General features: G+C 38.7%; 2 protein-coding genes across 3 annotated transcripts in view; one reads left to right on the top strand and one right to left on the bottom strand.

The window, feature by feature from the left end:
• Positions 1-16,618: 16,618 nt before the first annotated feature.
• Positions 16,619-65,317, bottom strand: LOC118229268 (leucine-rich repeat and fibronectin type-III domain-containing protein 5-like). The gene is made up of 3 exons (XM_035421104.1): positions 64,401-65,317; positions 23,281-24,688; positions 16,619-18,187 (listed from the first exon to the last, which is right to left on the bottom strand). Exons 2-3 carry the CDS (start codon positions 24,672-24,674, stop codon positions 17,215-17,217), a joined length of 2,367 nt encoding a protein of 788 aa, XP_035276995.1. The 5' UTR covers positions 24,675-24,688; positions 64,401-65,317; the 3' UTR covers positions 16,619-17,214.
• A 6,506-nt stretch (positions 65,318-71,823) lies between these two features.
• LOC118230293 (protein NYNRIN-like) overlaps positions 71,824-72,089 on the top strand; it is an 8,017-nt gene continuing 7,751 nt past the window's right edge. For both annotated transcript variants that reach the window (XR_004765820.1, XR_004765819.1), the window contains exon 1: positions 71,824-72,089. This exon is cut by the window's right edge and continues 182 nt beyond it. The gene's annotated coding sequence lies outside the window, so the exon portion shown is untranslated.

Raw genomic sequence — 72,089 nt, 5'->3', positions numbered from 1 at the left:
ATTCTTGATTATGCCAGTAATTTGCACTGTCAGTGCCCTGCCTTAATTATACGCTTTGCAACAGATGTAAATATTCATGCTGCAGATTATTACCATTATGTGTTTAAAGCTGATCCATGCAGTTTATTTGCTTGCAAGGCAATACATTCCATTAGCCCTCCCAACAATGCACGGAAATACACCATCCCTTTCCATAGATGTAATAGCATTTTGAAATATGTGTTACAAGTAATGTTGCTATCTACAACAGTGCAAATCTACAGTGTACTGTATAGTACAGATAAACATAATGTACGATTAACATAGGAAAATTAAGTTCATCTCATATTTGCATAGTAGGAGAAAATAGAAAACAGCAAAGACTGAGGAGCGGGGAGGTGGCTGAAGTCTGTGATTGAAGGAATGAGTGTTCTTCATTTTTCATTATAGTATTCTTTCAGGCTTTTGTTCATGTCACACACATGTTGGTTAATGTCATGGGGAGACAGTGTGAGATTATGCCAGGGAGACTTGCAAAAGTGTTCACCACTATGTGTTCCATCAGTCTTAAGATTATTATTATTTTTAAATTTTGCCACATCCGTTGGAACAGAGCCAATAGCTGCCCAAGTCCAAAATGAACTATGAGGTCCCAAATCAATCTACCTGAAAAAATGTTTTGATTTGAACTTTTATTTAAGCTTTGAATGAAACAGTACACTACATTAATGTCTGTTCTTACTCCATTTAGAGGGTTTGGCCATACAATTCACAATATGTGACCCAACACAGGCTTGGGATACATATCTTGCCCTTAACCATTTCGAAAGAGACACTAGAAACGTTGCCAAATCACCATGCAGTCAAAATGGAGCTAATACCAGACTCTCATTTCTGAAGATCAAATCCGTTCACCTAAATTTCAAAATTCTACTCTGTGTAAATGTGAAATGTGAAATTTTATTAAATAGTGGCTCCAGTTGGCCAAAATTATTATGGTAGTAGAAGAATAAGCATGTGGCTTTATAGAGAATAAATCAAAGGTTAAACTTTTTAAAAAGGTTAAAAAGGGCCTTTTTCTGTTTTATCAATTAATTCATAATCTAACCTATTCAAAATCATATCAAGCAATGAATAAGGAACTACACAAATAAATAATTTCATCCAGTAGTTCATGTTTTGAGGTCGTACTTTATGAGAAAAGGCAAAGATCCCAATAAATAAAATCTTTCAAGCCAGTTAATACAATATTCATACAGTCAGATCTCCAGAAATATTTACTTAATGATATATTGCATGTTGTAGCTCTGTTTCTATATTTTAAGAAATGAAAAAAGATTTTGAAAAATGTATCCTAAATATATGTATTTTGTCATTTTGTCACGTTTTGTACTGTAGGGTCACTGTAGGGTCATCTTGTGTTGGAATCATTGGCAGATTGAATGGCACTTGACATTTATTTATTTATTTAGTTTCAGTTAATTTGATTATTTATTTATTTATTTTTAAACTGGAAAGGTTGGAGGCTGCAGTATTCTCTCACCTGAAACAATTTATGCTTCTGCACAGGTATTGGGCAGCAAACTGTAAGCAGCAGGGTCCAGAGCCACTGACATTGATAGGATCCTGAACGTACACCATGTATTGTAATTTATTTTTGATAAAACCACTTCAAACCTTAATTGAAATGGTATTAAGCTGTTAGCTTTGCACAGGTCAAGTTATCTCACTCAAAACATACCTTAAGATTTTGCAAGCGAAAATGATTCTTTGATTCAGTTAAATTGAGATTCTGCTTTAAGCTAAAATGGGTCAGCCTAGCAATCATAAATATAAATACAGTAAAGGCCAGGATTCAATTATTGGCCTTAAATTGGAATGGAAAAAAAAAAAAAAACTGAAACCATTATTTTTCTCTAAAGTCCTACATGTTAATGCTGGCAATGAGATTACTTGAAAAACAATGTTTATAAAATTGAGTCACTGGCAAAAACAAAGTTTGATTGAATCCTGTCCAAAGTCCTTTAAGTGCATACTGTCAGATACTGTGGATTTTGTATAAATGTATTACCAAATAACAAGCCAGCTTGCCTTTGTTCAAAGGGCATTGTTAGAAAAGCACTTGACAGTGAAAAGTTTTCTGGACTATCGGACGGTGACAGAATAGAATGCAATCGTGTTTCAACAGATGAACTTAAATTTTCCCCGTCATGGTCCAGCAAACAGAGTAAAAGGTGCTCCATTGTGTCAGCTTATGCCTGGGTAACCTTGGATGGCCTCCGCACAGGGGAGTAAAATTGAGCAGACATGGGCATGCGGGCAGACCTGAAAAATAGGTGTTGAATAGAAAAATCAATGGAGATCATTGGATTGGACTTAATCAGGCAGACTATTAAAGAGGTTACCACAGAACCGTGGCACTGGAGGAGACCCTTGGGTATTTAACTTGAACGTGAACATAATAAGCATCTCTGCATGTGTCGCTCACCCTTTTTAGCAGCTGACAACATTGAGGCCCATGCCATTTCTTGACCACAGTGTCCTGTTTTTTCATGATGCCCACCTCTCCTCCCTCTCTCTGTTGAAGACTGAAAATTGGAACAGATTGTTAAGTTTTGTTCATTAATGTAATGTCAGTCTTTCCCCCAGCCAGGCACTACTCTCTTATCCTGGCAGACACTCCATTCTCCTCCTGTCAGGCACTCCTCTCCCACAAGTTTTCATCATGAACACCTGAGGATTTCATGAGAAAGGCAAATTTGTCTCGTCACCATGGTGAGGGCTGATTCAATTTTAGATACCAAGTCTAGGCAGTCAGCAGAGTGTACGCACACCAACTCAAATTGAGCCATGATGTCTGCAGCTTTCAGTTTTCCAGGGTTTGGATGCCATTGTCTCAGTGACTCATTCATGTCTTTGGTTTAGCTGTTTATACACAAGACTCATCCCTCAAAAAAGTCTGTTTTTAGCCAATCCAGGCCTGAGTGTGTAAATCCTGGAAATCGACGCCCAACGTTTAGCCATGAAGCCACTTGTGATACCAGCAGGGTTTTGAATCCAAGGTGGGCCATTGCGGTCATACCCGTTTCAAGAGGCTTACATAAAAATTTGGCTATAGAAATAGCTAAAATGTAAATTTAATCCAAGAAATTATTGCTTGATCATGTGATTTTCATGTGAAATGGTAACCTGAAATTTCTTGAGCTTGACATCTCATAACAGCAAATAATTCTCAAATAAATTCAGAAATCATTATGTTACGGTTGCTCTCCACACCCGCAAACATAAGCGATGCCGACACCAAGGTTTCCCAATAATAACCAATACTATTTATTATTAGAACACCATACGTAATGACAAAATAACTATACAACGTAAGGTGAAATCCAGACACGGCCGTGGTCCAACGGCGAGGAGAAAATCAAGCCCCCTCCTGAGAAGCCGACTCCAGGCTTCCTTTTATGGGCACCACCACAGGTGCTTCCAATTATTTGAAACAAGAAAACAGGCCTCCAAACGGCCAGAGCCCCCACCTGACTCGGAGGGGCGTAACACACCCCATCACTGGTGTGTGGGTGTGTGTGTCTCTGTGTACATGTGTGTGCATGCTTGCATGAGTGTAAGTATGCATGCATGTGTGTGTATCTTGAGAAGTGTTCAGACAGCAAATGGTGTTTGTAAGAATGTCTCAAAGGGCATGACCTTGTGTGAATGGAATGGGAAAGGACAGCCCCCTGAGGCCAAGGGTGACTCTGCTTCCATGGCAACTGTCTAAATTGGATCACTCAACTGAGGCAAAATGTGAAATCTGAGGAACAAGAGGCTGTGGTGCCAGAATCTAAGGGATTTATTCTCTCAAGAAGCAAATCTATTCTACATTTGTTCCTCTTTGTCCCCATTTCACACCTGGTAGTTGCCATGTTTCGCCCTGGGCTCCTGTGGGTTTTATTTATTGGTATGCTGGTGAACTTCCAATGATTCACTCTGTTCAGACCAAAGTATCCATCTCATCTATTTTAGCATGCATTCAATGGCCTTTCCTAATTTATTTAGTTATACATTAGATTCAGACCTCAAAGTGTTCTAGTTCACAAAATAGTAGCTAGTGTAAAATTAAAGCACTGTGGCATGTATTTGCTGAGATTGTTGGGTGCTTTTTAAGCAATCATCAACTTGAATGCCTCAAAAAAAGGAAAACATTTCCAAGGAAATGTGTCAAATTGTTGTAAGACTACTTTCCAGAAAAATTGACAGATGATGTTTATGGCTAATATCAGCTAATTACGACTGAGGTTATAAAATAATTTCAGAAACTTGTATAACTTGCATGTCAACATGCTGTAACACATCTACTTTTGGATGTTTCAGTATCTTAGGCAGCATTGATTTTAATATTAAACCCTTTAAATTTAATCATTAGTGTGTGCATCTCAATTGTATTCCTGTGTGACCCATAAAAAAATGTGTTGGATCTAAACACCAAACCTACCAAATTATTTCTCCTTTGTGAATGTCTTGGAAATAATTTTGCCAGGGAGTCCATTTTATCAAAGGATCTCCTAAGCCAATCAGAAGCAAGATCCTTTATGTACAAAAAAATAAAAAAATGAAGTAAACACAAGTGGCTTAGCATAGTAAAACTTTTTGTGTGCTTGAACAGCCTTTCTGAACTTTATTATCCCTCTCACTTGAAAACTTTGATCTCCCTCTGCATTTTGATGAACAGCATTTCAGTGCAAAGAGGGTGAAAAAAAGATTACCTCAAGGAAAACAGTAAACACGAGTGGGTTACCAGCCAGGACAGGTCATGGATAATGGATGACCAGACTCCACTTTCAAGATGTTTTTCTTGATTCACTTCAGGCCTTGCAAGATGCAAACTTTTTGCTGAACGTGCTGAGTTAAGCACCTGACATCAATTGCTTGTCAGTGCAGATAATGTTTTTTTTTTCCACCAAACTGGTCTCAGAACCCCCTCCACACAACAGAAGAACCGTGTTCTTAAGTTTGTGTTTTGACATTATTTTATTTGGTAAAAAAAAAAAAAAATTGTCATTGCATTTAGGCCAAGAGTTCATATATCGATAAAATAAAGCTTGCTAGCTTGTAGGATAGTAATTTTCCTAACTCCATGCATGAGTGCAACTGAGATGCCGGTGATTTTAGTATTTGGTCCAGCTTTGGGTTATTATTAATTTGATATGCTCTGTTGTTATGGCTTCAAGCAGCTGGTCAAGAGCCCTATCTAAAACCATCAGAGCACTAGATCTTCAGGACCAGGAGTGCACAGTTCAGTATGAACGGCTATCAGAGGAGACCCCCATGCACCATGCTGAACAAAAAATATTTATTCACAACAATATTGCAAATTGAAGCATGTACTCCCAAAAAGGACATTATAAGCACTGAACAATCCGAAGGTCATGGGTAAAGGACTCGGAGAGACTGACAGAAGGGTCACAGATTGATATCCAGTAGTTCTTTCTAATCTGTTCATCCAGTGGGGATTTATTGGGGATCCACACCAGTGCTTCCTACTTGCAAAGTGAGTGAACCATATCCAAAAAAGAAATACAATTGGAAATAAATTAGGAACATTTCAATGTTCCTAATTTAGGCTATAATAATATAGCCGTATTCTTATTCTGGAAACCAACAGCCCAGTGTCTTTCAGCTACATTTGTTTTTTCCTATTATTCTTTTGTGGCAAAAGTGTCTGCACTCCTGTGTCCTGAATCCCCACTGTCAGTCCTCTGGTGCCACAAGTTTCCAAAACTGAACTTTAAAAATCATTTCCATATTTTAACAATACTTTACAATACTTGCAGAAGCATTCTTTGCCTTCTTTTTTGTAACACCTCAAACAATTACTGAGTTAAGCGAGAACAAAGTTTGAGCCTTAAACCTCAGCCTGCCAGCTGTCTGTACTCACTCTGTGCTGGACAGAGCCATTAATCTTGTTAAATAAAATGAAACCCTATCTGTTGCAGTAGTTTAACAGCAGCATAAAAGCCATCTGAAAACAAGTATGACATCTTACTATCCCACTGTGTTCCCTTGAACCCGTCTTCCATGTCAGTAACTCGCACTGAAAATCAGTACAGTGACTCAAAATGTTGATTAACCCCTTCTGTATCACCCCCTTTTTTTAAAAGACAAGCCGGAAAATGACATAGCCAAAATAAAATGGCCACTATTCTTGAGCCCTTTTTACTACAGGCATAATCCTGGTCTCGTCTAAAAGGTAACCCTTGGGAATTTGTTTTTAAAGAGTCAGAATTACTAAAAGGTTATCAAAGGTAATTATTAAAAGGTTTCTGAAGGAAAGTGGAAGTTGTTTCTCACCTAAAAGATTATTGTTTTCGTGCATGCAGATGCCTGTGGGTGCGCCCAGTGGGTCTAGATAATGGAGCCACAGCCACAATGCTGTACAACGTTTCCAAAAAGGCCATTTGGAGACTCCAAAAGAACACTTGGTAAACAAATGATATTAAGGGTGTTCAGAGGTGTACAATACTATACATTGTATGCTATATGCTAGTAGAATGTTGCTGAAATTAGCTTGCTTTCCCCCTGCCTGTCACTGTCCCCTTCCTCTCCACCTCCCTCTCGTTGTTCTCACGTTGCCCCCTCTGGCAGCAGCAGGCCTGGAACATTATAGAAACTACATTGGCTAACTAGTTTACTAATCAACTGATTGAGGTACATTGACTTAATTTTCCAACAAATACCCTACCCCCAACAACATGACAAACACAATTTCACATGCCACATTTATTATTCAAAATCAGGCCTACCACTACCATTTATAAGCATACTGAATAATGACAATAATGGATACATATTGAGAATGTATTTACATGCTCACCAATATAAAATGGGATCAAATCCTTCATTGCACATTGTCAAAACTATTTTCGCTGACATTCTCAGAAATATTGGCATCCAATTTATTGATTTATTTTGTTTAAGGTCTTCTGTTTAGATTAGGCATTGCAAAATAAATTTTGTTTTAAAACAACTTTTTTTTAGCCATAAAGCCTCAAGAACATTTTTGCCAGTGCATAACATTTTCAGCATGAGTACTGATAAACATGAATTATCCTTTCATTCAAACCTAACAAACTATACGCCATTAGAAACGCAATTTCATCTGCTAAAATGCTTTTCACTTGTCACTATAATATCTCACCACTGGTTGGCTGTGTACTGGGCAGAATTTATATTGTCCAGCTTGAGTCATTGCTGGTGCACCGTGGGTCCCATCAGCTATACTGAGGGACTGCTTCGCCAGTGCTCAGCAGAGAAGCTTGTAGGGGGACTCATCTTATTTCAGAGAGTCTGTCCGAACTGGAGATAATAACATTCATATGTACACAATACTTTTGATGTGTTTATAGCAAAACAAACAACAATGATAATTCCTCAGGAAAATAACTAAGTAAATAAAGAACATTCTATAAATGCTTTTCCAAGTTACCACATTTTCTGGACTAAAAAGTACTGTGTCTTTAATTCACCGGATCCTTGCTGTGATAAAAACACCAACTTTACATTGGCACAATAAAATAGTATATTTAGATAGAACTGTGAGTTTTAACACTTTCAAACTGTATATTGTGTGACCAGACAGACTGAAAATGTTGCCATAAAAACTGAATGAATGAAAATAAACCCACACTGGTGCAACTTAAGGGGTTAATTTCTTAAAGCCCCAATTAGACGCATGTGTCTAAAAAGAGCATTCTCTTAAATTACTGGTTTCATTGGGCACTGATTCAAGGTGCACTGTGGTAACATCTACACCATTGTAAAATGTAGACTTTTCACACTTTGATGTAAAAATCCCTGTCTCGATCAGTTAAAACCACTCGGCTAGAGATAACTAAAGAAATAACAAGTCAGTCCCCTTCCCCAGGCTGATAAGAAAATTGGAGGTCTAAGCCAGAAGTCGGTCGACTTCTTGGACACCCCTACTCATGCTGCTTTTCTTGCTCTGCATGTCCCATTGCTAAATGAACTTCTTGTGCTCTGGGGTGGGGACTGTTCTTCAGGATCCAAAAAGAGCTGGTTGCAGAAGGAGATGGTTGGCATTACTCCATGACATCAAGTATGCGTCCCTGGCCCTCGAGCTTACTGAGTCTGTCTGATTTTGAATCTAACCTTGATGAGTACTGTGACTGCAGAATTGGCTATCAGGGGATTGGCTTTAAAAGAGCGAGAATGAGAATTACATGACTTGGCAAAAAAACGAAACCTGTGAGAGAAATATAATTGTAAATAAAAGCAGCTTGTGAGAAAAAATAATTGGACATTAAAGAGTGAGAATAAAGAACTGACTTTAAGAGAAACTGATCTCAACCTTAAATTACATGAGATTAACTTAAAAAAACACTGATACAATTAAGGGGGCTTCAGTTAAAAGAACGTGAAGATGAACTCCATGCCAGTAAACTGATTTGGGGCACTCTACCCCTGGGTTAGATTTATCCACTGCTAATACTTTTTTTTTTTTTTTGAAGACAGCTAATTTTCACATACCTGTGAATTAGACATTTAACATTTGGCTGTCGCTTCCAAAATTTTGTTAGAAAGACTAGAAAGAACTAGAAAGACCCTGACACCTTCTTTGTACTGTTTGAAAGGGTTGCTACTGTCAGAAATCTCTCAGATACACCAAACGGTGCGTCAAGGTCACCAACTGTAAAAAACCAAAACTTGTCACGTTCGAGTTCACCAACTGTAACAACCCTCTGCAAACCAATAAGCAGAAGTATCTGAATGGCGAAGAAACGTATATAGGCTTACCTGGTGCTACTGGAAAGGGATTCATTCAATGTTATCTAAATGATCTGACTCCAAAATTGTTTTTTAACCTTTCCTATGTTAGTTATGCATAGACGGAGGAAGCATATCACATTGGGTTAACCTTTATTGCTGAGGCACAAACCTGTTCCCAATGACATCGGCTTTCTAACGATTCAAAACACGATTACACTGCATTATGGAGAACCTATGTTTTACATAATGCTGATCCAATCAGATGATTTGCAACTGAGCAACTGAGTCTCTTTATCACACTTGCTGACCCCATGTCAGCATAGTAAGCAGTCTATTTTATTTTGGAGGTTTGATAAGGAGCACATTTCCATAAACCGCCTTACAGTTTCCACCCTCAAGCCCCAAGGAACACTGAGTAGTCCAGGGGTCCAAGCGCCAACAGAAGTGTTCACGGATGATCGCAGGGAGGCAATGATGTACCTGAAGCAGCAGCACTGGACGAGAGTGATGATGAAGACAAGCAGACTGGCGATGACACACCATTGGTAGACCCAATCCAATTCAATCCAGGTGTAGGCGTACTGGGCTGAACATGTAGAGGCACTGGTCAGGATCCTTGTGGTTTGTTTGGCCAGGATGATCTCCACCTGTGCTAGTTTCGGGCCAGTTCCAAAGTGGCAGTGACTTTGTCTTTGTGCTTGCTGCACAGATGATGGAGCACAGATTGTGTGACACCTGGGTAGCATTAGCAATTTGGTGTTATTGACAGATACAGGTTGCAGTGTGTTACCCATGCAGATGACATATCCAGCAGTTTCATGACAACAGGAACATGTGGTAAACAGAGAGTTGTTACCACTATCTGTTAAATAATCAGCGATGTGGTCCCACCTGATGACTTGGTCCTTTACTGTATAAAGGGATGAGTTGAGTTGACATTTACACTCATTGTAACTGTTGTTAGTGATTTAGAATAGCAGATATCTAATCAGGATGTATAAAGAAAAAATAGTACAGAAAACAACACAATCATGACATTACAATCATGAAGTTGTTAGCAATTCAGAATAACACGCCTTGTATTTTGCCAGAATTAAACAAAGACCAACTGTAAGAATGTAGAACACAGGTAGGAATTCCCCATGACATCGGCATTCTGGCGATATAAAGCATGATTACACTGTATTATGAAGAACCTAAGTTTTACATAACCCCAATCCAGTAGGATATTTTGCAACTGAGCACTGTCTCTTTATCAGACCCTACTGGCTGGTCAGCACAGTAAACAGAGTCTGTTTTCCTTTGGGCCCACTTCTGTAAATCACCTTAGCTAACCAAGGTATTTATCACATGAGGATAGATGTATCTACTATTAGGACTTAGTGTGTCCTAATATGTCAAACCATATAATTGAAAAAGTGTGTACTCTTTTCACATCACTGTATACCATACACAAGCCTTTTTCCAATTTTTCTCTAAAGCTAATTTAAATCTAACTTTTTCAGATTTCAGCAAGGGCATGCACCAGCACACAGTAAGTAGATTCCTGTGACAGATCAACTAACACCCGATTTCCCACCAGGTTGTGAAAACTAAACACTGTAAACATACATGCTGGGGGCTTCTCTGTTTTTCTTTCTTTCTGAAGTTTGCATTCTTATTTAGCACCATATTCTTTTCCCTGAAGTTCTCTAGATTTCCAGTGAGAAATTATGGAATTATAGATCAAATAGAATAAAATGGTAAATATGTAATATCTAAATTATTTTACAAATGGATTGCTGCAATGTTGGAGAGGAAATGTTAGTCATACTACATAAAAATTGCCATATAATTCATTTTTTCCAGTCTGACAGAGGAACTTATACTTCCACAGTCTATCCATGTCATTTTGGTACCTGGCTGAAAATGCATTCAATTTATTCAATAATAAGGACGCAGAAAGGTTTTCATCAGTGCATACTTATGAAAAGAGATAGCCGGATGGCGGTGGAGGGAAACTTTCCTTTTCCCATACACATGTTTGAGCATAAGAGTGCCTCTGACACAGTTTACCAAAATGGAATACATTTCAAATTGCCCATGTCGAGAAATAGTAATATTTTATACATGAATGTTGGATGAATCCAGCCCAGCATTTTTTTTTGAAAATAAAATTAGTTCTAAAGGATCCAATGATGGTGTTGGAGCAGTTAGAATGCACAAACAAATCAATCATGTTTCTATTCAAAGGCAACTTGCAGTCGAATGTAGACAACTTACGCATTCATCTATTTTCATCTTTTCATCGTATGTCATAGTCTTTTCTTTTGAGAAATCATGCTTTGAGTCTCATGTCATGATTTGTTTTTACATTTGAAAGTAAACAAAATGTAAAGCATCATGCATTTCACTATCATACATAGAACATGAATATGTTTAAACCTGACAAAGACAACGTATGTCATATGTTGTGAAACAATATGTTCTTTTATCTTCACTACTTTTGGTTTCTGCCTTTGTCTTTTTCTCCACAAATAGGAATTGCCAATTTTGCCACTCAAGTCATCAGTATGCCACCTGCATGAAACCTGAAGAAACCTGGCCAACTCAAATTCACCCTACCCCTGGTAATAAAAGGAAAATTGTTTCCTGTGCCATAGACTCATTATGAAGGTTGACTAAAGACACAGGTGTGACTGGTGTGATTAGCTGGTGAATCAGGTGTGACAACCTTTATGAACTCAGCCACTCTGGAGCTTTGGATTTTGTTTTGACAAACTGAATCAGTAAAGCTGTCCAGTGTGGTCTCATTTTATGTCATATGTCCGGTAGCACCAATTTATACTACAAAGTTTTTGTACACTCCCCCAGGACCCTACCCAACAAAAATTAAGAGGGATCTGTTTACCAATTAAAGTAAAATTTTTCATGTCTAACACAGCACCATACTTCAGAAAATCAGATCCAATCAGTGAACCATGATCAGGGTTGCTGGCTACCACAAGTCCCAATTAAGTTGAACACCATCAATGTTCACCATAACAGACTAAAGTCTGTGAATGTTAAGACATTGTATGTTAGTGACCCTTAGCATGCCATTGGTAAGGCACCGAAGTGTTCTGCTTACCTTGGGTAATGTCCCTCCAAATGCTCTCATTCACCAAGGAAACCTGCACCAGAGTCAAAGAAAACCTTGCACTCATAGCTGTCAGTACTGCAGGCTACTCCTGCTCCATTTCCAACCAGGCCTACTGAATGTCTGACCTTCGTCTCCAGTATTGTGTTTGCCAATCTGCAAGTTGGCTTTACAGGTGCTGTGTTATCTTGTGCAGAGTATGAGCAATCCCATTTAAGATGCTTCAAGTAGCATCTTGCTATTTTCTGGACATATTGGGCCTCATTCCCAAAACGCGTACAATCACATTTGATTGTAAACTGTGTGTAGGAACATTTCCAAGAACGTTTCATTATTCATCTTTTTTTTTTTCTTATCAGCATTTGTTCAAGGCTTTTTCCTTATGCTTATCGCATGAACAGGATTGTGTATACAATTTAGTCAGCATTCAATATCTTATACACTTGGCATAGTACAAAAACAAAGGTCTGCACATGTGTCATGAATCCAATATTGGTTTTTAGTAGGAACATTTTTAAGAACAAAAGTACGAATAATATAAGAAAAGTTGTGTGAATGAGGACCATTGTCCATATCCAGCTCAATATCCACCGAGGCAATTGGGATCCCTCCTTACGCAAAGATTCAGTGGCAGTAGCCCACCTGTTATGCTGACCTGCACCCTCTCCGTTTTGAACCTAAGCACTACATCACACTGCCACACACTTAATTCATGATGATTCAAGCTATGTCACGCTCTTTTTTTATTATACTTCCGCAGGTGCGTGGGATGTGACACTTCCATGCTGAGAACATTTGGTTTGTATTACTGTAAAATCAGGCAAACTTGGTTTTACTTATTTATGTTTAGCACACATCCCAATCTATGATATTCTATATAACTTTCCATTATGCACATCAGGGCTAACCAATCCTGTTCCTGGAGATCTGCCATCCTGTAGGTTTTCGTTTTAACCCTAATTTGGCACATCTGGTTCTACTAATTAGCAACTCAAAGAGATCTCAAGGCATAGAAAAGTGCCACCCAGTGATGCCAATAAAGACACCATCTGAATTTGTCCATCACTGATGCATGTGGCTCACTGTAGCGCTGTCACAGCACTAGTAGCTGTAGTCCAGTTTTAAATCAACTCTTACAGAGTACACACGGTCCTACTCTGGTGCAGACTTGAATTCACACTGGACATTTTACAGTGTAGCTAGTTTTGTTTGTGTTCAACTAAAAACTCGGTGGTCGGAAGAGCATCAAAACACTTTGAAATCCCTCAAAATATAGCACCCATTGCAAGGAAAACACTATGAGACAAAATGCATGTCAGAGCTGGGACCTGACCAACCAAGTCTGGAATATCTGCAGACCAGTGTACAGTGCATTTACAGTATGTTTCTGTTGTTGATAATTGGTTGATAATAAGTTACAGACATTATCCTTTCAAAAGCATCCTTCAAAGAAGTAGGTGTATCAAAAGTGTTCCGATGTTTCTCACTGAGGAAGTGTTTTAATACCCATTGTAGAAGTCAAAAATATTCTAAAAAACAAGGCTAAGAACTAACAACTAATATTAGCTGATTAATAAGAGCTAGCTAACTAATAAACATCGATACATCAGCATGATTAAAGTGGAGCATGCCACTTAATTTCACTTAAATTATTAAAGGTTTTTTTGTTAATTAAACATTACTCTCTTGCTTAATAGTAACACTTAAAATTCAATTTCAAGGCCAGTTACTTGCGTAGACATGGATTAAACATAGTCCTAGACTGAAAGAAAAATTTTAAAAGGTTTTAGTCTCGGACTAGGCTCAGTCCACATCTAGGAAACCTTCCCCCGGAGTCACACACATGCTTTTTACTAAACGATGGTAGAAATTTCCGAGTTGCTATTGTTACAGAATTCATACTCTCCCAGTCTGTGAAGAGGTTTAAAACATTTGGGGCTTGTATTATGAAGCAGGATTGCGTTAGCTGGATAACTGCATTGAGTGAAACCTAGCACCCTCCCAAATCTGGGACATGGACCGAGTAAAAAGTGTTGTTTTCCGGGTTTCACTCAGTGCAATTATCCAGTAATGCAATTAACTCAGTAATCCTGCTTTGATACAGCCCCCTGCAGCCATAATGCTGCAAAGCAGTAAAAATATTATTTTACTTGTAGGGCTAATATCCATTTACTCTTAACTCTCCCTGATCCTACTGTTCAAGGTGGCGACCACAGCACTTGGTTTTGTAATTCTGGGAAAGGATATACGGCGGTGGACAGTCAGAAGGGGTCAAATATGGTCTTTGTATCATGATGCCAAAAGAATAAGGACTGTAAAGTGCACCACTATCCATGAGACATCCTTGGACCCTGGAACAAAGTATCCTGATGAAGAGCAAAAGTGTGGAATTGCATTTTGATGCTGATAAGTGTCTTACCTGGTTGGATGTGACACTTCCTCTTCCATGACTAAAAAGTTGTATCATGCCATCTTAAAGATTCCATTGAATGATGGTGTTACAGGACCAGCCAAATGAACAACTCCACTGAAGCATAATGCTTATTTCTAATGTATTTCACTTACATTATGATAATGTTAGCAACGACAACAACACCAACAATACTTCTACTGCTACTACTACTACTACTATTATTATTATTATAATAATAATAATAATAATAATAATAATAATAATATATTGTACTCAAACTCAAACATGCTGACTGCTAGCTGCAACACTACTGATTCTCAGTGTTCTATCGATTGAGCTTTGCTTTCTGATTATTATAACAATGGATAACGACATTATTAGAATGGGAAATCTTCCATCATGCATTCTCAATTTTCTGGACTCCTAGGGCATGTGTTACTTGTTTTTGTAAAGCAATTAAAGGTACTTCTGTGCAAGTCACAACTTGGCCTTGTTTAAGAGCTTGTATTTTAAGCTGCAAAGTTGTTTGGCCTCTTTTGTTGTCATGGTAATCCCACTTAAGAGGGGTCTGAATCTGCACGTTGCCAAGGTGAGTGCTATTTGATGTTAAGAAAAAATCCCCCTTGTCCACAAAAAGCCTTGTGCATAGACTACTCTTGACGTTGCTTATCAGCATAGTTTAAAAGCCATGAATATTGTCTGGTAGGCTATTTGTAAAGAGATAATTGTCAGGCACTTGAAGAAAAACATTGGTCTCAGGTCAATGAGATGTGATAAGGAAACACTGAAGGGAATTAATAATCCAGAAATTTTTTTTCTTTTGCTTATTTCTTAATATGGCATTGAAGAGCACTGCTATGTAAGTGCTTACAATTGAATGATGCACCAATAAAGCTTTAGCTATAATCTGACTTAGTCAAATTATGTACATTATGCTTTTTTACTGTGTTAGGCTTTCCATGTTTGTACCCACAATTTTTCTTAAATAATAATAGACAGTTACTATCCCGTTGTCATCAATTATCTTACTTTGGTGGAAGCTCATTTCCGACAGAAGATATCATATCTTTGCTGCCTGTGACAGGACGGCAAGAGCCAAACACATTATCCACCTCACGAAGAGACATATGGCCTAATGAGAGTGATCCGTTCAAAGCTCCTTACAATCAAGTGAGTTTAGGTCTTAAGAATGCCAAAGGAAGGTCATCCAAGCTGTTCACATGCGTTGAAATTATGACACTTGGCCGATCAGTTTTTTTCCTTCCAAAGATGATTGCATTTTTGAATTCCTTTTTCTTTATTTTTATAAAAATTATGAGAAACCGGATGGATGCCAGTCTTGAAGCATTCCATGACCCAAGACAGTTTAATTTCCTCTTGTCTTTTTCCCTTACATGAAAGCATTGCCCACAGATTAACCATCTATATGACATGCAAATCTTTGCACAATGTGGGCATTTTTGTTCAAATAAGCTGGCTTTTTAAAGGCCCACAGAGGTGTATCACTGTGCTATGCCCTGGACCACACAAAGAATTAAGCCCATTAATGGGTAAATATATAAATTAAGTAGAGAGGTTTTGGCTTGCAGATATTAGATTTTATGTTCTGTTTTTAAATAGTTATATGCATGACCAATCTCTGATTTAATCAACCCTAGCAGCTCAATTAAATTAGTTTGCTTGATTTAAATAAAATATTTAAGCAGACAAAATTCCTTCATGTCCTCTTTGCTCAATACGACAGCAGTTGAAAAATAAAGCAGAGACACACAAGTCCCACCCTGAGACAGCAGGCACTTTGGTTTGGCCAACTAATTTCTTCCAGAAATTCAAGTTAACCCAACATGAATCCAATGAACCTCCCTGGGTCAAATAGTGGCTGTGGATAAACATAATTTCTGTATGCCAGATTAAGATACAGTTTGTGTTCTAACTCATTTGATATCTCAGATCATTCTCAAATTTAAAGTATTATGTTCTCTTTCCACTGGAACAATATCAGATCATACCAACACAAATACAAAAGCCTTTTTGAGAATGACTCCTTCATTCATACCACAATTTATTGTAAATGAGTCATTTGTTTATCAATTCTTTAGATTTGTTTTATTTTCCTCCATTAGACATACTACATAAAACCAGGAAAGGATTCTGGAAATGGTTTTTCGATTCATTTTGACAATATCAATCATTTCCTGTCAAGTAGTTTTGAAACATTTTCTTTTATCTGCAGCTTTTGTATTCAAGTGTTTTCCAAACTGATTGAATTAATTGGCAAATATAATGGTCCTGGTCCTTTGTAAGATTTCAGGGACAGACAATCCAACTGTAATCATGACCTTTAATAAAGAATGACTGACTGCTGAGCCAAAGTTTTGTGTTTACATTTACCACCATGAGAACATTTGAGTATAGGTGTTTTCTATTTTATTGTACACAACATAACAACACAACAGATGTTGTATTACTGTACAGAGATTTTTTTTGTGTGCCTCAAACCAAGGCAGTATAAATGTCACTGAAAAGAAAACATGAATTTATTTTTGAAAAATATCAAAATAATGTGAGGTCCCATAACAGCTGTGCTCTTGTTATTTTGTTAATGTACTATATAGGTAAGGTCATTTCCTTTGTAAAAAGGCTTTTTTGTGAAATCTTTGCTTATGACCCCATCGCCCTCATTGGGGAGAAGCATTTTCACATTTCTGTTAATGTGGGGTCATTTGTTTCCTTGTGCTGAAATGGTCTCGGTGGGCCCGAAAGTCTTGGATCTACACAGCACAGCGCAGGCCGAAGAGAGTCAGTCGTTAGAGCAAGGTGGAATTCAGGATTCCAACAAGGCTGGATCTGCTCACCACTCCGAGACCAAACAAACAAAAGACATCAGCTTTTGAAAACGCAGCGGACACCAATCGAAACCCAGTCATACAGTGCTTTCCAGTATCCACTCGGCACTAACGTCCCTCCCGCCCTCTCCGTCCAACTCCTCCTGCTGCAGCAGCATTCCGCTCATGGACATGCTCCGCTTGGACCACATGTTGCCCCGCCTCTGGGCCCCAATGTAGCAGTGGTGCTTGGACAGGTCCTCGTTGAGCGAGTAGCGTCGTTTGGCCCTCTGTGCCTTGCCCTCGGCCGGCAGAGTCAGGTACCGGTGGGGGGCCTTTACGTGGGCCCTCCTGAGAATGGGCGTGTCCTTGATCCGCGTGGGAGGCAAGGGGGCGGGGGACCGCGGGGAGGCGGAGTTGTTCCGGTTGGTGTTCTGCGTCTCGGCAGCGCTCGGCGGCGCCTCTGCCGGAGTCTCTGGGGAGGGCCTGGGCGCCGCTCTGCGTTTGGGCTTCAGGGAGCTGGAGGACACGGGGGTCCAGCTCGGGCTGACCATCGAGGTGGTGGTGGAGCAGTCCGGGAGGGAGGTCTCGGAGGAGTGGGTCAGCGTGTCGAGGGGCACCGCGACCGTCGGCATGGCAGTGGCGGCCGACGCCTTGCGGTACAGGCTGCCCTCTTGCCCCAGGGCCTGCTTGGAGACGGAGGGCGTGACCGAGCACCCCTGCGACTGGGCCCCGTTAGTCTGCGAGTGGACGTCGCTGAACTGTGCCCCCTTGCTGCCATCTCCGGCATTGCACACTTTGTAGCGGATCATGAGAATGATGATGAAGACCAGCACAGATGCCACAATGATGCCCCCGATGATGATGATCATGGTGCCGCCCAGGAACTGCGACTGCATGAAGTGGCAGCGGAGATACTGCGAATCAGTGGTAAACTGGATGCAGCCCACTACCCTGGTGGCTGTCAGTGAGGTGATGCCGTCATCGTAGATGGCAAGGACGCACAGGTCATACGGCGTCCCTGCTGCCAGGTTGTTCACCAGGAAGTTTTTGCTTGTGGGCGGGATCATTCTACAAAGACAAATGGCTCACAATAAGCTCTGGTTAATCAATCAGTCAATCAATCAATCAATCAATCAATCAATCAATCAATTCAACTTTACATTGGTGTCATTTTTAAATATCTGGTGTCTCTTAATTTTATTATATTTTTTTCTGAAAATATTGAAATAAACATTTAAGTCAATGAGGGTGAAAGGAATAGTTATTTTCAGATTATTTAAAAGGTCCTCGACCTGAACCCTAAAATGAGACACAGAAGAATAACACAAATAGGTAGAGGTGGGAAATGGCATTAATCAGGAATGCAGGAAGACATTTGATTCTCCTTCTATGGAACTCATAATATCCAGTCTTTTTCAAGGACTGTGTTTTGCTACTGTCCACATCAAAACTTTTAATTTGATACTTTTTTCTTCAGACAGTTTTGTGAGTTCATGTTGGTGATTTCCAGACTAGCCAAATGATGATCGTGAAGAAGAAAGAAAAAACAGTGCATTTACTTGAAAGCCAGAATTAAGGAATATTGTCGATGGAATCCATTCTCCTGTCTCGGGATTCACATTTTCGACAATCATTTAAACATGATGTCATTGACTGGAGCCAATTCCAAATATAAGAATCTCAAATTACAAAATGGATTTATCATAAATCGGAGAAAATGTGGCTTTTGAGAAAGTCCCTCATTGTGCCTAGCAGACAAATTTGGCCAACTAATTTAACAGTTTTTACAACTTTCTTCAATAAGGATGTTCTTTCCATTTTTGGTATTATGGCTTAGATGCAAATACCATTTGTCCCTACACTTAATTGACTAATTAAATAGTTTCGCTGTTATTGTAACTAAAATAAGCACAGTTAATTGTAGTGATTGCTGAATTTGTCAAACCATGTTTTCTGGGGAAGAAAATGCTTTTCATTGTGAGTTAAAGAGAAGGAAAGATATTGATTGAATGTAGGCCCATGGTTTATATTTTTAATCAAATTAAAAAATGTAATTGCTCGATAAATTAACTTGTAGAAAACCTACTATATGTATTTTTGTGAATAAATATAGCTGTCTTTAAGCTATGTGCCATATTAGCAAATTCTGAAAGCTTGCCTTAAGCTATGTTCTCCAATACCATTTTATGGATGTATTCCCATAATTCAGTTTGGCAAGCCTCTATGTATTTTGCAGATGTTTACAATTGTGGTAAGCATTTTTATAAAAATAAACATTAAACACTTTTAGCTTCATGTCATTTCAGCACATTCTCTTGTGAGGTGGATACTGAATTTTACGGTGCAGAAAAACAAGTGGCACAGTGTGCATGCTCCTGTCAGTCTCAAAACTTGTCATAACAACTGGAAAGCATAACAATTTCTCTTGTGTCCTGAAGGTAATCATTTCACCAAGTTGCATCCAAAAATCAAAACTTCAACTTCCACTCCTATCCTCAGACAAATGCCTGTTTCCACAAGTTTAGTAGCGCATGAAAAAAGTACAAAGGCAATTACATAACCATTCGAAAGCAATACCTACCGCATTCAGACAACATAACAGAGCAATGAGGATGTTCAAACTGTAAAACGCTGCTATTCAGTATGTTTATGTGTATTTGGCAAAAATGGTAGAGCCTTCCAATTTATGCTGTCCAATTGCATTATGTCAGCACTTTAATGTTCAAAGCCTACCTGTTAGATACAAGTAAATATTAAAAAAAACAAATTTCTCCCATACTTCTGCTTTGGTTCTGTGTGAACAAGATCTCATACTTTATCTTCAGCCTCAGCTTATCAGGAACAGCTTTGTTGGCCAGGAGAAACAAGCTAAGTTCCTGTAAAGCCTTTCACTCTATCCTATTAGACAAGGCTCTCAATTATCCAAATAACCCACATAAATACTTTGTTTATATATTTAACACTTTGTATAATTTAACATTCAAGCAAGGAACATCTTCCTTTAGCATATTTGGTGCATTCATGTGATAATTGGACAATTAAATTGATTTCACAGGATCGCTTTAGAATAAAAAGCCAACAAACACACTTCTCTACATGGGTTGTTGGATGGATGGATTAAAAAGTAGATCGTTTCCATGGCCTAAATAAAAAATAGTACTCTTAGTATATAGTATATTTCTTAATGTCCCTGCTTGTGTCGTTGCCTACTGATTTAATTGTGAGATGTTCAAAGGACTGGGGCTGAAATTAAACCTGCAGATGCTTGCTGCCGACAAGGACCTCATGTCGAGAAAGAAGTTAGCTCAAAACTGCAAGCTCTTGTGGTAGTGAACAGCCTGACACCACTAGGCCTCCACTAGTGATAATTTAGAAAGCTGAATTAAAAGTATTTGCTTTACATAATTATAATGAATAAGGAGTATTCAAATATAGCCAACAAATGATTTTTGCACACAAAGCATTTTCATCACAGTCTGAAGTCTGCAGTATTTTATTTCAAATCACCCTGACAGCAGGTCATAAAAGGTAATGTACAACAAAATGTAGTCCGAATATGTGAATTAATAAGCACCTTTAAAAGCAAGGAAAATATCAAATTGCATTAATTTGTAATTAGATCATTGAACTAAAAAAATGACTTTGGTAAGTGCCCATCAATTTCAGCAAACCAGTAGTAAATTGCACAGGGCATCAAAGTGCATATATCAAACAACCACCAACATCACCCTGACATTTAAACTATTGCTATATTCCTGAGCAGTGCACGAACAAGAAATAAGTCCTGTATTACTTTAGCTCCACCTAACTAATAGGGTTGTGAATTATATGATGTGTGTTTACGAACAATTCATGGCACATTACTTTACAGCACAGTGTAAATAGAAGTAACTTAATGATAATGGCGTAACAATGTTAATTTGCCATTACCTGAAATGTATTCTTGAGCATGTAGTTCAACAAAAGAGGAATGATAGTGAATAAAAAATGAAGCATTGTTCACCGTTTTGCCGTTATTTTACACAAACCTGGAAGTTTTATTTTCTGTTTTTGTTCTTTCTTGTCATATACTGATGTCTGAGATTGTTCATTTGTGGCGGCAACATGTTGTGGCAAAGCACACACTTCCATGCAACAAAAGTTACATTTTGCAAGGGATGCAATTGCCTGATATGTGCAAGTGCTTTTTAAATGTCATGCATGGTATGATGACATTCATATGGCTATAGTAACTTAGTAATTACTGTTGCGATTAAATGTTAATTAGTATTTGTCTGCAATAAAAAATTAAGGAATTGTGGACTTGTCTTTATCCCTTCGATTTTCTGAGAATTGAGAATTTCTGAGAACTGAGAATTACAGATGGAAGAGAAATGAACGAGTGTACATCCACAGATGATTTGAGCTGGAAAGAACTGGGTCTTTAATTAAAATTTGCATTATCATTACGTATAGCAGTTTTATCATGGCTGACAAAAACTGGCCATTTTAATGTATTATATGTTATAATTAGTTTCTTGATAAATATCAAAATTTCAAACCTGTTAAAAACAGAAGAAAGCCATATGTGATCATTTCTGGGTGATAATTTATTTTCTGAACCTAATTAATTACACTGTAAGAAAACCAGAATTTCTACCTTTTAATTAAATCTGACACTTAATGTAGTTATAAAAACAGATTATCTCATGTCTTGTTCTTAACATGAATCATATTTTAAAGGCATGCTCAACATTTAATAGTGAATTTGATTATTATTATTATTATTATTATTATTATTTTAATTGTTATTTTTATTTTTTGATGATTGATCTTCACAGTCTACACTCTCCAAAATGTTACAAAAAAAAGCTACAGTCATTGCAACAGTTACAGTGAAGAAAAGAATTATAAAAGCTTGAGAGAACACAAAAACATCTTCATCAATCTAAATTATATTTGTTAACTGGAAATTAAAATGTATATTATGTTACTCTTTTTCCGTTTATGCAGCAGACTCTGCATACCAGTAAATCAATTTCCGTATTACAGTATAATGGGCACCATTCTTTATTTTACTGCGGCTTACCCAGACTTCCAATTTGTATGCACATGTGTTTCCATGCTTTAAACTCCAGGATACCCACGGTGATGTTTCCCCTCACAAGCAAGTTAAGTATTAATTACTAAATATAAAAATAGGCCCCAAAATGGGTGTCCCTGTGTGTCCATAGAGGAACCCTATCTAGTTCAAGGGTTATTTGTCAGGCAAAATGGTTCAACTGAGGACCTTTCGCAACTTCACCACCTACTGTACCTTTGTTTGAGTTCCATAAAGAACTCAAACGGGTTCCCCTATGGAGGCAAGCCAAATACATGTTTTTTTTTTCTCTGAGTGTGCCACTACCAGCACCCAGTTACAGTTAATTCAGATATATGTCCTTGTCAGATACTATTAACAGTTTTGAAAATATTGAGTTACAGCTGGGGCATAGTAAACAACAACAGAATGATGAATGAAGGAATTAATCTCACTTCTTGTGATCAACAGCTAATCAAGTAATTTAAAAGAACATAAGGATTGATTTGATTTGGAAGCAATTTCCACTGATAATTGTATTTGTCATCTTCTCTGATATTGACTCTATAAGAGGAGAACATATTGTATGTGCATAAACAAGTTTCCTCAACTTTCTACAGTACATGTGAATTACACCCATTGATATTTACAATGACAATGATTATTATTATTATTATTATTATTATTATATAAACTACACAATTGACATTTATTATGCAATAAATCTATATAGAGGGGAGTTGAATTTATGGAAACTAAAAGAGAATAATGTGAATTGGAGAAGTAGAGTTTTTCCGTTTTTCATCTGCATAATTCAATGAGGGCTGTAGGAGAGAAATCTTGGTGCATGGGTCACAGTTCTTTTTTCACTTAGCCATTTTATCTTGACAGAATTAAAGAGTCAGCATTAAAGCGGACTTAAAGACGGCTGTAAATTCCAATTCCAGATAAGTGATTTCATCTCATTTAGTTCCATTTATGGGCATTAGAGAATTGGACAGCATTAAATAATGGTTCACAGTTAGACTCACTGGTGCCACCCCTTAACATAGGCTTATAGGAAGCAATGCGCTGACTGGCTGGCGAGAAATGGAAGCCTCACCTGTAGACGAGGGAGTCATCGTAGGTACCATTGTACTGGATCTGGAACATGCGGATGCCAGGGATGTTTCTCTGGAAGTTGAACTTGACAAGGGCAGTGGAGGAGGTCACCTCGGCCACTGCCACTCTCTTGTCAGGGCTGGCCTTGGTGTCGCCAGTGTGGTTGGTGCTGTTGGCGCCAAACTTGGTGGAGGTGGAGATGTCAGAGGAGCCCGGGTCAGGTTCTTGCATGGTGTTGGTGCTGTTGGTGAAATGTGGCAGCTTGATGATGAGAAGCTCCACAGTCTGGTGGGCCTCTCCTGCTGGGTTGGATGAGATGCACGTGAAGGCACCAGTGTCCTTCACTGTGCTGATGAGAATGTCCAGTGTGCCATTACTGTAGACCAGCGTCCGTGATGAGTTGGAAACCAGCTTGCCATCCGGGGAGATCCAGTGGATGGCGGGCTCAGGATCCCCCCTGGCCTTGCATTTGAGGGTGAGCCTTTGCCCCTCCAGCACCCTCATCTCTTGGGTGTACCGCGTAATAAGAGGTGGCTCGCAGAGGAACTCCTCCTCGGGAACTGACCAGAAGTAGCGGCCTGACAGGTGCGTGGGTGTGGCGCAGGTCTCCAGGTCGTCCTCGCGGTTCAGCCGCCGCAGCCACAGAAGCTCACAGTTGCAGTGCAGCGGGTTCCCACCAAAACTGAGCGCAAAGGATGTCGAACTCATGATGCCCGAAGTGGCTAGCACCTGGGCTCTCTGGAAAAGGGGGTCAGGCGGAAGCTTCTGGAGCTTGTTGGAGGTGACATCCAGACGGTTGAGCTTCTGCAGGAGGGAGAAGGTCCCCTCAGGGATGTAGTCAATCATGTTGTGATCTAGGCTCAGTGTGTGCAGACTGATCATCCTCTGGATAGCCTCCCAGGGGATAGTTTCTAGGTTGTTATAGGACAAGTCCAGCTCCTCAAGAGCTAAGAGGTCATTGAAAGCCCCAAGATAGATGACGGTGAGCTGGTTGTTGTTGAGGATTAGGTGGTGCAGCTTGGACATGCCGCTAAAGGTTTCATTAGATATCCGTGTCAGCCGGTTGCTGTTGAGGTGCAAGGCGCGCAGGTTCTCCAGGTCAGTGAAAGCGTTGGGAGTGATGAAGCTGATGGTGTTTCTGGAGAGGGTGAGGTCCACCAGCTTTGTCATGTTGGCAAAGTCTTTCTTCTTTATGCTTGTGACAAAGTTGTCACCCAGCCGCAGCTCGACAGTGTGTCTGTCGATGTTGGGGGGGACAAAGAGCAGCCCCTTTTTGGCACAGAGAGTTGCAAGGTTGGGGGACAGTACCTGACAGATGCAACGTTTAGGACAGTTTTGGGCCTTCACTGCCATGCTAATAACCAGCAGGTAGACCAGCAGGTTTTCCATTGTCATGCAGGTTCACACACCTGTAAAGACAAAATAAAAATGAAATTATGTTTTTCTTAATCATATATACAGTATATTACTCATTTATTTAGTAAATCTCAATTAATATTTCTTATTTCTACAGACTATCTAAACAGAAAAACATGCTTTCAAAGTGTCACAAATTCAAAACATGTCAAGGCATTAAGTAGGCATAATGTAACACAATTTATGTCAGTAGAAATGCAGTGACATTAGCGTTATGTATCACGTCCAGTTAGGGAAGAGAGAAAATTGGCTGAGCTCATTTTAATCAGGACTGTTACTATTTTACAAATGAAAGATAAAAGAACAATTACTAAACGGAAGAAAATACTTTCCTGTGTGATTTATACTAAAAAGAAAATTCTGCTTCACTGTAGGGTGGCAAATTGCTAGGGTTTAACATAACCATGATTTGAATGACTAATTTATGCACACACGGTCATGACTTGTGCAATATTTGGTTGTTTTTATAGAATTCCCATTGTGAGAGAATGGGAAAGACGAGACAAAGGCGTAAACCAGGCAAGGAGAAATGTCCTATGAATCCCTCATATGACAGCTGATACAGATTCTCCATATCTACGTGAATATATTTCAATAAATGATTTGACAAAAATCACATTTGTTTCTTGTTCATTCATTGCTGTGTTTTGTTGCTTTTCTAAACAACACATTCGTTTTTTGAAAGTTTGAGAAAATACATATTTTGGATCATGATTTCCTTCAGCTCAAAAAGGTTTGTAGAACAAAAAAATGCCATTTCAACTCCTGGCTATTTATCAGAGCCAATATTAACTTCCTAATGTTTATATCCAAACATCAGGGGCTCTATTTTCAGGAGTACATGTCACAGGGTGCATGGGCACACTCAATGGCACAGTGTATGGGTGCACTGTGCATGGTTTCTGAATGTTGGTATGTTTAGGACAGGAAGCGAGGATTCAGCTGAATTCACTCATAGCCAATCGAATGACCTGTTTTCTTTTCATTTCCATGATCTACTACTGCCATTAGCACATCAATTTTGTATTGCTATAACTAAAAAATGCATACTGTCACTCTAATAATGGATTTCTTTCACAAGGTAATGTGTAAAATTGGAAAACATGTACCAAGTGCGTAATCACATGACATTGCTATTACATTGCCCGCTGGCACTGAAACATTGATATGAGATTAGATACAGTATTATAACATGTTTCTGTCCCAATAGTTATGTTACACCATTGACAACTAACTTGCCAACGCATACAATAAGAGTGAATGCCAGACAAATAAGGTACAATGTGAAGCATGTTCAAGCAAAATATTACAGATTGTCCAAAATAAATGTAGCCACTTCAGCATTGCTTTTGATGCATTAGTCAACACAACTGCTTCGTTTGCCATATAGTAGCTCGCTAGCTAGAGCAAACGTCAATGTAATTGTGTTAGAGATACGTTTGCTACCTTACCGATAATTAGCTAGGTATAAGAGAGAGAATATATGTGCCACGTGTAAGCCCACCTTGTGCAAGTGCTGTACATGTGCTTATATTTGGTGCTGTAGGCATAACTCGTACAGGATCTGACCATCTCAATACCATCCTTCTGTGCCACTGGGGAATTAGCATCACCAATTACCTGAATGTTAGTCGACTGGACTCTGTCAATTCATATAAGCGAGTGATTGAGTAGAAGGAGCAAACCGATATGCCTCAAAAACGCAGTGAAATGATGCAGAAAAAACAATGTACTCACTGGCATGTTGGGCTAGACTTGAACAAACTGCATGATAGCCAAACTGACTGCGCTCTGGTTCACGCTAGCCACCAAACTGATGGTATGCTCGAATTAACCAATGGTCAGAAAGGGAAGGACTGCTGTTACTTTGAGCACAACTAGGAGTGCATGCAGAAACCTATTGTGTTGCACTTGATGTCAGCTGCAACTTTCCCTCCTGCAGCACTGCATGGAATAGATGCAGCTTTTTTGGCATTCGTTCTCAGCCAGGTCACAGAAGGTATGCCAATGCTTAAAAGGCCAGGTTTTATACTTTCTGCTCCTGCAACAAGCAGTTATGTACTCCATTATGCCTTCAAACTGAAACAGTAATCCAAATAGACATATGACCAAATACTTTTTAGAAATATTACGTAACTCTGGAGCAGTGGAAATGCATTCTCTGGAGTGATGAATCACATTTTATTACCTGCCAGTCTGACGGACAAATCTGGGTTTGGCGAAATGCATAGTGCCAACTGTACTGGCCTGAAAAGTACATACTGTAAAGTTTGGTGGACGAGGAATAACGGTCACATAACGGTCTGGGGCTGTTTTTTCAGGTTTTGGGCAAGGCCCCTTAGTTCCAGTGAAGGGAAACCTTATTGCTACCGCATATAATTTCATTCTAGAAAATGGTGCGCTTCCAACTTTGTGGCAGCAGTGTGGGGAAGGCCCTTTCCTGTTTCAGCATGAAAATGCCCCTGTGCAGAAAGCAAGGTCTATAAAAAAAATGGTTTGTTGAGTTTGGTGGGGAAGAAGTTGACTGGCCTGCTCAGAGCCCTGACCTCTACCCCATCAAACACCTTTGAGATGAATTGTAATGCCAACTGTGAGCCAGGCTGTATGCCCAACACCACTGCCCAACCTCACCAATGCTCTTGTGTGCCCTACCGCCCCACCTCCCCACTAACTCCATCCAAAAGGTCCTACCTGCAGGTAAACAAACACATGTAGCTAAACAAACACACATCAGACATGCAAACGGTATCCTCGATGCTCAACAGAACAAAATGAAATTTGTTAAATTGAAACAAAGATCTCTCAATTCTGTCGCATTCCGGTTTATGTGTAAATCTCGCCTCAAACTATGAAAGGAGATATGCAATGAGAATAAAATATTTATTGACCTTTACATCAGTTCCCTCATGACATCAAGAAGGACCTACACCCAACAGCTCAGAGGCCGGTAATACATTGAACCCCACTCATTCAATCCACACATAGGAACTGATGTAAATATTTTGACTGATATAATTTGATATTGCGATGCAATTGATTTCTTGTACTGATCCTTAATACAGGCCATGGTAACCCCATACAATGTAGGCTGAAGCCATTAACGGATTTACCTTTCCAGTCACTTAGGTAATTCATGCAAAAGCTTCTTTACAGGCTTCAATAAAAATAGTGAAAAATAGATATAATGCTGTGTATATTGTTCATTACATACAGTGCACTATCCAAACTATATTTTTGAAGATAAAATAATTTAATCACCCATGAAATGTAAAATTTTAATACAATATATTATGTCCTCTACTGGCGATTATTTTGTTATTTTTTTCACACTATGTAGTAACAGCAACCAACATTAATAAGCAATTCTGTAGTTTACAACAATTAATTGCCTCATCTACACTAATCTTAAGAAGAGAATCATGTTTGCAAGCCAAGTTACTGTCTGCCTCTTTTGTTCAGAGGGGACACCACAACTCAGTAGTCAAACTACACGCATGGTTTAACAAAGGCATCTTCAACATCCGCTCTCATTCCTGTTTCCTAAATAGAAGCAGAGAATGCTACCAGACTATCCAGAGCCCACACCCAAAAAGATATGTGATTATATTTCTAATCCAGTAATTTTAAATGATTCATTTCACACTTCTCAGAACGTGAACCTGTTGCAGTCACTAGTGGCGTTATGAACTCTGCCCAGTGAACAATTTTGTGATCAAAATGCAGTTAACGCAACTCCATTGAGGCGTTCAGGTGAAAACCTGGTTACATTTGCCAACTAGGACATAGGCTATATCTGGGTAAAGCCTGAGCTATATTGGGGTTAACCTAGTCCGTTTATGTCAACACATCTCTCGACCTAGATTTCCACCCCTCTAGACATATAGATTCTGGCTTTTGCTCACTGGGTGGCTAGAGTCCCAGCAAGTCTGCAGCTTTACCCTTCACAAGCCCTTTGTCAAGTTCTGCTCCATGTCTTATCTATCAGGCAGCTTTTTACAGAAAATGACAGTAGACTAAACTTTAAATCAATATTAATTAAATGTTCATTAAGCTCAGGCTGAATTTAGCAAACATTTAACCACAGAATTAAATTCCACATGATACTTCAACATACCGTTGGCAATCATACTGCAAACCCTCTTTGTATTTACAATAGGGATTCCATCTCCTCTGAACAAAAAAGGTCAGAGATGGCTATTGAGGTGACAATTGAATTGTGATCGTGTTAGCGATGGTAGGGTGATTTTAAAAAAAATATATAATTATATGTGCCAGTCATTTTGCCCATATATTTTAGTACTGTACAAAATTATCACCTTTCATTCCTTGATGGGCTAGTGCTTGGATGATTTGTTTCTTATTGGCAAGCAGACAAACAAACATAAATGTAACCAGCAGTAGTATAGCTTTAACAGCAACCTCAGATCCGTCTACTTGTCTTCATACAGGAAGTGTACCACTGATGGTCTTTAGAAACATGTCTGGTGGAGAAACACCTGAGGGGAATATTACAGTATGTGGTTTTTCATAAGGAAGAGCTGAAGATATTTCTGACAGACATCAAGGAATCAAAGGCTCACACAATTGCATAACTTAGTCAAAACAAGTCTGTAAGAACCTGGAAAGGTCATTCCAAAGGATCAGGCAAACAGTAATTTGTTCTCTTAAGTGCAGATGGAAATAGTGTGTTCATTACCAGACATCACTCCAGATATTGATTTCTCCCTGCACTACAGTTTTAAAAGTAGAATATAATGGAATCAGTGGTGGAGATGGCAGTGGAGTGCACATGTGATGGACCATTTACATAAGATCTTCATGGAAATATGAAATATTACAGCATTATGATGACTGGACTCATAACCAAGGGGATTAGTTTTAGTTTCAATAAAATGTACATGGATGTATGTACAACATCTATTATGGAGGTTAATCCATAGCTTTTATTATTTCTAAGCTACAGTCTTGATTAAAGTAAATACTGCAACAATAATAGTGGGTTGCTGAAGACTGTAAAAGTAGGAGGTGTTCTAATATTCTTTTGGTGAATTGACTATTGGTTGAAATGACCTGAATCTATCTGAATCACCCGAAGCTTTGAGAGTTGGTCGGTACAGTTTTACATTCCACCGAACTGGAGAATGGCATTATGTAAGGTCCATGTGTTCACAAGCGTGGGTTTCCATTCAAGTCAAGTCAATGAGTTTATATTTTTATTTGGTTACTTTTATTAAATTATGGTTACATTTTTTTTTTTAAATAAACATGTTAAATACATTGTTTTCAGTTTATATTTCTACGGTTTTAAGACGGTTTTGGTAAGCTTCACTAATAATCTCTCTCTCTCTCTCACTCTCTCATACACACACACACACACATATTATGCAGTCTAAGCTGGCTGCTTGTGTTAAAACTGATTTCTGTTTCATAGTTCACAGAATGCTCAAATGGAAAAATGTGGAAATTATTCTAGACCATGAGGGGGAGGAGGGGGAGCACATTTCATATTTTATAGTGGGAGAATTTATAGAAACATACTCTTAGGATAATATCCAGTGCAAGACTCATGATATTATTCATCTCTAAAGTGGGCTGACACAGCTATGCATCATTACTCTCGAAGAACCAGCTACTGAACTAATGGATTCGGCTGTGCCTCAATATGTTCAGGAGAGTTAATGCATACATCGATATGAAAATGCAAATATCAATATAAATACACTCCCCTCCCCCGTTATCCACCCTGGTCTACCCTCTAGCAAGTGTTATGTATGGAGATCCCACATTCATTCTGCCACTGGTTCATCAGCTTCACTGAAAGGAACAATACCAGGACAGGGTTAAGACCCTGGTTTCTTCCGTTTTGGCTGTTCATTGATAAGATGGAAACCTATTTCGTATTTCTCCATACTCTCTAAACAGAAGTTTATCAGTATGGAGGAGGAGGACGGGAGCACACCTGCTCTCACAACAGGGAGATTTACGATTTACTGAAGTGCACCCTTAGGATGATGAACTGAACTGTGAGATGTGAGGCTAGATAATGACAAGATGCTCAGCCAGTTGCAACGCAAGCCTGAAGCACTGTATTTGTATCTCTCAAACTTATCAGAGATAAGGTCAGTTGAAGGTAGATTAATTCATCACCATGTGGATTTAGTCCAAACAACTGAGCTATCTTAACAAGAAAAAACCAAGATTCATCTACCACTATAGAGACTCCATTGTAAACACATGAGAAACCTTTTGGGCTTTACCCTTTTTGTGAGATGGATTTTTTGGGCTGGTGTTACCTGGACATAACATTCCTGGAGAGCCTGATATTTTCATTGAGGTAAGTAGAGGAGGGTGTGGAGTCGATAGCATATGAACCATTTGGTAATTGCCCAATGGGCCGCTTGAGATTCCCCTTTCTACCATTTCCCTGCTCACAGACTGCATTTTCCCCTGTTTTTTCTCCATTCATAGAGGGAATTAGGTGGTGATCAGTGGTTCCAGCTGGGGTGCCATCTGCACACTAAATGGAGTGAGACTACCCTCTCCCAGGCCTGTACTTTTTTCCCCACACAAAAAGGCATCTGACTTGCAGTACTCATTGGGTATTTATTAATCTGGCATGACCCAATGGAAATTGACAGAGTATCTCCACTGGGTCGTGCAACGGAAAATTTTTTTTTAACACTTTTAAAATGTGATTTATGCACTTGTAGAAGTCAGTAGAAAACAGTTGATAAAATATTAGATATTTCACTGTCAGTGTCAGTCATTGTTGCTGCTAATCTGAACTTGAATGTGCTTGCTGCAAAAGTGGATCAACTATTATGACTGAGGGCCACATATGAGTGTTTTAAGAAAGTCGCACAGCTTAAATGAAGGAATATTCACTCAACTGACTCACATCATTTGCATTTCTGTGTGGCTAGTTTTTACACTAAAACAAGTGCCTGGTTATTGGAAAGAAGCGCTTGAATCTGATTATGCACTCTCTTTATGCACTACAGATCTAGACCAATCAAAAACATCCCTCTTGACCAGAGTGGGTCATTCAGTCAGAGCTGGAGTGGAGAGTATGACAGGTTTAGAAAGATGGAAGGTGTATTAGACTGTGTTACTGTTGGAAGTGTAATACTGTCACTCTTACAAAATAAAACAGGGGAAACAAATTAAAGAAAAAAGAACTGTATTGTGGAAATAAACCATCCACATTTTGTTTGCGTTTGTGCCTCCTCAAAATTCTGTATAATGTTTAATACTACAAATTTGGAAGTGGGCAACAAATAAAAAGTACCATAAGCTAATGTATATTTATCACATTATCAGGACAGAACATATTCTGTACCAACAAAACATTTCAGTCAGTCTTAAGACATGTGTAGTAGCAATAGAACCTGGCCCAATCACCAGAGAAGAATGTAGGACAGAAACAACAATGTTCCAATCAGAACCTAGAATGATACAGCACAACATAACCTCATCCAATAAGACCCAGTAAGAGTGCAGAACCAACAACACAACAACCTTACCCTAACAGAGGGCAGTAATGATAAAACATTGTCAAACAGATCCAATAAGTATACAATATAATGCCAACACAAAGTGGCCCGATCACACTCAAGAAGGCTGCAGTATCAAAACTATATGGTCCAATCAAATCAAATCAATCTGGACCAATAAGATCAAAGAAGAGTGCAGTACCACCACAAACAGGCTCTATCAGACCAAATAAGTGGCTGGGTATATATATATATATATATATATATATATATTTTCTTTTTTTTTCATTAAATACTGTCAAACTCATTAGTGCATGTCTACATTCAATGTACTGTGCAATACACATGCTTTTTTTAATTTAGTTGAATTTGGTGCCAGCTAAGGCAGCTTTCTCAGTGTCAATGGACTGTATTTAATCCCCTCCCCCCAGATTATAAAGTGTATGTCCTCGTCCTGATAGGCTGAGTGACCTAGGTCCTGTGTACATTTTATTGCACCTCAGATTACATTATACTGAATAAGATTAAGGTTTGCGATAATCTCAACCCGTCTTACATTCTTGATCTCTGCCCTTTTTGTAACCTTCTGCTGTTGTTAAAAATCAGACAATAATTATTTGATTTATATCATCATAAATTTCACCACTTTTGTTCTTTTTTTCATGTATGGATGTTACTGGAATGGGGCACACCGATTCTCCTTTCAGAACCCTATGCAGTAGAACCTTTTCCAGTGAGCAAAACCCAGAATCTAGATGTCAAGCGAGGTAGAGATCGAGATTGAAAGACATATTGACATAAAAGGACAAGGTTAGCCCTAATATTGCTCAGTTTTACCTAGATATAACCTGGCTAAATCCTAGTCAGCAAAAAACTTTTCCAACAAATATTGCTGGGTTTTCATCTGAATGCCTACACACTAAATTGCCCAGTGTTTGGTCTCACATTAACTCTGGAATGTGAGACCAAATGTTATCTGTTAAGAGTTGAATTAACACTGAGTTGAATTAACACTGGACATTTTACAATGTAGACAGTGTTTAACCAACTTTTCACAACAACAGTGTTCACTGGGCTAGGGCCCAGGATTAGAGTTTTGTATATCATGGTCCAAATAGAACTATCAACCCGAGTTTTGCTTGACAATGGTAAAATAATATGACCAAAGGGCCTCGGAAGAATATTTAAATTTCAGCTGATTAAGCAGATCAAATCAATAAGGATAAAAGTAACAAATATATAGTCATTGTTGGTAACCTTCGTATAAGCAGAATATACCACACCGGGCTGTCCGGTTTTTTGGAAAATAATGTACTTTACAGGGAGATAAGCTCCGCCTCGTCCACATCACCACCCCGTCATACATATAATGGGACCGCTCATCGTGGTTTATTCCTTAACATAAATGTTAGGCATTTCACACTTTCATGTGACACAAAGTTTGAATGAACACATACTCTTCAGACTATAAGATAAAAAAAAAATGTTTTAAAACACAGGGCTAAGTTAAATGAAATTATTTAGGAAAAAGTGGAATGCATTGCTTCGGAATAGAGCTTCTTTCATTTGTGTGACGTGTGAAGATAGCCAATATTGTTTGTTGCTATGGCCTCATTTTGATATCAATATGTTTAATGACAGGCCTAGATTTTGCACTTCCTTAACAGGCCATGAACAGTCAAATTAACCGTCATTTATCTTGCCTGTACGCTTGAGCATTTTGATCACAATGTGTAATAAAAGAACTGTGGCTTGGCAAAGCCTGCAAAAGTATCTGAAGTTTTAGGGCCCACCTTGTACACACGTAGCTGTCTGAATCATGAATAGGGTCGGGTAGCAAACTAAATTTCCAATGGGGAGAATTATAGATTGTGGTACTGGAGCATTTGTGATGATGTAATTGGCAGGGAAAATGGGAAAAAAATGCAACATAACCCAAGTTTGGGGCTTTATTGTGTGGACTTGTGAAGTTGTCTGTGAATTCTGTCTGTTTACATGTGGTCAGATGATATAGACTTCATTTTTCTTAATGGCTGAGAGTCAGTAGTCATTGTGGTTCTTTCTGTTGGAAACCCTGAAAAGTGTCAAATTATTGGTGCTGTATAGGTAAGGGGCATGCCCCATCAAGGCATAACTTGGCTGATGGCATATTTTCCATCCCAGTATTTTATTATAAACAAGTAGTGTGACAAGTGTAGATGGTCTCCCTTTCTCACCACATCCATCAAGTCTTGTGCGTTCCATTGTCTAACCCATATGTTCAATGCTCCTTTGTGCACAATAGTAAGAGCATTAGAGTTCAAAGGTGGTCTAGGCTGGTTAAAACTGCAAACATGCCAAAAATGCACAGCTGCCAATGTTCTTACTGACACTCTTCCTAATGCACCGCCCCACCCATGTTGATCCAAATGGGTTTACTGAAACTACAAAACCAAGTGAATGTTTATTATTTACTTTGCACAGTGCAAAATGAGCAGTCCTAGCAGTGCCCATGTGCATTCACACACATTTTAGTGACTGTTGTCACTAAAATAAGGCCCTCAATCTAGCTAATTGTATGCAGCATAAGAAAAACATTTTTAACCACAAACACCTGAGAACCACATACACCTGACTGAGCAAAACATGGCTACCTCAAAAATGACCAGGAATTAATCACCTAACAATGATTTCTGAACTGAATACCTTTTTTCTAAAAACTAGTCCTTGATTAGTGTTCAGCAGAGGTGAGGAGAATCAGGGTTGCCAGCAATTAGGGCCAACTCAGCCTTTTTTGTAAAAGCTCCTGAAGACAGGACTTTCTACACCTGGTCTGAGGGCATTCGAAGGCATGGGTACTCAAATATAGCCCTCGACTCCAAATCCAGCCCTGGTTTTACATTACGTTACAGGCATTTAGCAGACACACTTATCAGACTTACACAACTTTCTTTTACATAGCATTTACATTGCATCCATTTATACAACTGGATAAATACTGAAGCAATGCAGGTTAAGTACCTTGCTCCTAACCCATTATACTACACTGCCACCATTTCCTTTTCTCTGTTATTAACTGAACTAGCACTACTGACAGACCAGGGTGGAAAAAAACATCAGTTCTTGGCCCTTGAGGACCATGATTTGAGTATCAGGGATCTAAGGGATTAGGAGATTTTGGAACAAACAGGAGCCTTGCCTCACACTGACCCCACCGTGTCTCTCAGCATTGGGCACTGTCTCAGCTCCACATTTAAATAAAGGATAAAGTCCCCTGCCAAATGCAGAATCCCCAGGAAATTAGCACACCCATTCAATCACAAGTATGAAACAGGTGTAAACATATAAATCATTAAACAAATGAAGGCATGGCTCCTAATTTGCCCTCATTAAAAAATAAAAAAAAAAGTATTGTTTTGGAAAAACAAAATATAGGGCCCTACGCAGGATATCATGTTACGGCTAAAGCACTGGGACTTGAGGGCTGTGAGTTTGAATCCTGACTGGCACTCTATTGTTGGGTTCTTGAACCATATAACTACTACAGCAGCAAATGATTATTTGAGTGTTTATAGAAATGTTATAGAGTTCACAGAATTTTTAATGTTATAGTGGTTCATGTAATGTTTTAGTGGTTGGTGTAATGTAATGGAGACAGAGGAACTAAATTGTTCAATCCTCTGACCAAAAGCCTTGTACACATGCTTATGAATTATCACAAAAAAAAAAATGGTTTCAAGATGCTTCAAGAGACCTTAAACAATTCATATTTTGCCTTCATTCAGCCAAAAGTGGCTCTCACTTAAATTAGTTAAGGAAATTTAAAGTTATGCCACACCATACATTACATTACACTGAGCAGGGCCCTGTGCACCACCATCATAAGATTACCTGCACTCTGCCCAACTTCTCATTTAAGAAAACATAGTTGAAGCATTGAGATTAGTAAAATGGGCAGACTGATAATTAATCAAGTTGTTTTATTGTGCCTACTAAGCATAATTACTGTTTGCATGACTATGTAAATTAACCATATGCTTTGATGACAGTCTGCCGTGGGCTTCTCTGTTGCAAATGAAGGTCCAGGATATTTGTTTATCATATCCAGTGAGTGCAATGGGGATTTGGATTGATAGCTTTTGAAATTTTGTTTCAGTTAAACAACTAGAATTTTGGCCTATAATTAATCAGAATAAATACAGAAGTTTGTCAAGGCTAGCCACCCAGAGGATTTTTTCATTTGGAAATGAGAAAAGTGCTAAACCCACTGAATAGTAATGCCAAGAAGATGAGTTTTTCATTCAGACTGTGTTTACTCCTCGGTGAGTCAACCAGCTCAATTTAAATGCAGCGTGCTTGTCCCAGTTCTTGTGTGCTATCATAAACCCTGTGGTCACTAAACTTGGTGGTAAGAACATTGTGTAAGAACATGTGCCCTGTAGTGCAGGAAATAGCCACTCACAGGGTTTGTTTCACTTCAGGTGCAGTGCTCTCTGCATGGGTGCTCATGGTGAGACTCAATTTGCAATTCAAAATGGGGTGTGTGAACATTTTACTTTCTAACAGTGATCTGGAAAATGAAAAGATGCTGTTTACTTTGGAACACAATTAATAAAAATCAACATGAATGTATCTGTTGACTGTTAATTATGACACACTTGAAAATCATAAAGATGTTTTAAGTGGCAAATAATATATCGCTTGAAACTTCTGATTTCAGATCATTCAATTAGTAGATGTTTCAACAACCACTCTCTTAAAGGGAATTTCCATTTGGGGGTGCAGGGACTCAAAATGAACTCAAAATGCAGATAATGGTAACTTAAGAAAATATCTAATCTGGTTCCCATTTCTAAATTGCTAAAATGTTTGTAATTTGCATTTAAAAAGGCCAATGTCTTTGTTTAAAAACACAATGAACCAATGAAATTTCTGAATCTCTGGTTTCAGAGAAGCTCTATTTTTGAAGGGGTTATGACAGTTTTGGTGTCCAGAGGTGTAGTTTTAACAGTCAATTTGTTTGAATCGAAGGCTTTTGGTTGAATGTGAATACATTAATTCAAATCAATGACCATTAAAACTGCACTGCTGGATACCAATAAGAGGCATCCATTTTGAGTTCATGTTTTTATCTAATGGAGGTTCAGTTGAAGCACCCAAGTGTTCATCTTAACAAAAGCACAGTCGGGAAGATTCTGTTCCGTACATCTGTGGTTTTTTGTAATCCATTTTGAGGAGCAATCCATGATTGGAAGCCATCAGAACTTTCTGGAAAAGTGAGTTATGAATAAACAAATGTTATTTGTGAAGTCATTTCCCTGGACAGGCATTCAAACTTCTGAAATTACTAATTTTACGCATCATTAAATCTCTTATGAAAACAGGACTAAGGCACAGAATTTTTCTAACACTTATGTCAAATAATATTTCCTCAGTTCGTGATTTTGAAAAAGTTTTTTGGGGGTGAGTTTTTTGGAGATGGCGGCAGCTGCTCTGATTGTCATGCACATCACATAAGAGGGAACAAACATGTCCCTGTCATGGGGCAGCGATGCATTTCAGCAGAAAAGGGAGAGGATCCAAATCTTCTCCGGAACACCATGTCGCAGACCTAGCATGGAAGCGCAGAATAAAGTTGGTCTGGTACAGAGTAGAGTCTTCTCACCATAGGGTCCTGTCCCTTTTTTTACCCTTATTATTATTATTCATTTATTTATTAAATGATTATTATTATTACTTTGGCTTATTCTCATCAACAGAACTGACAAGGTTCATTTTCCATTGAAAAAAAACGAATGCATTAAATCCATCACAGCAGTAACAACAATGAGAAGTAAAGGTAACATACCTACAGCACTGGCAGCTGTGTACTCTGAGTGTATGCTGATATAATGCAATAATTACATCTACATCAAAACTTTGGGAGTTATATTTTGTGTTTGCCCGGCCATAAGAACAGCTGGTGGCATGTTCTATTCATCACAGAATACAAAGGAAATTGTTTCTACCTTTAGTCCAATGCTAACCCACAATCAATGCTGCACTGAGTTAAAAGGCAGGATGAAACTGTTTGTGTGTGTGTGTGTGTGCATGGGGAGGGGGGGGGGGGTGCATTGTGGGAATGGTGGATGTTTGCTTATAACCTGAGGTTCTCACAGTCACCATCAAGAGACACCCCCCCCCCCCATCTCACTGCCCTCCAAGAGGGGGTGTGGATCTTTCACTCTGCCAAGTTTTCATCGCTATGGGAGAGGTCTGCCCACTGCGATTCACACAATGTTTATCACAGCACTATGTCTGTGTGAAGAGCATATCAACAGACTGCCAGCCAAACAGGAACCGGCATTTGGAGAGGGAAGAGTGCGAAATGGTGGTGTAGCAGCCTCAAAATATTCCAGAAGCCAAGATCTGTAGCAGTTACGTAGTGGCAGGCATGTTGCACACTGGATCCATCTTCATAAATTTCTGCGATCAATGCAAAATGAAGGAAAGGAAAACTTGCTTGGTCCTGATAATCACAGTCAAAGTCTTGGCCTAAACCATCTGATATTCAAACTCTAGGTCTACATTTGAACTACCTGAGCAGTGTCATATAGGAGTAGGGTAACAACCGTGTACTTAGCCATTATGTATTCTTATACCTTTTGGGGAGGAGCAGTGCTGATCACCTATGTGTATTAATTTCCCAGCGAATAATGGTCCAGTCAGACTCTCCTTGAATATAACAGGCATCTGCATGATGGTTGAGAGAAGATTTACCTGCTGCTAATGCTCTGCCTTTTTGGACTGCCTTGAATGCCTTACCAAGGCCCTAATCCAAACTTTACCCAACAAAGAAAGCCAAAATCTCAGAATTAAATATGCTTTAATAAAGGATAAATACAATATATGGATGGTTACTCAATATGCTGAATTTTATTTCCACAGCAAGGCAGCATTCAAGTGTGCAGCCTTTGTTCTTAGAGAACTTACATACATAGGTCGCTGAGACGTTCCTGCTTTTATCAATTTATCTCTGCAATCAAATGATAAAAATTACATGTAATTGCACCTAAAGGACACAAATTCTAAAATAGATTTTCCTATATTTCATCTCTACAGCAGTGGACATTAGCCAAGATATCAAATGGCCTCAGAACAGATATGAGAGCACTACATAGAAAATGTCAACATTATCATCTTTGGGAATCTTATATAACTAATATAGATGCAATACTTTTCCAGCACCAGTAAATAATAAGGTGACATTTTGACATAGGTAGCCTGCCTAAGCTACTTTACACACAAAAAAGGTGGAGTAGCTGACAACGATTATCTCAGTAAAATGTCTGTGTTAAATGATGGGTTGATCATTTAATGCTTATAGCTTTCCATTAACCACGTAACCTAGTTCATTAGTTTGGCCAGAACAGAAAAGGTACGAGCACCAGTTTCTGCTTCTTCCGTAGTCAAGTAGTCAATGGTCAAATATCTTATCCATGTTATATCTTTAGTTCAGACACTGATCGAAACGTGACGTTTTCTGGGAAGTAGGTTCCAAAACCCACATACTTATAAGAACTGACACAGTCAATGTATTTTCAATGTACGTGAGATGCAACCAAGACAGTACACTGACAGAGTACATGCCCCCGGTTTACAAACATCGGGTATACCAAAAAAAGTGACTTATGGGTCTTTTAAATAGCACAGAACAATTCTGGAATCATCCATACATGGAATTATCAGGAATCTCAGTAGTTCCTGGAATGTATTCCCAAATCCTTTCCACCAAACATCGAGAACCACGATGATGAGAATTTTAGAGGAAGTGTCAAAACAAATAATACAAGCCTAACCTTCCATTAATAAACAGTATTTTGAGAAATTCACTCTCAACTGTGAATCACTTTGTAAAATACGCTGCTTCCAAAATAGGAGGGGTGAAATAGAAGGAGCAGCAAGCCTCAAAGGCAGAGCAGTGTTCCATGAACTGAGCATAGAGGAAGCATGAAATCCAACTCTGACAAGCAGCTTAGCAGGGTTTCCAGAATAACTACACAGTAACATCGAATTGCAAGCACTAACATCACAGATTTTATAAGTTATACGTTTTTTAAGTTATTGCTACATGTTTGCATTTTATTTCCGGCAATTCTACCTCTGTATTACTGACATATCTAACGCACCATGTAAACTAATGTGTCAAATGCATTAATGTTAGTTAGCTACAAATAAATCTCCGTGTTCATTGTTGTATTAGTCTACCTGCCAAAACATAATCCGAATGACAGAATGATTAAAAGCAATAGATAAGTTTTTTTTTTTTTCTTCCCACTATGATTTGCAATTGTGATTCAGTAGGTATTGGTAACAAAAATGTAACAAAAATGCAGGTATGCACATGCTATTAAAAGATGTTTTAACTTTACTATAATAATTCTAACCAGCCATAACATTTGAATAAACACTTGAATAAACAATTTCTGTGTATTTTTTGTGTATTTTGAAGGGAACGCTATGCTTTAAAGCACCAGAGACCCAACAGACCCACCTATCCAGCTATAATGTTATTTCTTTGCATACAAAGTTTGTTTTTGTGGCTACACTAACATTGGGCATATTATATAGCCTAAATATATGCTGTTTCAAGTAAAAGCTTACTTATTGGTAATCAAGTCAAATCATATGTGTAGTTTTGCTTGGTAAAGCTCTCCTAAATTAATTTCTTTCAAGTTTGTATCTACCGGTTATTTAAAAATGGCAGTTGGTTTTCTCTGTGAATGACGTTTCACAGGAAGTTTACATTTGGCTAATCAGAAATGTACGGGACTGCTTGCTCCATGCCACAGTTCCTGGTACCTGTGTTTGGTACTCTCTGCAGGAGTAACACAATTTAGTTCCGAGAACTATGCATGGTACGCTTCTGCTGCCTAAGGAAATGCATCCAGAACCTGTGATCTCAGTTTCATGGTACGGTACAGTGCAGTACGGTATGGAAATGGGAAAGAGCCATTAGATGCACCTCAAACACACCTTAGCTCTCCTCAGCTTGTGAACTAATTTTAGTCCCCCTATACACAATACAGTTAGTTAGCATGCTAATGCTATGCATGCACAGCGTACTGACCAAACCCTAGATATCTACGAACAACTAAGAATAACAGCAGCTCGGCAATCAAGATCAACCTGTTTCTTGACTACATGAACACATAACAAGCAAGACCTTAGTAGATCTCCTGGCTACCTTGCTAAAAGGGTTAACTAGCTTGCTACTTAGCTAGCCAGCTGGGAATCCCACATTCATAAGGACTAGCCAGCAGTATGCTACGTTTGCTGTCACTTACGTAACTTAATATGAACATTCAATTTGATCTTTGGCCAAAATATGTTTTCTGTCTGTAAAAATATATATGCATCATATATCTTCAGTCTTAGCTTTCCAAAACCAAGATTTAAGATTTAGATTTTCTTGATTTGGCTCTGTACTCCACAGTTTTAGATTTGTAATCAAACAATTCACATGTGCAGATTCTTGTAGTTTTTATTAAATAGTATTTTCATAAATTTTGGTTTCACCACGTAGATGTTACAGCACTCCTTATAGTCCCCCATTTCAGGGCACCATAATGTTTGGGACAAATGGCTTCACTTTTGTCAGGTGTGTTAAATGTCTTCCTTAGTGCAGTTATACGAGTGCTTTCAGTTTCTGCAGTCGGAGGGTTGCCGGTTCGATCCCACGCCCTGGCCGTGTCGAAGTGTCCCTGAGCAAGACACCTAACCCCTAATTGCTCCCAACAAGCTGATTGGGGCCTTGCATGGCAGCCTTTCGCCGTTGCCATGTGAGTGTGTGTGTGAATGGGTGAATGAGAGGCATCAATTGTAAAGCGCTTTGGATATATAAATATATAGATAAAAGCGATATATAAATGCAGTCCATCTAGTCTTGATTCTAGACTTTCGATTGCTTTTAGAGTCAGTTATTGGCATTTGTCAACATGACCAGGGTGCCAAAGAAAGTCAACGGAGCCTTTATGAGGCTAGGAAATAAGAAAAGAGATGTAGGCCAAACCTTAGGCTTACCAAAATCAACTGTTTGGAATATTATTAAGAAGAAAGAGATCACGGGTGAGCTTAGAAATCACAAAGGTGCTAGCAGGACAAGGAAGATTTCTACAGTTGATGACAAAACAATTCTCAACATAATGAAGAAAAACCGTTCCGACAGATCAGAAAAAATCTTTGAGGCAGGTGTGGATGTGTCAATGACCACCATATGCAGAAGACTTTACAAACAGAACTACATAGTCTACCCTGCAAGATGTAAACCACTAGTTAGCCATAAAAACAGGATGGCCAGTTTACAGTTTGCTGTAGTAGAACCTAAAAGAGCCTGCAGAGTTCTGGAAAAAGGTCTTGTGCACAGATGAGACCAATATTAATTTTTATCAGATAGATGGTGAGAGTAAAATGTGGAGGCCAAAAGGAACTGCCCAAGATCAAAAGCATCCCCCTCATCTGTAAAACATATTGGTGGGGGTGTTATGCCTTGGGCATGTAAGGCCGCCACAGGTACTGGCTCACTTGTCTTCATTGATGATGTAACTGCTGAACGCAGCAGCAGAATGAATTCTGAAGTAGACAGAAGAATCTTATCTGGTCAAGTTCAACTAAGTGCCTCCAAACTCATTGGATGGTGCTTCATCCTACTGCAAGACACTGATCCCAAAGGTTTTTAAAAGCTAAAAATAAATTAATTCACCTGATCTAAACCCAACTGAGCATGCATTTAATTTGCTGAAGAGAAATCTTAAGAAAACTAGCCCCCAGAACAAGCAGGAGATAAAGATGGCTGCAGTACAGGCCTGGATGAGCATCACACAAGAAGATACTGAGCACCTGGTGGTGTTTATGAGTCAAGCACGCATCTATTGCATGTAAAGGATATGCTACAAACTTCTAAACAAGGCTACTTTCATTTACATAACATTAATATGTCCCAAACATTAGGGTGCCTGGAAACAGACGGGAGTACATTGCGGAGCACAGGGCGAAATCAGGAAAAAAAAAAAAATGTCTGTCCCAAAAATTATGGAGCTCACTGTGGGAACATCCACCAAATAACACTGTGGGATTTGGCTGCACCATATTTTAATTTTCACATGAATGTCGAAATGCATAAACACCACCATGAAACAAGCAAGGAGGGACTGCATTTTGATAACTGTTGGTCTCCGTGAGCAAATTAAATATTTATATTTTACTACATATTTGCTTCTGAAACAGATATAAGTAAAAAATTTAATTTTAATTAACTATTTTTATTTTTTAAAATCAGATTTAACATTTAATTTATATATTTAACCATTATACTTGGAGATTTGTCAATTAAATCTGAAAATATAAACTAAAAGGTTTATTTAGCATGCTGGTTAAATCTGAGAAAAAATAAAATTCATATTCAGTGTAAATCTTGAAGAAATGCCATATTTAGGCTTAATCTGACAAAATAAATAAATAAATAAATAAAACACGATGTGTTTTACTTGACATTTGGCACCCCATAATTTCAGTGTTGATGTTTATATTCAGTGTAAAACAAGCATGCCTTATCATCCATTTCAGCTTCAACAATCACAAGCTGATATTGAGCAATATTGAATATTCTGTGATATTGCTGAGAAACCAATTTATTATATGCACTCCAGCCCACGTTTGCCCTTTGCCAATGAGTTCTTTCCCACAGAGTTCCATGATGATATCACATTACATACCGTGATGTCATTGTGGATACTGGGATGTCATTCGCTTAATTAATGGCTGAACCACACCTCAATGGTATTGTATATTTGGTGTTACTCAGTTACCCAGGTGTTTCCTTTTTTTATTTTAGCTGACTGCCTGCAGTCAATTGCAGCTTGAGTCATCACAATAATTAGCTGTTCAAAACTGATTGTTATAATCAGAAACTCTCATGAAATCATGCAGCATTTTCAAGAACAGCAAAAGTGGCTTGCACGTTTTCTTTCTTCACCTGTTTCTAGCCCCACAGACATCTGATCATTACAGAGACTTTTCTTTTTCACCACTACATGAACATCGATGGGACCATGGGAGGTGGTTTTCATGGGCAATATATTTTAATGTGACAAAAAAAAAATCATAACTCAGGGAAAATTGGAAGCTCCATATAATTTGTGCAAACAGATATAATGGAGGGAAAGTAGGTAACCATATTGATCGGCACTAATATGCAATGCACAGGAAATTTGAATTAATGAGCTGTGCAGAATGGGCATAGTGCACAAGCCTTACCCAGCCTCAGTGAGTGCTGACAACATTGTGTTGTTTCATGTGAAAACACGCTTGACTTTAATTTTATGAAAGGTCAATGGTTTGCAGAGAGAATAAGCAGCTTGGTAGACAGAACATGGACGCCTCTGCCTCTCAAAATAAATGCAAAAAATTTGTGCCAAGGATAGAGTGAGCGAACATGAATTTTTCACTATGAATTCATTAACCACTGCTCAAAACTACACAGAAAGGTACCGAAATCAAGGTGGATGTTTCACATTATTTTTGCATTTATTAAATAAATAGTTCCTAAATAGTTTATTACAATCATTCACTTATTAAAACCAATCTACTATATAGGAGATAAGTTGCATGTGCAAAATGGCATATTCCTTATAAAAGTGACTGTAGCAACATGACTACTTACTTAAAATTTAAGTTTTGTGAGTTATTACTCAACCGTGACAAATATTGATTGACAATATTAATAATTAAAGTTTTACAATTTGCAAACACAGAAAAATCTGCATGGATTTCACTTTCATTTCATTTCACAACCGATGTGGTAATGTCTACTCATGTTCCCCGTAGACACAGATTACTTCATGCATTTAAAAATAAAGCCATGTTCGGCTAACATCAAGGGGAATTCAAAACTCATCTCATCAAAAAAAAAGTCATCTCAAAGGAAAATGTGATTTAAAAAACCGATTAGTGCAGTGTGATTTTACATATTAGAACTGCAGTAATGCAGTATTGTACTGTATTAATGCCTCAGGAATGCAATGGCTGCTATGTTGCATTTTTTGTGTTACTGCTGCAGTAATGGGAAACATGTTTTGAGTAATACACCACTGGATTGGTGCATAAAGGCGTAACATGCTTTCAGACCACAACGCTTGCTGTCCACATGGCACAAGCAAGCGTGCCATAACCTCGCCCAACTGAAGATGACTGTTCTCATCAAAGGAAATTAATCTTATTCATCTTATTCAGGCTCCAGGTGGTGACATTACCTTCTGCAGGGGACATTCACATGCTCACTCACAGCTTTGAACATATACATATATTGATAGTTTCATATACATGAACCTACATTAACAAAGCAGCATCAATTTTGGAATGAATCCTGCCAGTGTGTGTAAAACAATGCACAAAGTGGTCCCTCCTGTTCTAGACATTCAGTAAACAACACTTAGACTAAACGACTCCACGCTTACACAAAAAAGAAGAAAGGCATGCTGGTAATGATGTAAAAATGTGTGAAATCAGATTTTTTGTTGTCTTTAAGAGGCAGAAAAACATGGAAATTAGATGGATGAAGTGGCCACATGCTGTGCCCATGTTTTCTTTGATGCAAAGACAAGAGAGCGTTCCCCACTGATTTTCTATGCTAACAACTGTAAACCACATGATTTCCCCATGGTCAAATCAGATCCAGTGCTTTGGGAAGCCATCTTTCTGTCAGAGTGTTTTAAAATGATATGCATAATTATTCATGTGTTAATATGTAAAAAAATATCTAGCTATTTATAGATTCAGTTGTGTAAGTGAAGGAAACTAGCTTGCAGTTTCCCTGTTCACATAATTACAAATGCTTGGACATGTCAGAACACAGTGGGGGATTTTTTCTCAACCTTTGTACATGAAATCATATTTGTGTCACAATCTTGGTGTTCGCTACAGGAAATGATTTGTGGCTAAGGGATGAGCATACGTCTATTAAAACCGAATGCACACATTGCACCTGTGAGTCTAAGCACATTATAGCACACAAACAATTGCGCTATAACTTATGTTTACTATTCATGCAAATGAAATACAGGACTGTTACAGACAAAGACCTGGATACAATACAAAAGTTTTACTTAACTCTGACTAATAATTTGATCGACCAACCGAAAGGATAGTGTTTGCATTAACATTTATTATGGTGCTAAACTTAACAGAAAGAGATAGCATTATCTATGGATGCATAAAAGCTTTGAGATTTGTTGTCAGTGGTAACCAGTGTTTGCATGGAATCAAAATAATGCATTAACACATTTTCCTTTTTTATGGCTAAACACGAACATCTGCTTGTACTGTGTCTTGCATCACCTTGGAATGTAGTGACGTGAGAAAAATATGTTATACAATGTGTCTAAATATGTGCTACAGTTAGCTGATTTTCAAGGAAACAGGCCTTTGGAAAAACACGAAATGAAAATGATTTTAAAACGTAATTACAAAATCCTATGAACTTTCCAATCCTAGAATGAAGCGCTGCTGTTCGAGCATGGTAAAAAGCACTCATAGCTCTTTATGCAGGACACACATTTCCTTTGACTCCCCTTTGTTCCAGGGGAAACAAGCCTGTAAGCTCCTTGACTGGACTCTGGTTACTCACGTTTCATTGATTATGGCCAACTGCAAGGTTAAAAAAAAAAAAAGAAATCATTGGACAAATTCCTCATTCTATGGCTGTCCCTAATATATTTATGCACAGATACATTACCTATCAATAATAAGCTGGCAAATGATGATTTAGACTACTACAGAAAATTGTATTCATATCAATTTTTCTGTTTCTTTTTTTTTTTTTTTTTTTACCCAGTGTCATCCATTAGAAATGATAGCCACATTTATGCATTTAACTTTGGGATGTGCCCTGGTAAATATACACTTTTACGACGCCCCATCTGTCCTGGGTGAGCTGTGGAGAAATCGGCTACAGAGTCCAAGATACAACAGATGGTTGAGTGACAGCTTGTAATTAATATGGAATCTGGATTCTTTGCCGATATTCAGACATGCCATACTTGATATGGACAGCCTGGATGCATGGTGGGTGGAGGGGGAGACGGGGGGTTGGATTCTACAATGGCAGCCTAATCTCACCATGAACTCATGCCTTTAAAATGATTATTCCGATTAAAAAGTGATACTCCTCAAAACATGACTTACACAATCCCCATTGCTTCATGTCAGGTATCTCCCAAGCAATGCATGCTAACAGTGTTAGTGGTTTGTACATGGAATGTTTGTCTCTTACTAAAGATCTTAGTGTTTTGTTTTTTTTCTGTACATTTAGGCATCATTGTTAAAATTAGTGAGTAAATATTGTGTGAGCACTGAAAACATCAAATGAGTGACTGAAATCTTGAGGCCAAAGACCTTTGCAACAGCTCAGAATCTCAGCCATTTTAAGACAGGCAGTAGAACAATGTTTTGATGGCAGACATGAAAAGGGCCATTTGAAAGCAAAAAGCAGAGAAGCACTCAGGCTGAGAGCCCCATTATACATACTCCGCCTCTCTTTCATAGCTTCTTCCTCTAAGATCTCATCTTTGACTGTCAAACTGCAGCTACTGGTAATAGTGGATGTTTGAAAACCTTTCCTTGATGTTAAGCATCACAATTCATTGGCATGCTGAAAATAGAATGTGCATGGAAAAATAATTATCAACTTGGCCTCTGAAAGACAACTGTTTGACCGTCAAACCCACCATTTTAGGTAACACTTTACTTGAAGAGGGACTTTTCTAGTATTCATGTGACCTTCAAAGGAGTGATGTAATCATAATTGTTGCCATAGCACACAGAAATGTTGTAACAAGCATAAATAACTTTGTTATATAATATAGTATATTGTTCTCTCTTACTGTTGTCATAATGCTTATTATTTGCATGCCTAATAATCTTATGTAAGTCATAAGCTGGTTCAGGCATGTCATGGCAAATATGTATTCTGCCTTGAGAGGCATAACTGGTGATTCCAAAAAAATCTAAATCCATTACAATTAAAAAAAAAAGAAAAAAGGCAAGTTCAGGGAATATCGAACAGTGCTGAGCAGCCAGTACATTTCCACATCAGATGGTTGATCAGAGCCAATTATATCCATTGGCATTCTCTGATTAGCTAGCTATTAGCCCCATCCGTCCCCTCAACACTCACCAGTAGTCATCAAAGGGGTTCTTACTGTACTGTTGCTCAGGTGCCTACGGCTAAATAAATGTAGCCGCATTTCCAGATTTACTTTCCTAATGCAATCACATTACTGCTTCATATTACCACATGCTGTTACTACTGGTTCATATTATGTAATATTTCATGATGTTTTAGAAGCCAGTCTTTAGAAAAGGGTTAAATTACTTTAACCACAGAGGGTATATTGCTGAAACCTTCATGAAGTGTGTATAATGGCTTCATAATAGCAATTTCTATAAATTATTCATACATATTTGTACAGGAATTCTGGAATAAGGACTGACCTTATGTGAAGTTTATTCAGCTCATCTCTGCTACTCGAATTCTCATGACAAAATACAGTTGCCTGAGTTCAGTTCCTAGGCTTTATTATGCATTGCAATCTACAATGGTTTGATAGAGTTACAGTTATACATAACATATTTGGACTCCTTATTTACATTCTCCAATTATGACAAGAATTATTTTCACTGGATTACTTGCCAATGGATTATTGCAAAATTCCTTCTCCCCTGTTTCCTGCTCACCCGCCAACACAGTACAGTACACTATAGGATAGAAAAGGATAGATAAAAAAAGAAATAGGATTGTGTTCTTGTTCTTTAAACAAGACCTGTTTTTCTCTCTTAGATAGGAATAGAAAATCAATACACATCGTTTGAAGGCCCCCAGATAATTCCCCAGAAAATGTACATCTGCTGGTACATTTGCATACACACTTGTTTTCACCCTGCTCAGGAAACTGCTAATTAAGCATTAATAGTATTCTAGATGTCTGCACAGGCACAGTGTGCGACTCCCCTTCACATGCACGCTTCATATTTCAGATCGCCAGCTCGAATTTCAACAAAGCTGCTGAGTGCTGTGTTTGACATAACCCCTCAAAGACAGGCTGCAGTTGACATCAGCAAAATTTTGCTGAGGCACTGGTGTCAGGCTCTAATGATCTGTTTTCTGATCAGAATATTTTACAGGCTTTGATCAGTGCTCTGGGTGCCTCTTCATGCCAGCTATTTATTTTTTATTATTTTATACAAAACCATACTCTTCACTGAGACAGCACACCTTTGCTGGCAGGGTGCAAATGAGGGTTATAATCAAACTGTGCTGAGTGTGACACTTGACACTGTTTTAATTCTCGGTCATTTTAAGATCTCAACATAGTTACAATGGAGCGCAATTGTTTTTAGAATTTTGTTTGAATAATTACGCTTGTGATACTTTCATTATTTGTGGTATTTATTTAATATTTATTATTACTGCTATTTCTTTTCTTTTTTTCATTTGTTAATTTATTTATACTTTTTCATAACTGTAGTTTTAATTGTATTTTGTAATCTTGGCACCATTGTAGTTGAGGGCTTGTTCCCTCAACGTGTCTTCCCAGAATTAAGTAAAGGTTGACAGGATGGTGTACTGGAACTGGCATGCCCCAGAAGCTGCCCAGCACAGTTTTATTATAACCCTTATACTGCCCAGGGTGCAGTATGCAGCCTACAGCTGTGGTCTAACCCAAGCAATAAAGGGCGGGCTTTAGCTGCCAGGGAGTCATCATTCACTAGCAAGTCTTCTGCTCGGTCAGGTGCTTGTTGTCTGCCTACACCAGCTACACAGGCATCCAGTGCAACAGCTGTGGTAGCTTTGTGGGAAAACAGCAGAAAATCAGAGGGGAGAAAATCAGCTTTTCCAGCGATGAGCATACTGAAGGACATTCCGCAGGGCAGGAAAAATGTGGTAAAAACTGTGAAAGGAAAACACGCTGCGGGTCATACACACTCATGTTTTTTTATGAAGTAGGCCAGAGGCCAGAGAACACAATTTGTGTGGTTCACAGAGGTTAGATGACACGTATTACTCCTGCTGCTGAGTTTCCACTGCCCTTCAGGTTGAAACTGGTTAGCAACTTGGACCCTAAGTTCCACCATTCATGGTCCATTAATGCATTCCCTGCCCACCGTTATGATCACCTTTGACTCTGAACAGTACAGGTCAGTTAGCTACATTCACAATGACTCCATTATTGAGCCGCACAGTAAACTAATCCAGCTGTTCATTATCTATTATGAATGTGCAAGCTTAAAAGCCTATGGCAAGCATTGAATTCAAAGAGTAAAATGCCTAGGACAAGAACTGGCAGAATACCCTTTGTTGGGCGCTTGGAGACAGTGAAAGCCAAACCCTCAATAATGTCTGAGATGAGAGTCCATTCCCGTAAAGTACTCACACAAATCAGCTCCCCCTGCTCTGTCAACGTTTGTTTTACTATTTCTATAGCACTAATAGACACTGAGCTGCACCATTATTAAAAAACAAGAACGAGCAGAGAATCTGTTTGATGGTCAGTCCTGAGGAATAATTACCTTTAACACAACCGGCAGAAATTAGGACAATTATATTGAGGACCATCATCTGGACTGCATAGATAAAAATCACCTGATTGAAAAAAAAATAATGTCATCTTTCCTTTTGACAAGCTTTAACACCTTTTTTTAAGCCTTGTGCCAGCCTTGGTTAAGTGAACCCCACTTAATCAGAATTCTTGCTGTGAGACTTTGAGAATTCAGTTCAGAAATAGCCATCCTGGCCTGATATGCCCGCCTTCTAAATCTAAAGTGCATGCATCCATTTAAATTTTTAGGCATTTAGCTACTCTTGTCCAGAGGAATTTACACAGTGTGCATTCTTTATTTGCAATCCAATCCAATATTTCATATACAATTCAGCAGTGAGGCAAGGAATACCCCTGCTAACTGCAATTCACCAATTCATACACATGGGTTTACATTTTAGCAGTGTTCCTTGATAAGTTAATGAGTGATTGAGTGTGGCCCTCCTGATCTTGTATCTTCATGTTGATTACACAGACATATTTTACCTTGGCTAAATCTGTGAGTGAACTGACATTGCTGCTAATTCCAAAACTGAGTGAGGCTGACTGGCGGAAACAAAAACTTGCATAAAGACATGGAATGGAATTGCCCACCCTCGGCTAAAAAGCATGCACTGAAACATTTTCCTTGATAAATAAACTCTAACTGAATTTATATGAGCCCATAAGGGATCATATCTACTTTATCCAAGTTAAACCTGCCCTAATAGAGTTGATTTATAGCTGAAAATGTTATGAATCAGCTCCCGGGTGATTTTGGCTGATGATAAATATAGTGTTGACATGCCTTTACTTGGCATGTTTGCCTGGATGCTAAATAGGCACAAATATTTTTTTGGACTGTGAGAGTCCTTGAATACATGCTGGTGCCTGGGAAGGGTGTGTGATTTTCAGTGCGGCCAAAATTTCACATTAATACATTTGTACATCAGGAATGGTATCTATGGTATTTATTTTACCACTTTAGTTCAGGAAAAAGTGGCGGCTGCTCAGATGAAGGTGGAAAACTTTCCTTTATTTATTTTTGGTCTCAATCTGTTTTCAATAATTTTCCTTGATTAACAATACAGTGATTAATTCGCAAAATGCTCAATACCATCAAATATAGTCAGTTCTCCCAGATTAGGCTATTAGATGAGAAAAAAAAAATCTCTTTTTATGTGCATCACAAAATTGTACACATTTTATCAACATTATGTAAAACTGTGGATACATGTACTCTTTGTTCTCAGCATCCACACTCGGAGAATATTCATGACAAAGATCTGCAATTCACAGATGTGACTTGAATGATCTTGAAGTAGTAGTAGTTAGTGGGTATCTTTTTTCATTATGTGTGTTTAGCGATTAAAACTAATTTTCTGAAATTGAATTTATTAGGATGGCTGGTATGCCATCTGCCATGTAACGGCTGAGTGGGACATGTCCCATACCTATACAGAGAGTATGGAAATTTTCAGTGTTTCCGACAGAAATAACTACATAAATAACATTAGCCCTTAAGAACATTAACTTCAGTACCTTCTGACCTCATATAAACAGACAGAATTAAGATACTTTGTATGTCCACACAATAAAGCCCCAAGCCTGGGTTATTCTGCATTTTACTTCTTATTTTTCCTGCCCATTTCATCATGCAAATGCTCCAGTCCCATAATCAGCAATTCTACCCATTTAACATTTAGCTGCATCTGCCAGTAATAACATCTGATCAAAATAGTCTGATCAAAATAGCCAATTGCAAGATACTCAGATACACAGGCAAAATGGATATATGAAAAAGTACACTTGTGATGCTATTTCAGCCAAGAGAACACATTTTAACAACTTTGTGGTCGTCATTTCTGTTGTGTGGAAGATAGCTAAATTGCTAACTAATTATTGCTAAAATTTTAACTATTGCTCTTTGTATAGTTGTATAATCTTTGCAGGGGCTTATTTTGCAGGGCGGCAGCTGGGTGCAATTAGAGTCATTTCGCCACAAGGCAACAAGCAGCAATCAAAATAACAGTCAATTTGACCGTTCATGGCCATTTAAGTATGTTTATAACTGTATTTCCTTATATAATATTCATACAGAAAATTCAATAGATACGTTTAGGAAAAGTCATGAAGGGGGAGTCATATGGATTTAATGACAGCAGGTTTATTGATTGGGCTTGGTTAAATGCTGTGGAGTTACAATTAACTACTTTTTAAATAGGCTAGGCTTATAGGTCATCTACTGACATACAAACAAAATTAGTAGGTCTGTTGTGTATACAATAACCTGTTAAAAACAATCACCATAATCCATTTAAAAACATGATACCTGCATTTAATTGGAATTCACGGTAAAGTAAAAAACTAGAAATACCGACTCGCGGTTGTATGCCTCCGCCAACCAGTAGCCAGTTTGGATATAAAATGTCATCACTTCATCATTTTATCCAATTAGACATTTGTGTGAAACTTTGTCATAATTAGCATATGAATTATTGAGTTATGGTCAAAAACGTGTTTTGTGAGGTCACAGTGACCTTGACCTTTGACCACCAAAATCGAATCAGTTTATCCTTGAGTTTAGTTGGACGTTTGTGCCAAATTTGAAGAAATTCCCTCAAGGTGTTCCTGAGATATCGTGTTCACAAGAGAATGGGATGGACGTGAGGTCACAGTGACCTTGACCTTTGACCACAAAAATCGAATCAGTTCATCCTTGAGTCCAAGTGGACGTGTGTGCCAAATTTGAAGAAATTCCCTAAAGGCGTTCCTGAGATAGCGCGTTCATGAGAATCGGGACGGACGGACGGACAACCCAAAAACATAATGCTTCCGGCCACAGCTGTGCCGTTGCGGAGGCATAGAAATGACTGAATCCACAGCTTTGTGTTTCTTTGAGTAAGAATGTATGTGTGTTTGCACGTATGCAGAGGCGTCACTAGGGGGGTGCAGGGGGTGTGGACCGCACCGGGTGACACCATCAGAGGGGGGTGACACCGAAATAACTGGCAATAAATTTTTTGTGCAGTGTTTTGTGTAGCGACAGTTTGAAACAGCTAATATCACCGATGCAGTTCACTGATTTACTGATTTACTGACATAGCTCAGGAGGTAAGACCGATTGTCTGGCAGTCGGAGGGTTGCCGGTTCAAACCTCGCCCTGGGCGTGTCAAAGTGTTCTTGAGCAAGACACCTAACCTCTAACTGCTCTGGCGAATGAGAGGCATCAATTGTAAAGCGCTTTGGATAAAAGCGCTATATAAATGCAGTCCATTTACCAATTAGCGGTATTCATGTAAGGAGAAGCGGTTTGTCGTTTGATTCCGTAACACGCAATTCCTTGCGCACCCCATTGGGTGACAACATTGGCTGACACCAATGGTCGACCGCACCGGGTGTCTATACAAAGCACTATCCATAAGTCATTAACTGAAACTTGCAAAATCTAGGGCCAAGTTACATAAACCTTCCTCCAGTGTTCGGGTCAAATCTGACCAATTTACAGCTTTCCTAAATCATAAATATTGTGTTTTTCATCCGATTGCCTCAAGACCTTATGTTTTTCTCCACACTAGGCATTTGAACATATAAAATTGCTGATCACCACTTTCATTGAATCTTGAGTGGTTTAGTCAACTTTGTCACACCTGTGGTGTTCCGGGTCTAAAATGACCACCATAGGAAATGAATGGGTAAGACTATATTATGTTCATCCAGCAGATGGCAAACATCTAAATGTTAATTTAGAAATACATTTTCAGTGTCTGTTCTTTGTATATTTACTGCAGTTACTCGTGTTAACCATTAGTTGAAGACATTGTTTCACAGCTTAAAAAGGTGTTAAACAAAATTTGGTGATGATTTATGGTTTCTGTGTTAATATAAGAGCAAATCTGGCGGCGAACACTATAATAAGGGGGGGAGCAACGAACACTGGAGAAAGGTTAAATAATTTAGGAAACATTAGGTAGCATTGTTTTGGAATAAATCTTGTTTAATTTGTGTGAGCTAAAATAGGCAATATTGTTTCTTGTAACTTGGCCTCATTTTTATATCAATATTTTTAACAAAATTGCCTAGATTTTTAATTAATGACTTATAGACAGTGCTTTGTATGTGTGGGTAACTTGGCATTTTTGTATGTTGAAAACATTTTTAAGATCATTTAATCTCCCTAACAGGATGTGAAGAAAGAAGTTGTGTGTTTACCTGCCAATGAATTATTCAGATCATTGCACGTTCAAAAATCAATTAAAATGAATGAAAACAGATTGTGACCAATGATAAATATAAAGTGTAGGTTTCTGTCACATCTATTTTCAGCTGAGCAACCACCACAGTTGGGAAGTAAGCTCATTAGTGAAATCTGGTGGTGTAGTGCATGATTGGAGAAAATACTGTGGCCCACAGGACCTGGAGTTGAGTAGCAATGCTCTAAAGGGAGAACTATATCAATGAGAGAACTTGTCATTAATTTGGTACCTATCTTCGAGGGTTTATGGTCAGGAATATTATGTTTTTTTTCTTCTTTTATTTCAATAATCTTTAAGAATATTTATGAACAGCTGTAAAATCTCTCATAATATTTCCAGTCATGATAGATCACCTGTTCTCCGTATGAGGGCTCTGCATTGTTCCACACCATAGCTCTTGTATACTACAAAAGAAAAGCCCATTCGAAACAGCAGAATCCCATAAGGTATATATTACTCTGTGTTTGTTGGGAGAAAGAATAACACCTGCTGTCGTACATGTCCGATGAAATTGCTCCATATAAAAATCAAGCTCAGTGTATTATTGAGCTTATACCATCCTAACGTCTTACGTCTTTAAAAACATCTCTCTCTCTCTCTCTCTCTCTCTACAAAATGAATGACAATCTGATAGAATTTAAAGACAAATGGGCTGTAAATGGAGTGCTCTCCAAAGTGTGGAAAGGAGAATTAGTACCTATTTGTTAAGCAAGGATTGGTACTTTTTCTATATTCTTTGGTTTTTTTATTTGGTTCTTTGTTTTTTTTTTTTGTTTTTTTTTCTTGCTTTTTAATGTTCTGGTTATGTTCTAGGTGGTATGGGGGTTGGTGTTGTTTGGGGGTAGCTCAATTGGGTGGGATATAAGGTTATCAGTATGGTTTGTTCCTTTACTTTTTATTTCTAATGGCCTTTGTTTAAAGTTCTGTTAAATAAAGGTTTTTTTTAAAAGTCAAAGTCAGATCAGTAAGCATACAGTAGTTAACAAGCTTAATGCAGCTTAATATAGAAAAAAATCCAAAGGAAAAAAAAAAGAAATAAGCTTGGGTTCCTAGAGTTGTGAATTGCAAGCATGTGTTAGAGATAAGTGTTAACTGAAGATTCAACTGTCCATTGATACAACATGATATAGGATTACTGTAACAACCAAAACAAAAGTCTCCTTTCCTATTTAAATGTCCCTCTAGTGTCACCATTCTGTAGCAGATTCACTAACTCATTTAAGCTGCTATATACTGTACTTCCCCTTATAACAATTAGAGTACAGCAGCTCCAGCTGACCAATAGGCATCAAATTGCAGTTTCCTAGACACGGAACCAATGTGGCAAGTAGGACTACTGGGGGGTTTCCAACAACGGCCCTTGCTTTTTGTCTGCGTTTCCAAATAGGAGGTACAGTCAACAGTTAACTAAACATCTAGTTTGCTTCGGAAGGGAGCCAACCACGCCATTCCTGGGGTACCCTTGGCTTCGGTTGTAGACAAACGCATTCTGCTGAGTCCATATTCAACCTTGTATCTGAGTTGTATCTACCTCCAACCTCCCACGCTGCTCCGACCCAGTCAGAACATACTGTGATCTTTAACACTTAGAGTTAGAGCCAAGGAAATCCATGTCTGGAGCCAGGACAAAGAAAATAGAAGTGGAAACAAGATCAATAAAATCACAGCAACATAATGACTGTCTTTCTCAGAAGACCCAGCGCACTATTGCAACAAATGAATGGAAAAAGAAGTGGCACTGCTTAATGAGGAATCAAATGGAGATGGATACACATAAAACGTATTTAATGCACACAGTGGAAGAAGTTTGGTACTCAAACTTATGAACAAGGTGCTGCAGTGTTCCATTTAAAGCCTCCCTGTATGTTCAATTCGCCATATCCTCTAATATAGGATCTATAATATATAATCACCGGATATGATACTTGATACTACTCAGTTAAGGCCAATGTGCCACAGCGGTGCAACTGAATGTCCTGCTTTGTATTATGTAACATCCACTGTGAAATACATTGGTCTCCAGATTGAGTTTTGTGTGGATTTTAGTCTGGCTGGCTAGAAGGATATTAAAGTGGGTGAATAAAATCACTCTGTCTGATAATATGGAGGTGTTACTAATTGAGTCGATTCTGATCTAACACACCAACACACACAACGTTCTTTAAAAAAATGTGATTGATATTTTGTTTGTTGTGAGAACAATGCCTTGACTTTATGTTTTTGACAATCCTGAGGAACAATTGAAAGGTCTCGTGTACATATTCTACAAAGAGCAGTAGGAGATCAGAACATAATAGCTCACAGTGTTTAACAGATTGAAACATGGAAGGGAATCAATGCAAATAAAACAGTTGTTAACACAGCATCTGTTATCCCGGTTTCCTGCCCTGTGTTTGCCTGCCTGTTTTATCAAAGAATGCAGTCACAACATTCTTTATTTCTTTGTCTTTGTTTGGCCCCTTGTTTGGAGTCACACAGTGTACACAATATATATCATCCATTTAGGCTGAATATTTGTAATTATTGGATCATTTCAGGCTGCTACCGCTGCTCGACCCAGCAGTGCTCGGCCCAGGACTGAAACTCGCAACCCCCTGGTTACGAGGCCAGTTTTATGACTCAAGGACAGATAGGGAGGTCTGGTGTGTTTCAGGATTGAATTTGCATCTTAATTATTTATGCAGCCCAACGATAAACTTCATCTGGCTTACTTGATGATGTCCTGAATGATGACTGTGAAAGACCAAGCTTGTATCTGTAGTGAAAATACTTTGTGGTCTTTTATTGGATTGCTCCATGCCCACATCTCCTCAACCCCTATCCCACATGACCATCCTTACATTTCAAAGGTACTCCTTAATTGGAATTCCACAGCAGCTATACATTATTACCCAAGGGGACAACAAGGAAATCAAACATAAAACCTTTCGGTTTACAAGGCCAGCTCCGTAAAGGCTGCACCACGGCCCATGTGCAGGAAATACATCGAATGCAGGCGTCAATAAATGTGTCCCACGTCAAATGGTCTGCTTCTCCGGCAGAATAGCCAGCAGCTGGAAGTCTCTTCCTATCGCTGCACTTCGCCATCTCCGCTGTCACCGAAGCTTGGCTGGGAGCCACCTCCTGCCACTGCCAGGGTGGATCTTAAATAAGAGCCCAGGCCTGGGGGATTGGAATCTGTCAGGTACTGCGAGGGAGTGACCAAAAATCGACCATCTAACCAATCTCGGTTTTATTTAGTGCCATTTACGACCATGTTACCACAGACCTCTTTACAATAAGAGTTGCATTGTAATCCTGAGGGAATGAAGAATAAATAACAGGGAGGAAGAGACTTTAGCCAGTAGGAAGACTGGATAATGAATCCCTGACCCCTCACTGCAAAAAGCCTATCTTAACAAGTGTTTAATTTTTATAATGAGACTTAACATCTTGTGTTTCTTCTCAAGTAGAAAATATTACCGTGACTTGTTTTAGGTTCTTTGCGGTGTTTAAAAGGCAATCAGGTGTCTCTTTTTTCCTCTTTGTTCACCTTTCAAAACTAACTTCATCTGCACCAGCTTGTGGGCAGTGAGTGAGTGGGCCATCCCAAACTTGGCATTATGGGGGCCCCAGAGCAGTCTGACTGCATACCAAATGGAAGCTGAGCCAGACGGTCTGCTCTGCAGTCAGACCTTGCAAAGGGAACATGAACCCACTTTAGCCGAGTTAAGAATGACGAGAGGCTTTTACATCATCCGCGGCACGTTCGAAAGCGCTAAGTGCATTACAAGTGTATTTTCAGGGGGAAACTAACGATTTCTCATTTTCACTGCTGTTCACGGGGCCGCACGCTACTGATACACAGCATTCCAAATGGCATACACTGAACCGCATGGGATGAGTGTGTGTGCACACACGTCAGTTAACACTTCAGTATGTGCGTTTAAAGCACTTTGCATATCACATTATTTGAATGCAAAGGTTGGTCTGTCTCATTTCTCATTTTTGCCCCTTCTTTGGAGACTCCTTTGCACCATAATGAGGCAACACTCATATCCCTTCATGGTGTATGATAAGATATAATTTTTGTTAAAGAATGTAATAACTGTAACTTAAATACATATAACTTTTTTTTAAAAGAATATATACTATGCATATCTTTTTGATAGCTGGGCTTTAGTGAAGACAATCATGTCAGATTATCCCCTTGAAACCCAGTAGAAAAGAAAAAAAAGTTTAAGTATGTAAATTTAGAGTAGAATATATGGTTCTTGAGATTAAGACCAGAGACTTGTGTCCCCTACAGAGGACAAAAATTAATTTCTGGGTCTAAGGAGGATATGTTGTATATTCCAGGGTATTCTACCGGTCATGTACAGGTTTACTGTATGCATCTGAATAATGCCATTTTAATATTTTATTATTATGTATTTATTTATTGATTATTGATGTGAGAAAGACCATGCCTGCAATATAATATTGGTAATGAAATTCAAAGAATATATTAATTAATTAACTAATTAATTATTTCAAATATGCTGCCTGTATGCTGCTTCACTGCTCGTCTATTCTGTATGTATGGTGAGCTTTTCCTTCTTGGATAAATGCCATTATATCTGGTTTAGAAAAAAAAGCCTCAATACAGCAGTACTCAACAGGATTTCATATAATGTGCAGTGACTTGAATACTGAATTACTGGAGCGTTGTGACTCATGGAAGATGGCTGAATGATATTCAGCTCACCTCAACAAAGAGTTGAATAGGTGCCCTTGGGCCTAAGGGCCAGCAGTTCTTCAAAGCCACTGGCCCAGATAAGTAAGCCCCTTGCCAAGATGGTCACGCATGCATGTGTAGCTAAGCTCTGAAGACCATGTGACACTACTGTGAAAGGAAACGTTGCTCTCTTGTGTGGGTGCAAGCCTACAATTAGTTCCCAGAGCAAGGGTACTGGTCAAAGCTGTGGTTGTTCAAACTGTGGGATGTTTTTAGAAACCTCAATTAAGCAGGCATCTAAAAAAAACACGATAAGCTTGTTATTAATTAAAACCATGCGTTTAGGTTTTAACTGGCTGCCTGGTTGAAAGGTGTGTTCTTGCACCCCTTCACAACATGCTCCCCTCATTAACCCCCACAGGATAAAGATGTTCTTCCCATGCACTTAGATAATACTTTATTTTGTACTAGCTTCAAACAATCAAACATGTACATCTAAGGCAAGGAAAGAGATTGCAACTGGCATGAGTTGGTAAGGGGAATATGTTTATAAGCCCTTGAAGGCTACTTTGGGTGAAGCTCTTTTAGGTATTTCCTTTTACAAGACACCAAATAAATCCACCCAAGTTCCAATTATGTTTTATTTAAAATGGCTTTTAAATCTTTTAAAAACCTTTTAAAGCACCAAGTGGCATGATACTGGAATGATATGTCTGACATATAAAGCTATTATAATCCCTTTGCCTGCTCTAATAGCCAAAATTCTTGTGGACGCATAAACACCACGACAAGCTCATAAAGCCAAAAATGGTAAACCTTATTTGCTTGTAATAATAGTGATCACATTTATATAATTCCTTTCATCTCACTATCACACAACTATGTACAGTGAGTGGTACCCACCTAGCTGAAGCATGGCAACCATTCTGCACTAAAATGCTCACCACACATCAGAAAGAAGGGATTACTATACAAATTAAACTGGGGGGATAACTGGAAGCCAAGTTGGCAATTTTGCCAGGGCACTGGGGAACCTCTTTCTATTTGCTAAAAAATGTGTTTCTTCAATGAACCCAAAGCTCTGTTTAATGCCAGATGTAAAAGATGGCCTCTTCTAAAGCACAGTTCTCCCATCACAGCACTGGGAAATTGGGATTTTATATGGTCTGAACTTCCTGCAGCAACGTTGTTTTCCCAGGAGGTTTCCAGCTCAAGTACTAACTAATCCTCCAAATGGTAAAGAAGCAACAGCATAGCATAATCCCAGCCCTCAAATCACCCCCCCCCCCCCCCCCTCCCACCCCCATCACTCTGCCAAGCCGTAAGAAGCTCTACTGGGTGACAGTCCACTGCAAGGGCGGGTTGGGCGCGAGCCACATGATGTGTAAGGACACCTGTGGCAGCTAACGCCAGCCGGCCGCGGGCTAACAGGATCAGTCTGGCCTGCCCTTAATCAGGGCGTTGCCTGACCTACTTCCACACTTTGATCTGGCTCCGTCCAAGTAAGCGCCCAAGTGCAGAAAGCATGGCAGCCTCCGCAACACTAAACGCTCTTCATTCTGATCCTCAGGCTAGGGCCGCCATCTGGGTGGAGTGACAACGGCGGCCTTGTGTCTCGGTTGCGGAGCTATTAGCTCGCGCTGGGAAAAACCAGCGAGAGCATTCGTGCAGCAAATCCTTGCACGTGCACTTTACATAAACTGAATTCGCTCATTTGAAATAATGTGAGCATTAACATTGGGGAATTAAAAAAGACTTTATGCATGACAGCAAACAATTAAATCCTTAAAATCTTAGCAGTATGCATGCTGGATATAAGATCCTGCTTCTAATAAAAAAATAAAAAAAATCAGCTATATGACTTCACATGATATGTGACATTACCACTATCCATAAAGCTTAGCTCTAACATATGCTATGAAATCTCATTGGTGTTCCTCTATTATGTTGTAATCACAGAGAATATTAATGTCAAATATGTGAAAAAAACTATATCCCTTTAAGCAAGGAAATGTTATTATCATCATTAATCATCATCATCACTATGACTGTAATATGCTTATTCAATCCCTTGATCTAAGGTTCAGATGATGTGTGGTGAATGTTCTAGCACTAAATGAATCAACCATGCAGGTGTTACATATGACTAGCGGTTCAAGACAGTACCAGTGGCAAACAGGTTATATTATCCATGTTATGCCTTAAGTGTTAATAACGCCACTTTTACAACTCTCAGAAAAGAAAAGTGCAAAAAGTAGGCTTTAATCAGTGTTTGAAGCCCAGCACCTACAGTACACAGTCAATTATCCAGTGCCAATTCAACTCTAACAGAGTACATATGAGTCCAATAGGGACCAAAGTAGAACCACATGTAGCCTGTAAGAGTAACGTTTTTGCTTTACATTATGTTTGCGTTAAATCGTGTTACTTGGTTAATCTGATGAGGTAAAGTACCAAGCCAGCTATGTTTGAAGAAAACAGTTACAAATTTCGAAATACGTCGCTGTCTGTGGTGCTGAAACTTACTCGATACACACCCGAACTCTTTCTCACGAAGGGTAAATCCTATTCATGGAGTAATGATAATCTCTGAAATCACATATAACACTGTTTGATACTCTGGGGCTATTAATCGCAACCGCTAAGGGGAATCTCAATATGCCTGGCGTGAATATTCAGCACTGACTCCATGCACCAGACAGGTAAGCTTTTCAAAGGTAATTAAGCAAGTGCGCACGCTGCGAGGACCCAGCAGTTGCCATCGCCAACTGGTTAGATTCCATCAAGGTCCTGAGCCTCTCTGAACAGCTATACAAGAAAGATAATGGGTCCAGTTTCAGTATTGATGTATGGGGCCACAGCGAACTGACTCCACGCAATTAACGCGCCATTAATGCACGCAACATGTAGTAGGCATATACTTCGGTCCGTGCGTTTAACACCGACAATAAGAAAAATCACCTCGGGATACCACTGCTATAAATGTGTTGTGTGCAGTTTTTCAAATATATCAGCAAACAGCGAAAAGCCCTACCCAGCCAATATAAAGCCGCAGGATGGGGTACACAGTGAAATATAAAACCCCTAGCTAGCTAGTCGTGCTGCAGTTCACTTTGCCTTACAGCAGCCGGCAGGACAGAGACCAAAATGCTGTTATGTAAAACCTTTTATAAGGAAACACAGAACTTGTGGTTTATTTATTTGTTTATTTTAAAATGATTTGTAATTGGCTCGTCCCATTTTCAAACCAGAATTGTTGTTATGTTCTAAAGGCATTTCGAGACAGCACTTAGCTTCCTGAAAGAATACACAGACATGCCATGATCTCATGAATATAATTCTAAAATATATGCATTATATACTTTCTTCCACTACTAAGCACATACAGTAAAGGCATGTCAGTATCACCATTTAAAAAAAAAAAAAATACTTGTGAATTATGGATTCGGTTTGTCTAAAATAATTAGATCCTTTGCATGCATTTTACAAAAAAGAGACAAACCATGTAAAACATACAGGCTACGTTTCCTACACCTCTCTTAAAACCAGTATATCTAATATCTAACTTGTTTTTTATTCGCGTCTGACACTGTATCTTTTACCTCTGAAAACAGAGTTAAGTCGACCCTTTCCGTTTTAAACCATTTAAAACAATGGCTTGCAGCCCAAACGTTATTTATAACGTTGTGGTTTAAGCAAAACATTATTTTTATAAATTCAAATTTATTTTAAGAATTGTGGCAACATAAATGTAAATGCGCTATATGTCATTAAAGAAAGAAACACAATTATGATTTTCCATAGAAACATATAATCAATTAGGATCACACGAGTATGATACCCCACAATGACTACCTTCTGACATAAAGGCCATATTTAATTTTGTAGAAGATTGCCGGTGATATATTAATTTGTCCATTGTTATTGTTATCAGTTGGCACCTGGTAATTGTTTGAAGACTCAACAAATACTTGACCCATTCGACTAAACCTTGGAAGGCTTGAATCACCCTTTCGTGTTCATTTGAATTACTGACAGTGCTGTCTTTTCAAAATCTAGACTTCGTTTACATTTCAAGAAAATAGCCTACATCGGAGGGATCTGATGCAGCTTACAAATTTCCATTACCTTAAACCCTGACCATAGTCTGCGTAAATCGGTCCTATTTTGGACTATCCTTCAAATCAAGAGAAACCAGCACAAGTGCGGGGTACATTCTAGTCAGACCGACAAAAACGTCCGCAAAATATAGCGTTCGCCTAATCGATCAAGATAATTTTAATTTTAAAGATCCATTTTCTATATACAGCGATATATATCCAATACTGTGTTTGAGGGGTCTCACTTGCGCTGTGGGGAAAACCGAATATACATAGCACCCAAGAAACAGATAACAGATCCTTCGCCTTATCATCCATGTCTAGGAAGCACAATTTGACCTTGCGGTATACCTGAATGCCAGATTATTTCTTTGAACGCCTGCCTTTGACAAAACATTTGCTTGATTCATAGAGAAACCTTTCTTTCAAACAGCGATTTCGTTTGTGTGTAAAAAACGGAAAACCATCGCGCTACTTTCGAAATTACGCGTAGGCTATAGGTTACTGACCACAAAATGCACGCGAAGCGTGTGTGTGCGTGCGTGTGCGTGTGAAATGATGAAAGTTTACCTTGTAGAAGGAACATCAGCCCTACTCCGAGTACTGAGCCTCAGGGGAATCCAGTGTTCTCACTCCTCATATTTTCCCATTTTCACTGTTGTTTCTTTCCATCGGATTTCGACTAAATTGTGTCAATACACGGTGCGCTGGTTTTCTTTCCGCACAACCCCACCGTGCATATCTCCCCCGCAGCACCCTGGTGATATGCCATAGGTTTAAATTCGGCGATGCCGTTTCTATCCACAAATGCCCGTTATAAAATCCAGGTCCACCAGTACAAAAATAACATCAAATTCCAAAAGCGCGTCTCCAGAATCCCTTCACTGAAAACTGGTACTAGCCTTTCCGTTCGAAGCGCAGCAGACGAAAATCCTTCAACCGCTGCCTAGCAATCTCTCCTAAGTATTACGGAAGCTTTCCTCTGCGTTAAATGCACCCGGCACTGTTTAGCAGAGAAAACGTATCTGTGCTGACAGCCACCAAGTGTCTCAGACGTGAATGCAGATCAAATTCAAGCATGTAGTTGTAGGTCTTTGCAATGATGCACCTACCACACGCCCCCTGATTCACACCAAATTAATCCACTGTGTGCCACATTCGCATGCCCTCCAACCAAGTCGCGGAGAAAGGTCTGGTCTCTAGTCCTCTCCTTGTGTGCATCCACCTACTCACATCCCTACCAGGAGCGAATACTCGTCCAGTTCTTCGAGATGGAGTAACTGGGCGTAAAAAATAACACGGATAACATCCATGAACTACGTCAGCACAACCCCAACCCACTATTATTACAAATGTCCATCGGAATTAATTCTACAGCATTCTCCGCGTCAGCTACTGTTGTTACAGGAGCTTGACGAAGATATACCGGTAAAGACTGAAATCTGTGACAAGCCGATGTACGTACTGTCAATCGGAAAAAGAGAAAGGCACGGACTGCATCAAACAGAATGGCATTTGATCTCAACGGTTTTATGCTGTCAACTGACAAAAAAGCTGGTTCCTAATGATATGTGCATTTTATTTTTTGATGATTGTTATTGTATAATAACTAACTAATGTACAACTTTAATTATGGTTTTGCATTTACAGAAGCATAAGAGATATGTTAAACTTACGGGAGTAGCCTAACAAAGGCATAGGTGTAGCCTACATGACGATATGAAGTCGATCGCTTATAAATTACAGGAACCGGGAAAATAATCTGGAAAGGGGAAACCTGGTTTGTCTTTAATTAAGGACTTAAATCTACTGCAGTAACCGACAGAACTTGTATTCCGGGAATTAATTTTAACAGCTTCCGCTTCCCTTGTTGACTGCGGCGTATTATTTGCTTCATTTTTTCATCTTCGAGTAGGCTACCCGCGCCCATAGTTATGTGATAAACAAACAAAAATAAAAGTATTGATATCTTTTCGGGACTCCATTGCGACTGTTAAAAGTTCTCTGTTGTAAATGTATAGGTGCACTTTGATGATTGGCAGATACGTGTTTTCTGCCTTTGTTTCAGTTTAGAAGGGATAATCCGCTTTTACTGTCAGACCCCAACTGTCCAAATAGCCAACTGGTTTGGTTTTAAGATAATGTCGTTAGTGCTCCAACTGGTTGGCGTGGATCATCTAATAATAACAACTCACGCTAACTAACTATCAGGTGGGTGATCACGTATGGCTGTGAGAAAATTCAGAATGCCACCAAACATTGAGTATACTGCTGTGATGTGGCTAGATTAGGGCTATCCAAGGTTTTTTTTTTTTTTTTTTTTTTTCCCACTACCATCTACATTCGAATATATGTGATTACTGTAATTACCATCTATATTGATTTATTTGGCAGATATATTTGTTTTTGGGGGTGGGATTTGGGCAGATGACCTGTCACATGTTCAGAGTATAACAATATTTAAAAAAAAAATAAATGTGAATACTGATTAAAATGTGTGAGTACACAATGACTACCCAGATAGCAAAAGCTGTTAATTCAACATTGAATTGTGGTCAAATTTGTTCTTTTTGGGTGAGTTTGAGAAATCTACACTGAATAAATTGAATAGCTACCTGCCACAATGTCAATGATGAGAAGAATTTTGTTGAATCAACAGTGATAGAGAGTTCATTTTCAACATTGAAATGGCTAAATTTAATCAACATTGTATGAACATTGGGCCTCATTCACAAAACTTTTCTTTAATTATTCTTACTTGTGTTCTTAAAAATCTTCCTACGGAAAACTAATATTGGATTCATGACATGTGCAGACATTTTTGGTGCAACCCTGTTCATGTGATTAGCATAAGAAAACAGCCCTATACAAATACAGATAAGAAAAAAAAAATGATGAATGCCAAAATGTATTTGGAAACATTCTTACACACAGTTTACGATCACATATGATCATACACATGTTTCGTGAATGAAGCCCATTGAGTATAGCTCAGATGTAGTGGCTCCATCAATTTTAACTTATTTTTGAAGCCATATTCCTGCTAATTGGTACAAGGGCAAATGCTCAGGTAGAAAATGTAGCATGGAAATTAAATTTGCAAAAAAAAAAAAAATCTGACACATTTATTGCATGGTAAAAGTAAATACAATGATGGTCAATATTGATTGATAGCTCTTATCCTCAAAATGTCAACTTCCAATACTGAATGTAGAAGCCTGGTTGTGCTTCCCATTTGTATTTGGATAAATTTACTTTTACTTTTACTTAAATTTCTTTCACATGAATCATAGGCTACATGTGGTTGTTGCATAGCTTGGTTTGTAGTAAATAAACAAAATAATAAGTGTCCTCCAATGTCCCCTTGTGCTCCAAAAACTTGATTGAACACTGATTTAAATAGCATACTACAAACTCAAGCCTTCAGCAACCAACCCAAAGCCCTTAATAAACTCCTTGACAAGTACACTTTCACCTATAGCCTCAGAACAGCTGATATTGCCTACCTGACCTGATCCTAAAGGACCACTTTAACCACATGTGAATTGCTTGATTACGAAATTGTGGAGTAAAGAGTCAAAATAAAACAAAATATATGTTTGTCCCAAACTTTATGGAGCTCACTGTATGTCCCACACTGTGCATGAGTGATGGGGAGTCCTCCATACACACTAAAATCCTATTAAAGGTGACCTGGTTCTGCTGTGTTAGCAAGAAAGACATAATTAAAACACTTTTTAAAATACAATATTTTTTGAACCCCCTTGAACAAAATCTACAGATGAATCGGAGTAACATACACGAAGCAGTAGCAGTAGCAGTGGGCCATATGAAACACCTTACAGTCATTTGTCCCAAAATGTGCTATCCCAATAATGCTGACCTGAACACTTGACACATTGAATGCCATTGTTCTAATCCTACAGTTCAACATGACCAAAACAGCTACCTGAAATACAAGCAGACAGTCTGAAGCTTTACCTCATAGTGGTCATTGATTTGAAATACATATTTTATTTTCACAGAAGAAAAACAACCAATCACTGCTCCAGTACTGTGTGTTAAATATTAGTGTACAGAGATTATATCATAAAATGAAATTTGGTCTGGGCTTTCAATTTACCGTAATTTACTTTGTGCTGTTATTGTATTTAAATAATTTAGAATTTTATTTAACATATTATCTTTGTATTTGCCTGAAAGTTTTTTATTTTTTTTTATAATTCATAAAATTGGGGGGGGGGGGTGTGCTTTTTCTCTTCAACATGCTTGCGAAAAGGTTCTCAATCGTATCCAGAAAAGGCTGGTTTGGGTGCAGGCTTTTATTTCAGCCAAGCAGTAACACACCTGATTCTACTAATCAAGGTCCTTAGTGGTTGATTAGTATAGTAAGGTGTGTTACTGCTTGGTTGAAACAAAAGCTTGCAGCCACACTGGCCCTTTCTGGATAAGATTGTGGACCCCTGCTTTAGCGAGTTCGATACATAGACTGTAGAAAAAATATGGACAACGTTACTGTGACATCACATATTGACTATCCATGGGCTCGGTGATAAGTGTTTTTAAGCCCAGGGAGTGCAGTTTGTGGGGGCTGCCATGTTTTACAAATTTGAGCGAGAGACTGTGCAGTAGTGACATGAAGTCCAGTCGTCCTCTAAGCGTGAGATACAGAGACTAAGCAGTGATGCAAAATGTCCCTGATTCATCCAAAAAATATTGCAGTACATGTCCAAATAACACAACTTCAAAAATTGACACATGGGAACACATTAGACGAAGAAGAAATACCCATAATTTTTGACTTCGTATTTTGACCGTATTGTTACCAATGCGTAAACGGAAGAAGAGGGCAAGCTGCAGCAAAAATGAAAGGGAGGCAATGTCATCAAAGTCGCTCTTTGATTACATTGCATATTGTTGGTTACTGCATCTAAATCATAGATCTAAATGCACCACCCATTTAATTTTCCAACCATGTTCACTATCCAAGATGCTTTTTATATATTCAATGTCATATGAAGGACGACAGAATTTTGCACCAAAAGTTTAATAATGCTAATGTATATAGCACAATACACAACATCTGCATATAATAACAACATTAACTATGATATGATACGTGTACGGATTCAGAGCATGTGATTAAACTACTGGCATCTGTAGAGTAAGAATGAACACGAAACTACTCAGTGTTTATGTAACTAATATATTCGAAAAAGAACCCACATTTTCTTGGGGCGGCATGGTGGTGCAGTGGGTAGCACTGTCATGGATTTGAATCTCGGTTTGGGGCCTTTCTGTGTGGAGTTTGGATGTTCTCCCTGTGTCCGTGTGGGTTTCCTCTGGGTACTCCCACAGTCCAAAGACATGCAGGTAGGCCGATGGGAGACCCTACATTGCCCATAGGTATGAGTATGAGTGAAGTGTGTGCCCTACGATAGATTGGTGGCCTGTCCAGGGTGTATTCCTGCCTCTTGCCCAATGCACGCTGGGATAGGCTCCAGCACCCCCCACGACCCTGCTCAGGATAAGCGGGTATAGATAATGGATGGATGGATGAATGGATGTATGTATGTATGTATGTATGTATGTATGTATGTATGTATGTATCTTAATGTTTTTTTAAAAGGCTCTAAATACTATTTGAAAAAGTATTTGGTTTCCCAGAAAAGTATTTGTTTAAAGGAATGCAGTTTTTAAATACTATTTGGGAACGTATTTGGTTTTCCACTAAAATAATTTAAATAAACAAACTTTACCTGCTTGAGTAGCTATTCATTGAAAGGCATACTATTCAGTATTTTTTACCTTGAAAATATAATAAAATAACCATGCTCTGTCATACATATGATTCAGATGAAGCAAAACAACAAGCCAACAGGGCTCATTGAATTCATTCACAAACCAGAGTTTACCTTGGAATTGTGACCACTATCAAAAAACTGAGATGCACACACACACACACATATAGATATATGGATATAAAATATAAAAACTGAGGCGAGTAGGTGGGATGAGAGGAGTCTTCTTTGATCGTAAACCACAGCAAAATAAGGAATTCTGCATAGTATACCTTTAATACATTTGCTCAATTTGTGCAGATAAGTGACAGGCTAAATCAGCATTGTGTGGGATTTACTGCACCCAGGAAAAACACCACTATTCCCCACTGTAATAATGCAGGAGCTGGCTTCAGACAAAGCAGCCAAGAGCAAACCCCTGTTAGGTTCCTCTGCCAAGAGATTTTCTAAAAATTATTTTTCCTGTGAAACATGTTAAAAACCAAACAAATACACAAAACAACAGCAGTATGTAGTATCATACATAAAACATTTCAATGGACCTTCAGGGCCACCTTAAAAACAAAGAAACAGTATTAACGGGACTTTCCAAGTTATCCCCTGAAGCTTAATTCTTTGTTTGTTTTATAGCAGTCTTACTTTTAATTGAACTTTTTTATTGCATAATTTTCCCCGGGCTATATTGTTGAAGGATCTAAACAGATGAGGGGTGGGGGACATTGCATCTGACCACTGGAACACTCCTGAACTACATGTGGGATCAAAGTACCCCAACAATTGGAGGAGTGGGGGGTTGGATGACTACAGTGGTGTCCTGCCCATTAAAATTGAGGGGGAACGTGCCCCCTCAGATTTCAGATTTTTGGCATGTCTAGGGTATAACATTTATTTTTAAAATTGTCCATTGTAATACTTTGTAATTACTTGTCAATTGTAATAATTTATTAATTGCAATGCTGTCTATACATTATGATTTTGGATTGTACAAGTCAAAGGTATTATTCCACATATGGCACAGAATTCACTTTGTAAACCCCAAATCCCCCTTTCCCCATGTCGTCAGTTCCTTCCACGATTCGGTTGGCATCAGAGATAATAAAACCTCACTGGGATTCGGGAGAGGGTTTTATTGTCTAATACTCACTATATGTTCTCATACTTAGTCGATCATATGCACACATGCCTAATGGAGACCCTTTTTTAAACCAAGAGTCAGACCTTTCCAGTGCTGCTCATTGCCTGTGCTGCTGTTCGCATACTTTGCTTGCTGCTGCTCACAGAATTGCGCTCACCCTCCACCAAACAGCTCCCAACTGTTGTTTGAACCTGCTTCTAGGTACTGGGTTAAAAAAAATATATTCCTCCTGTTTGTAGGGGAGATGTATCATGCTCCCTGTTTGATAGGTTAGTGCATGCACAGAAGTACCTAAAGCACGTCCATTCAGCGCCAAACCAAAATAATTACATTGCATATTCATTCATATATTTAATCTAAATGTGTGAGCGGTCCTGGTTGAAATTCCCATTTTTCAGCCAAGGAGGCATCAGCTGCAGTCAGAATTTGAATCTCTTCAATGAACTTTGAAGCTTTGGATATATTCAATTTCAAAATAAAAGTCACCCAAAAGGTTGCGTGAAACACCCCGCAGATCGGTGTTATTAATTCACATGTGGCAGCAAGTTTTCTTGCTACATTTTCCTAAGTTCACAGCTTATTATCAACTTTGCATTCTTGCTAGTAAGGTAATCTGAGCTAGTTTAGATAGGTAGGTAGCTCAGTAATGCAACAGAACAGGGGTTTTTAGGGAGACTTGTGGGTGCAGATCCCTTGTGATAATTCCAGCTAGCTGGAATCTGGTCTGATTTCTGTACCAAGCTGGCCCACCAGCTGGACATGGTCTTGCCAGCATGGTTGCCACTGTATCTCAACCATCTCCAAACCAGCTTCAAACCAGCTAGACCAGCTGAAAACCAGGCTGGAACCAAGCTGATATTTTCACCAGGCACAATGTGTTGATTAAATATTCAATGTATTTTAGAATGTGTTGTCACTGTCAGAATTGGAATATTCAGTCTTAGTAATAAAATGGGGAAAACAAATGACTGAAGAAAAAAAGATTTGTATTGTGGACTTGAACTATACACCTTTTGTATGTGGTCCCTCAAATATTTTGAATGCATTACACATCAGCCTGTTAGGATACAGAAAGTTTGTGCTGTAGGAGACAGACAGATTTGTGTATTCCAAAACCTCACGTGCATGTGAGAGTCCGCCATTGTTTTACAAAGACAACCAATAAGACACAGTGGTAGAAATTGCAGCCTATAGGGCAACTCTGTATAACAAACAACCAATCAGAGTTCATGCTGTATTCTGCGCACAAATTTGAATATATGTAAATGTAACTGTATAAACTCCACAAACTCTAACAGTTGAATTGAACATTTTTGTGTGAAT

Source organism: Anguilla anguilla, chromosome 6 (genome assembly GCF_013347855.1).
Source record: "Anguilla anguilla isolate fAngAng1 chromosome 6, fAngAng1.pri, whole genome shotgun sequence".
Lineage (NCBI taxonomy): Eukaryota > Metazoa > Chordata > Actinopteri > Anguilliformes > Anguillidae > Anguilla > Anguilla anguilla.
The sequence above is the reverse complement of the archived record's forward strand: the minus strand, read 5'-3'. Positions and strand labels throughout refer to the sequence as shown.

Bases quoted from the DNA above. Each gene is read 5' to 3' on its own strand.
- LOC118229268 (XM_035421104.1), bottom strand. From the start codon at position 24,674: ATGACAATGGAAAACCTGCTGGTCTACCTGCTGGTTATTAGCATGGCA. The intron at 18,188-23,280 runs GTGAGGCTTCCA...TTGTCTTTGTAG, and splicing joins GATGACTCCCTCGTCTACAG to AATGATCCCGCCCACAAGCA.